General features: G+C 53.2%; 2 protein-coding genes across 16 annotated transcripts; one reads left to right on the top strand and one right to left on the bottom strand.

Moving 5' to 3' along the window:
• Positions 1-8,032: 8,032 nt before the first annotated feature.
• Positions 8,033-27,345, bottom strand: LOC311514101 (uncharacterized protein). Of its 10 annotated transcripts, none has more exons than XM_084616472.1 (9): positions 27,270-27,345; positions 24,580-24,666; positions 23,201-23,223; positions 21,778-21,890; positions 21,445-21,477; positions 20,374-20,456; positions 19,953-20,079; positions 18,012-18,125; positions 8,033-11,959 (listed from the first exon to the last, which is right to left on the bottom strand). In XM_084616472.1, exons 6-9 carry the CDS (start codon positions 20,446-20,448, stop codon positions 10,350-10,352), a joined length of 1,926 nt encoding a protein of 641 aa, XP_084472598.1. In that variant the 5' UTR covers positions 20,449-20,456; positions 21,445-21,477; positions 21,778-21,890; positions 23,201-23,223; positions 24,580-24,666; positions 27,270-27,345; the 3' UTR covers positions 8,033-10,349. The 10 variants fall into 10 exon arrangements, with proteins under 10 accessions (XP_084472598.1, XP_084472597.1, XP_084472591.1 ...); XM_084616471.1 differs by having other exon boundaries at positions 21,778-21,894; positions 23,202-23,223; XM_084616465.1 differs by lacking the exon at positions 27,270-27,345 and adding an exon at positions 27,224-27,260.
• Positions 27,346-27,465: 120 nt separating this feature from the next.
• Positions 27,466-45,895, top strand: LOC311514135 (uncharacterized protein). Of its 6 annotated transcripts, none has more exons than XM_084616548.1 (9): positions 27,466-27,544; positions 30,366-30,452; positions 30,965-31,183; positions 32,690-32,802; positions 36,063-36,145; positions 36,810-36,929; positions 42,507-42,681; positions 44,948-45,161; positions 45,406-45,895. In XM_084616548.1, exons 3-7 carry the CDS (start codon positions 30,992-30,994, stop codon positions 42,677-42,679), a joined length of 681 nt encoding a protein of 226 aa, XP_084472674.1. In that variant the 5' UTR covers positions 27,466-27,544; positions 30,366-30,452; positions 30,965-30,991; the 3' UTR covers positions 42,680-42,681; positions 44,948-45,161; positions 45,406-45,895. The 6 variants fall into 6 exon arrangements, with proteins under 6 accessions (XP_084472674.1, XP_084472679.1, XP_084472675.1 ...); XM_084616549.1 differs by lacking the exon at positions 27,466-27,544 and adding an exon at positions 29,374-30,104; XM_084616553.1 differs by lacking the exons at positions 27,466-27,544; positions 42,507-42,681 and adding an exon at positions 42,742-42,848 and having other exon boundaries at positions 29,352-30,452.
• Positions 45,896-53,120: the final 7,225 nt, after the last annotated feature.

The following is a 53,120-nucleotide window of genomic DNA, read 5'->3' as shown; positions in this document are numbered from 1 at the left end:
CTAAACAAGCCAAGCTCTTTGAGTCTCCTTTCATAAGACAAGTTTTCCATTCCTCGGCTCATCCTAGTAGCCCTTCTCTGTAGCTGTTCCAGTTTGAATTCATCCTTCTTAAACATGAGAGACCAGAACGGCACACAGTATTCCAGGTGAGGTCTCACCAGTGCCTTGTATAACGGTACTAAAACCTCCTTATCCCTATTGGAAATACCTCGCCTGATGCATCCCAAGACTGCATTAGCTTTGTTCACGGCCATATCACATTGGCGGCTCATAGTCAACCTATGATCGACCAATACTCCAAGGTCCTTCTCCTCCTCCGTTACTTCTAATTGATGCGTCCCCAGCTTATAACTAAAATTCTTGTTATTAATCCCTAAATGCATCACCTTACACTTCTCACTGTCATTGCTAAAACTTCTGGGGGCCACATAGGCCACTCCAGTTCTTAAGGGCCACTATCTGGTAATTTGCTGAAACCTCCACCAGTTCCCAGGATGTGCCAGGAGGCCTTTCCCATAGGTCCCTGTTAGCAAACTCAACCAACACTCTTAATTCTCTCAAGACATCAATTCTCAGCAGCAAATGGAGTCAATTCTACCTGCCCAAGCGAGACAGCCTGGAGTTAAGGGCACCACCAGAGCTTCTCCATCCTTAAAGGTTTTTAAGGCACGGCTTGACAAAGCCCTGGCTGGGATGATTTAGGTGGTGTTGGTCCTGCTTTGAGCAGGGGATTGGACTAGATGACCTCCTGAGGTCTCTTCCAACCCTAATCTTCTATGAGTCTGATTCTCCTCTCACTCCTCCTAGGGTAGGCAGAGATAGCATGGGCCTTCCTAGAAGAGTTCCCTGGAAGGAACAAATGTCTCTGTGACTGGATGCCTGGGATGGACCACACTGAGAATGCCACATGCAGGGCAGACGGCAAGAATCAGGGTGGACAATTCCCCCAAACTGGTGCTTTAGTCTATAACTAGATTCAGCAAAAGAAGAGCTCTTTCTGTACCACACTGGTTGACCAGAGGCCAAACACAGCCCCCTTTAGGCATTCCAGCCCTTGGCTCCTGTCCACACAAACATAGAATATCAGGGACCTCAGGAGGTATCTAGTCCAACTCCCTGCTCAAAGCAGGACCAATCCCCAATTTTTGCCCCAGATCCCTAAATGGCCCCCTCAAGGATTGAACTCACACCCCTGGGTTTAGCAGGCCAATGCTCAAACCACTGAGCTATCCCTCCTCCCCTAATAATAATAATAATTAATAATAATTAATAGCGTGAGAAGCTATTGAAAACCCATTTCACCATTGGTGAGGTTCTTTCTAATCCCAGAGGATCAGACACTTACCCCAGGTCAATATGTATCTCAGACCTTATATCTTAAATATCTTATACCTTAAATATCACACTGCCAGCCAATCCTTGGTAAATGGACTAAAGATGTATCAATAAAAGAAAAGGAAAGAAGAGAGTTATAAATGGCTAATAGATGACATATATACAAATGATGGCAAAGCCCTTAGATCAGGTTTGGGACAGTGAGGGAATAGATTGCTGGCTTGCAAAAGTCTCTCTGGCAACTTCCGAAGGACTGGAAGGTCCTCAGTCCATCGTTCAAGATACTCCTTTTAGGTGTAAATCCACAGTCCAGAGAATTAGAGCAGGAACGAAGCAAAGTGGAGATGTCACAGGAGTCTTTTACATCCTTTGCCATGTGCATGGACATTTACTGTCCAGACAAAGCCCATAGCCCCTGTGTATGGAAAGTTACTGGCCCAAGATGGAGTCACATGAGCATATCCAGGCCCGGATTAACCTTTTGTAGGTTCAGCCCCAAACATATTTGTGGGCCCCATGGGGATAACGGAGCATGGGGCGGGGAGGTCGGTACCCGGAGCGCGGGGCTGGCCAGGGGCAATGGGGCAGGGCACGGAGGGGGCGACCCCGCTCTGCCCAGCTCAGTGCAAGGGCACTGTTTACAAACCGGCAGCTGCCGAATGCGAAGGGGCCTGCCCGGCCCTGTACTGCCAGCCGGCCCCTTCCCCCCTGACTCCATATGCCCAGTGCCCCCCTCCTGCTCAGAGACCCCCACCAGAAATGCACAGAGCCCTCCATATCACGAGCCCTGCCCAGAGCCCACCTGCCCAGAGCCCCCCCCCCCGACAACGGCCCAGCACCCCACACTGAACCCCACTCCCACTAGCGCCCCACCACACAGATCCCCCCCCGGTCCAGCGTCCTTCCCCACCGCCCCCACACCACAACTACACAGGGCCCGCCCCCACACCCATTGCCCACATCCCAACACACACAGATCTCCCCCACCACCCAGCACCCCTCCAAACCCCCCACTGCCTAGCACCCCAAAACACACAAGCCTCCCCCACTGCCAAGCTCCCACTGCTCCCCCCACCCACCGAGACCCACTCCCCCATGCCCTGCCCCTGGCTGCACTCATCGGCCCTGCTGCGAGGTGAGTATGTCTGCCGGTCAGAGCTGTTACCCTAAGAACAGATTCAGGGATCCTGGAGGAGCCCTCCTATGGCTTACTCCTGAGTACCCATTCATCTCCCCGGGCCGAGGGAGGGGGGTGGCAGCTGGGAGCTGCTGTGGGGGGACCTCCGTGGGGGAGGGGAGGCTGGGAGCTGCCCTAGAGCTCCCAGGGAGGGGGGCCGGGTGCAAGGTGGAAGTTTCACCTAGGGCATGAAACATCCTTGCACCGGCCCTGATTACACATCAGCGAACCCACACAGGAGAGAGACCTTATGAGTGCTGTGAGTGCAGGAAAAGCTTCCGGGACAGCTCTCTGCTTATTGCACATCAGAGAATCTGTACGGGAGACAGACCCTACGACTGTGGCGAGTGTGGGAAAAGCCTCATTCACAGCTCAAACCTTATTAAACACCAGCGAATCCGTACGGGAGAGAGACCCTACGACTGTGGCGAGTGTGGGAAAAGCCTCATTCACAGCTCAAACCTTATTAAACACCAGCGAATCCATACGGGAGCCAGACCTTATGGATGCTGAGAGTGCAGGAGCTCTCAGAGCTCAAATCTTATTCGACATCAGAGGCTCCACACCTCAAAGAGATAGATGCTCTGAGTGTGGGAAAAGTTTCTATCAGAACTCAGCCCTTACTTATCAGAGAATTTGCCGAGGAAATAAACACCATAAAGACCTTATCTAGGGCTGACAAAAGTTTCTTTTTCTTGAATAATTTTGCTAATTCCCTCTTAAAGGCTCTTTGAAGTGTTTGAAGTATTTACGTGGTCCCTCAGGTACCTCAGGTGGGTTGCCCGCTTTTCTCTTTTCTTGCTCACCATTCTTTGGGTGAATCCTTTCTATCAACTTCTTTCTTCTATGAGCCATGGGAGCATGTGTCCCTCCCACCTGGCATATCCATGAGCTCCAGGAAGGGAGACAGTGTTATCCAAGATTTTTAGAGACCAAAGCAGTGGCAACTTAACTGTTCTTTTCTTTAGGCGGAATTAGGAATAAATTAATAGGGAGACAGCTTCTTTGTTTGATAAATGATTGGTACAAACCACAGTGCTTTTACCTAAAATTATGTTATTAGGTTTTTAGCTTATATATATATATACACACACATGCTCTAGGAGTAGGTTTAGAGCCTTTTAAATATTTATTAAAACCTCTTGGCTTGAAATGGTATGAATTTTTTTTTTAACATAAGGAGAGTGAACATTTCCCTGGCAGGGCAGAAGGTGCCCACATCCCTTCTCTTTGCCCGGTATTTCCTTTTAAAGGAGAGAAAGTTTCAATGGAATTTAGTGCCTGGGCTTGGACAAGAGACAGGTTTTTACTGTTCATGCATCATAGAATAGAAGGTCAGGGTTGGAAGAGACCTCAGGAGGACACCTAGGCCAATCCCCCGCTCAAAGCAGGGCCGACACCAACTGATCCATGCAAAGGAAATGGTTTTTTCTGCGCAAAAACTCACAAGAGAAATCGAACTGCCGCACAGCGGCACCCTGGAACCCCCATAGTCACCACTGTCATAATTATGCCGTGCTTTGCACAAGGTCGGCCTTGTGAGGTATCGTTTTAAAAGTCTCGAGCTGTTGAACATTAATATTCTGCTGGATTGCATGTGCTAGCCTTGTCTGGGGCTTCAGGCAGTTTTGCTATCTGTGCATGACTGAAATAGGAAGCCACTCTCCCAATGGCCATCGCAAAAGACTTATCAGAAAGCACTTAGGCAAAGGAGGCTGCTTGCCCGGGTGCAGGGCAGACCTCCACGTCACCAGCATGGATCTTTCCAGCAAGCTGGAAGAAACAATAAAACGGGGAAGTGACATAAGGGCTTGGCCTCACTCCCCACTCCACAACTCAGTGCCTGGAAGCACATCTGGAGGACAAAGACACTGCACCGGTGGGGAGTGGTCCCGGGCTGGAGGAGCGTGTCAGTCTGTGTTTTGTGCTATACCATCTGTCAGGGTGCGACACTGCTTGATTCAAGCCCAGTGTCGTTTATAGAACTCACACTGCACATTTGTTTTATTTCGGTGCTAACCAACTTTGAGCTCTTTGCTTCCTACTTATAATCACTTAAAATCTATCTTTCTGTACCTGGTTTATAAACCTGGTTTATAGTTTATCTAAAGCACTGTGTTTTGGTTGAAGTTACACAGCTCAGTTTCACAAAAGCTGGGGCGTAGCCTCCCCGCATTGACGGAGAGGCAGGCTGGGTCATGAACTCACATGGGTCAGGCTTCTGACCCCGGGCAAGACGGTTCAGTTCTGGGAAGCAAGGCTGGGGAGAATTGGCTGGACCGTCTCTGTTGTTAGGTCACGAGTGGTGGGGAGAAGCATGCATGGAACGCAGCTGGGTGTGTCCCTGCCTGCGGGTGTCCGTGTAAGTGCCAGAGGCGTGTTGCTTGCCAACAGCCTCGCAGTGTGAGAGGGAGCCCAGGTGGGTGAGACTGAAGGTTGTGGTCCCACAGTTTACACCCCCAGGAGCCCCGGCACCAAAACTTAAGGTGAGGTACCCAATTTATGGCCTGTGGGCGACAGATGGGGGCATCTGTGCCCTCCTGTGTACTGACCTTGGGCACCGCTGACCTAAGGGACGAAGGGCAGCTGGAGCCATCCCTGGCTTGGGATGAAAGGGAGATGTTGGGTGGAATTGCTAGCACACCTGCCCTGCTCCCTAAAGCCCCACGGGGAGAACTGAGACAAGGTGGGGTCATTTCTCATCTGCATGCCCAGAAGACCTGCTAGAACCCCGCCCTGCCACCAAATAACCCTCAGCTTCAGCCTGTTGTCCCAAACAGACCCCAGCTGGGATGGAGTTAGGGAGGGGAGCAGTTTCCCCTGGGCTCTTGCTGCTCCTGTGACCTCAGAAATTGTATCGTCTGATATACAAGCAGTCATCCTGGCAGGGAAAGAAAAGAACAGAGAGAGGAAAGAAAAAGAAAAAGAGAGAATCCCCCTCCCCTCCCCAAGCTGTCTCTCTTCCACCACCCTCCTTTACTATCTTCCCATCCCACTGGCCTCTCTCTATGCTGCAGCCATGGACATGACACCAGAGTTTGCTGTGGGTCCGAGCACCAGCCCTGAGAGCAAGGAGTCTGTCTCTCTGGTGCGCTCCATGATCCCACTTCTGGCACCAAGCAGGGTGGCCGACAACGAATAAGCAGCCTGAGCCGAATGCAAAGGGGTGAGGAGCAGAGAGGAGACAGCCAGGAACTACTGAGGGTGGAAGGGAGTTAGGAGCGTGGGGGGGGGGAACAAAGGGAATTATTGGAGTTCCATAGGGACTGAGCTGGGATTGGATCGTGCACTCGCCACGTTCCCCTGCTGGGAGCAAATAGTTGTGAAATTCCCTGGAAAAGTGTGACACTCATGCCCCTCTAATGACCAGTCTACACACAGGGTAACAACCTACTACTGCTGCTTCTCCATTAGTTGAGCAGGCAGAAGTCTCTGTGGTGGATCTAAGGGCCCCTCAGTGCTGCTTGGCGCCTCATGGTTAGGGGGGCCGGGGGATTGGATAAGGGGCAGGGGCAGTCAGGGGACAGGGAGCAGGGTGGGTGGGATACATAGGTGGCGAGATGTGCCATGGTGCCCAGGCTCCACGGTTCGGCAGCCTGGGGTGCTCTCCCCTCAGGGGCAGCTCCCCCCCTCCCCGGCGTCCCCCCTCCCAGAGCTGACCCGGTTCCCAGCTGTGGGGGGGGGGACGACGATGCCAGAGCTGCCTGCCCGCGCCTCCCAAGCCGGGAGGGGGAGGGAGCTGCAGGAGTCTGTCCCTGTCAGACACAGATGGGGGGGGCATTGTGGGAGCAGACAAACAGATGGAGCCGGGGGCAGGAGAAAGGAGCAGCGATGGGCACCCCAGGGCTGGCATAAAATACACAGTACGGAGAGGGCTTCCTGCGGGGGGGGGGGGAAATAGCAACACTCCCTTCCCCCACAGACCAGACCCGGGCTGCAGCTGGCTCTGTCCATCACTCCCCCCCACCCCACAGAGACCCACACAACCCTCTGCCCCCCAGAAGATCCCCACCAGCCCCTGTGCCCCCATCAGCCCTCTCCAGAGCCCCCCCCCCTTTGTGCCTCCAGAGACAGCCCCCCGCCTCCCTACAATCTCCCCCTTTGCCTTCACCCTCCTCATTGGCCAGGAGGCTCCCAGACTGTTGGCCACCAAGGCCAAGGGAGCTGCACCTGAGGCAGGGGGCCTGCTTGCAGACTCGGACCTGCCTGGCCCCTACCTCCACAGCACGGGGAGGGGGAGCCACAGGTGAGCAAACCGCGGTCACCGTCATCACCGCCCCGGCAATTCTCTGGGTATTTAATTTCCCCGAGGCAAGTAATTCCACCTGCTCTTCCTTTCCAGACAGTTTGTGGCTTTTCCTGTAAGAAAACTTACCATTTCTTTGCAAAGAAGCCCAGTTATAGTTTTCCACTTGAGAAGTATATTTTCCGGTTGTTCATAAGCTCATGTATTTTGTTAAACCTGTTTCACAGGGAATTTTAAGAGTCACTGGGTTTTTTTCCATTGGTCCAAAATCACAGGAAAGATGTGCCGATATTTATTTCTGTGGGCCCAACCATGTAGAAATGTAAACGTCGGAGCTAGAAAAGCTCTGCAAGGCTAAGGGTCCCGTCAGGAAATTGCCCTCGAGTCATTCCTTCTTCTGGGCAGCCCATTATTTTGCTCCCTCTCACAGTGATAGAGATCAGTGTCTGCATCCCCAGGGGAGATGCCGAAGACTGGGCCACCCCTGCAGCCACTCTGCCTCCAGCCTTGTTCTCTGTCTGCTCCCTCTACCAGCCCCTTTGCTCTCCCTGGGATTCCCCCTGCCCTTACTCCCTCTGGGTCTTCTTCCTCTGGAGCTGCTCATGAAGTAAAGTTGTCAGGAGAGGTTCTTATCTCTGTAATGCATTTAATTTCGACGTATTTATTAAGTGTTAATTAATGCACTATGGGAGTCCCCCTTCAGCCCTCAGAAAATAGTGTGCTAAATGTTTGCCTTAAAAAAAAAAAATTCCCTGGGTGCTATGAATGCTACGGTAAGTGATGGAAGTGGAAATGCTTCTCGCTCAGCTTCTCTTCCACAGCAATCTGTCTGCCCCTCTCTTTCCCCATCCAGCCAGCCCCAGACTAGATTGTCTCAGAGACAAACAAGGGCTGTTTGTCCTGTGACAACCTACAGCCAGCCAGAGTGGGGCTCAGGCTGGGCCTAGCCATGACGGAGGCTGCAGAGCAAGCCACCATCACCTGCCCCTACTCAGAGACTCTCCCCACCTCAGCGACCCCATCTCATTCATCCACATTACCCCACCCAATTCCCAAAACCCTGGTGGGTGGGGGACCTCATTTTCCCCTTGTGAGCCCAGAGCTCCTCCAATTGCATTTGGAGCAGAGATGGGGGCTCCCTTTGGCTGCTCCCCTGTGAGAACCAAAGGGTTAATTTAGATGGCAATTCAAGGTCAACTTGCTGATCTCCACCCTGATGTTCGGCGGTTCTGGCCCACGTTGCTTATTGAAAGAAATGACTCCAGATTCCCCTTTATACATTTTATTAAACTGAAAAAAACCAAAATCAAGAACACACATCACTAGGACTAAACCACTGTACACATGACTAAAGTAACCGTTGGGTGAACACACTTACGTCAAGGTCAAAATCAGTAAATCAATGTGTTAACGATGCTGTTGCATTGCAATCATGTTATCAATTTAGCCCAATGACCAGATTAATACAACGGCTCATCAACCCTCATGAATCCGAAAACAGGAATCCAAGGAGGCAGCTGTCCATTTAATTGTAAACCTCAGCCCTAGAACTTCACCCTGGCCGTGCAATCGACATGGAACTGTTACATATTTCAGTACCAAAACCAAACAATTGTTCACGTTTAAACTGCAACCTCAAAGCCAATTAAAGCGCCCTCCTTCGGTCGAATGCGTGGGTGGTTAACCCTTCTGAAGCTTTTCAGCATTCACCACCGTTGCCTACATTACTAACGATAGGAGCAGTCATTTTAGGTAAAAGCCCTCTTGTTTGTGCCAAACATTTGTGAAACAGAAACGGTGTGAAGGAAGGGGACCATGAGATCCCTGTTTATTTATTCCTTTCATTTATTCCTAACCCAGCCTAACAAGAACCAGTTAAATTACCAGTGCTTTGGGTTCTAAAACCCATAGGTAATAGATTGGGCGAGCCAACGAGGACTGGTGGAGAGAAGGAGATGATTGGTACCATCGGCTTGTTGGTTGGTTTCCTGTGCAAAAGGAAAGAACGGCAGGGCAGGGTAGCACCCTGTGATTTAGTCCGCAAGTCAATTTACGAATACATTCCATTACTGGAACTCGGGGCTCAGGCTGGTAGTCTGGTCAAGTTAAAAACAGATACAACCCCCCCACCCTAAAAATAAAAATTAAAAATAAATATTTAAAAACCGCTTATTGATTTTGTACAAGAGAATGGTAATGGTTTTTGAAAGCCTTTATCAGCCCTGGAGTATTGTGCAGCTCTGTAAGCAGATGGTCACAATAATAATAAATTACAAAATCAACGACTTAAAGGCAAAAATTAAAAAGCAAAGAAAAAATAAAATAAAAACGACATATATCCAACTTGAAGCCAAATTCAAATTCCCTCTGCATCACCAGTGTAACTCAGGCCGCGCAAATTGTGGGAATGGAATAGTAAGCAGAAAAGTAACAGACGGAGGGGAAAAGCATCTAAAGTAAAACAGCAAACAATAAAAAGCAAAGGACAAAAGAAAGTTACAGCCTTTCCAAAAAAATCCCCAAATAAAACCGAGGCAGATCACGAGGAACGTAGAAGACAAAGTTGGGCTCTCAAACACGGTAAAAAAAAAACCTGGAGCCCAAGGGGGTGACCAAGAAGGGGGAAAAAAACTGGTTAAAGGTTAAACCCTTCACCCTAACCAGGCGAGGGCAGCAGAAAGACATCGGTTGGCTGGCAAAAATAGCTGCCATCCCTGGTCTCACTCCGGCGGAAGTGGTGGTAAGCCCTGCTCTCCTCTTGGATCCAGGACAGTGGCAAGGCGGGCGGGTTCCCAGATGGTCTGGCCCGCTTCTACATTTGTTGTTGCTCTCTGTACTTTGCTCTTAGCTTACGTTTCCCTTCCTTCCTCCCTAAGTCATTCTCCGCAGACTCCTCCCCCTCCAGTTGCTTCTTCTTTCTTCATTCCCTCACCGCAAAGGCAGTGTAAGTATCCAAAACAAGCAAAAGCCAGCTTTAAAAACCCCCGCAATTAATATGCTTTTAAGGCAACAGGTTTTCATACACGCTTAAAAGGCTCTAAACCTTCTGCGACAGCATCTGTGTGCGCGTGTGTATGCTGAAACCTCAGAAAAATGATTTTAGGTAAAAGCACTTTCGTTTGTACCAATCATTCATCAAACAAAAAGCCTGTCTCCCCATTAATTTATTCCTAACTCCTCCTAAAGAAAAGAAACAGTTAAGTAACCATTGCCTTGGGTTCTAGACACCCTGGGTAACACTGTCTCCCGCACTTGGAGCTCATGGACAGTCCTGGCAAGAGGGACACATGCTGCCATGACTCAGAATAAAGGAGCTGATAGAAAGGAGCCCAGGATTCACGTAAAGAACGGCGAGCTAGAGAAGAGAAAACCGGGGAACCCACCTGAGGGACCCGAGAGGCCACGTAAATACGTCAATTACGTCAAAGAGCCTTTAAGAGGGAATTAGCAAAACTATTAAAGAAAAAGAAACATTTGCCATCCCTAGATAAGGTCCTTATGGTGTTTGATTCCCTCGCAAATTTGCTGATGATAAGTAAGGGCTGAGATCTGATAGACATTTTTCCCACACTCCGAGTATCTAGTGTCTCTCTATGAGGTGTGGAGCCGCTGATGTCGAATGAGATTTGAGCTCCGAGTGAAGCTTTTCCCACACTCACTGCATTCATAAGGTCTGGCTCCCATGTGGAGTCTCTGATGTTTCATAAGTGCTGAGTTGTCTATGAATTTTTTCCCGCACTCACGGCACCCGTAGGGTCTCTCCCCTGTGTGGATTTTCTGATGCGTAATAAGGTTGGATCGCCAAGTGAAGTGTTTCCCGCACTCAGAGCATCCATAGGGTCTTTCCCCCGTGTGGATTCTCTGGTGTTTAATAAGGCAGGATCTCTGAGTGAAGCTTTTCCCACATTCACAGCATGCATGCGGTCTCTCTCCGGTGTGGATTCGCTGGTGTTTAATAAGGTCTGAGCTGTCTGTGAAGCTTTTCCCGCACTCGCCGCATTCATAGGGTCTCTCTCCGGTGTGGATTCGCTGGTGTTTAATAAGGTCTGAGCTGTCCGTGAAGCTTTTCTGACACTCAGAGCATTCATAGGGTCTTTCCCCCGTGTGGATCCTCTGATGTTTAATAAGCAGAGAGCTGTCCGTGAAGGCTTTCCCGCACTCACTGCATTCATAGGGTCTCTCTCCTGTGTGGGTTCGCTGGTGTGTAATGAGATTTGAGCTGCGAGTGAAGGTTTTCCCGCACTCACAGCATCCATAAGGTCTGTCCCCCGTGTGGATTCTCTGATGCTTCTTAAGCGATGAGCTGTCAATGAATTTTTTCCCACACTCACAGCACCCATAGGGTCGCTCTCCTGTGTGGATTCTCTGATGTACAATCAGGTTTGAACGCCGAGTGAAGCTTTCTCCACACTCAGGGCATGCATAGGATCGGGTCCCTGTGTGGATTATCTGATGTCTAACAAGGCCTGAGCTCTGAGTGAAGGTTTTCCCACACTCACAGCATTCATGGGGTCTCTCTCCTGTGTGGATTCTCTGATGTTTAATGAGGGATGCTCTCTGAGTGAAGCTTTTCCCACACACACTGCATTCATAGGGTCTCTCTCCTGTGTGGATTCTCTGATGCGTAATGAGGTCTGAGCTCTGAGTGAAGCTTTTCCCACACTCACAGCATTCGTGTGGTCTCTCTCCCGCATGGAATTTCTGATGTTTAACAAGGGCTGAGCTGTCAATGAAGTTTTTGCCACACTCATGGCATTTGTAGGGTCTCTCTCCTGTGTGTATCCTCCGATGTTTAATAAGGGATGATCTGTGAGTGAAGCTTTTCTGACATTCACGGCATTCATAGGGTCTTTCCCCTGTGTGGATTCTCTGATGTTTAAGAAGGACTGAGGGGCTACTGAAATTTTTCCCACACTCAGAGCATGTGTTGTTTCTCTCCCTTGCCTGCATTTTCTGCTGGGCTGTGGTTTCCTTGAGGCATTTGTGAGGTCCCGAACTATTAATGGATTTATTCCTTTTCTCCCTTGGCTTGTTTCCCTGCTTCCTCTCTGGCCTGTGCTGACTCTCACGACCTTCTCTCTGCTCATGACTCCCGGAATCATCCTCTTGAGATATTTGCAATAATGCCCCGTGTGCTTCCTCTTGATCAGCATCTTCCTGCTGAGGTTTCTGCTCCTCCTTCTCACTCAGCATCCCATCACCTGTTGGCAGAAACAGGAATGGAAAAGGGGAGACCCAACCATGTTGGAAATTAGCTGCGGGGAAGAGGCAGTGCGAGATGTCCCTCATGTTCTGGCAATCCCTAATCCCTAGGGTTTTAATGAGACAACTCACATGCTTTAAATTAAGCACACACTTGGATGGATTCAGACTGGTTGGCTTGGAAGGATTAGATTTTTATCAATAAATAATAAATACTAATAAATAAATACAAAATAAAAATAAATTTAATAATAATCATAAATAAATTAGATAATAAAATGTAAATGAATAATAAATAAATAAAAATAAATACAAATAAATATAAATTTCACCGCAAACGCAAAAATCAACCAAAAATATTGCCATCGATAATCAAAATTTCAAATAGGGAAATTAAGAACAATGCTGTCTGAGAAAGCAGAGCTTGGCTTTATGATACCGACGTTGTATATTTCGACATGGGATGTTAGCGAGTTTGTTTTCCCAGTGAAAAAGCTTTAACGGTTTGAGTCTCAACATCTACTGCCATTAAATGATCATTGTCTGACTTCCCTGCCTAATTTCCTGCAACTGAAAACTTAAATTGATAAAAATTGGGGGGAAAAAAAAGTCTAAAACCTTCTATTTTGCACAATTATGAACATTTAAAAATAATAAAAATGGAAAAAAGCTTAAAAGTAAGTTGAAATTATAAAAAGAATTAATATAAAAATTTAATTCTGGCCAAGCCTACAAGTTGGTGACCTAAAGGTAAGGTTCCCTGGCCTCATTGCTATTCATCTGAGCTTTGTAGTCCTGTATCTCCATACCGTAATACAGTTGAACTTGTGTTTTGTTCATCAAATTCTAGACCTGACCCCTCAGCTTCTAGAATACCTTCGAGTGAAGTTGGAGGCATTTAAAGTACCTTTTTTATCTTGGGCCTTGTTTCCTTCTTTCTACCCTCTTCTAAGGGTGTCTGATGCAACAACCATTCTGGCTCCGGGTTCTCTTCGCAGATCCCAAATTTTAGATTTAAAAAAAATGTTCACCCAGAGATCTTGTTCTGAAGATCACTTTATTGCTCACTGTGACGGGGCACGCTTTCCCCACACTGGTTCAGCAGGGGTTAACCCTGCTCTGCAGGCCGACGAGGTCACACCCCCTCGACTCTGCTGGGCCTGCTCTGGCTGGAACCCAGGTATAAAAGGCAGCAGCTCTGCTCAGTTGGGGCTGATCTCTGAGGAGGGAGGATGCACCTGGCAGGCTTCTGCCCAGGAGCTGCAGAAGCCCCAGACCATGGGAGCCAGAGGCACCGAGACGCAAGCGGATGGCCACACAAGGGGGATTAGAGCCACCGGGAACTGTGCAGATTGAGGAACCTGGAGGCCCAGAGGTGCCCAGACCACGGCATCAGGGACAGGGTAGGAAGTAGCCCATGGGGGACTAGCTGTTGTGCCAGGTGACATCAGCGTGGTACGGCCGGATCCCTGATGACTTTTGCCACTTATGGGGTCCTGGGCTTGGACCTGGTGGAGCAGGGAGGGCCCGAGTCCCCCTACCCCAGCCACCACCCACCCCATGGTGGTGGTCCACTTTCTCCCCATTGGCCATCAGCTATGCAGCCCTGAGGGAGAGGGCAGCCATATTGACTCTGGTCATTGGGCCACAGAGCCCTGAGGGAGGGGGCAGCCATATTGCCTTTGGTCATTAGATTATTATATCGTCCTGAGAGAGAGGGCAGCTATATGGCCTTTGGTCTCTACACCGCACCACCCCAAATCTCAGGGAGATAGGGCGGACTCAGCCACGGGGCAATAACATCCCCTACCCTGCCCCAAAAGGGGGACAGGGTGTGCTTGCACCATGACATTCACCAACTCAGGGAGCACCAGTCCTAACAGTTTACCTGTAAAGTCTGCATAACCATCTACACAGAATGTTTTTAACTTCAAAATAAAGAGCGAGCAACTGCTGCGTGGATGGGAGTGGAGGAAGGACAGTGCTGGCTTTGGGTAGGCAGGAGCTCTGCAAGCTTCCTCAGACAGAACCACCAACAACTAATAGTTTGGTCCTACAAAACCCCGGCTGTTTCCATTGCCTTCTCTTGAGCCAGTTGCAGCCAACTGGAACGTTGTGGAGCGGGCCAGGATAAAAGCAAACTCCTTTCCATGTTTGGTCGGAGACGAATTTTGAACCCACAGCTAAGTGGCTGGCACATCACCCTGTTGGCAAGTATTGACCTAACAGGGAAAGGGTTACATGGGTTCTGCTGACTCCCTGAGGCAGACGCGTTCTTCGCCCAACTGATTAGAAGTCTAAGGGAAGTGTGTGATTGTGACCCAGTGTGAGTCCCTCCATGCCATGCGGCAAGGAGTTACACGAATATCCTGACCTGACACGTACCTTCTGCTTCAACAAAAAAATCTCTCCCGTGAGGTTATAAACGAAGCCAGGGTCATAAGAATGGCCACACTGGGTCAGACCAGGGGTCCATCTAGCCTAGTATCCCGTCTTCCGACACAGGCCAATGCCAGCTGCTTCAGAGGCAATAAATAGAGCAGGCGATCGTCAACTGATCCATCCCTTGTTGCCCACTCCCAGCTTCTGGCAATCAGGAGGCTAGGGACACCCAGAGCATGGGGTGGATCCCTGACCATCCTGGCTAATAGCCATTGATGGACCTATCCTCCATGAACGTATCTAGTTCTTTTTTGAACCCTGTTAGTGGCTTGGCCTTCAGAACATCCTCTGTCAAGGAGTTCCCCAGGTTGACTGTGCATTGTGTGAAGAACTACTTCCTTTTTCTTGTTTTAAACCTGCTGCCTATTCATTTTATTGGGTGACCCCTCGTTCTTGTGTTATGTGAAGGAGAAAATAACACGTCCCTATTCACTTTCTCCACACCAGTCATGATTTTATAGACCTCTATCATGGCCTCTCTTAGTTGTTTCTTTTCCAAGCTCAAAACTCCAGTCTTTTAACCTCTCCTCATACGGAAGCTGTTCCGTACCCCTAATCATTTTTGATTGACCTTCTCGGTACCTTTTCCAATTCCAACAGATCTTTTTTGAGATGGGGCAACCACATCTGTGCACAGTATTCAAGATCTGGGTGCATCATGGATTTATATAGAGACAACATGATATTTTGTTTTATTCTCTATCCCTTTGTTAATGATTCCCAATATTGTTACCTTTTTTGACTATCCACAATGACTCCAACATCCCCTTCTTGAGTGGTAACAGTTAACTTAGACCCCATCGTTCAGTATGTATAGTAGAGATGATGTTTTCCGATGTTTATTACTTTGCATTTATCAACATTGAATTTCATCGGCCATTTTCTTGTCCAGTCATCCAGATTTCTGAGATCCCTTTAAAACTCTTCGCAGCCTGGTTTGGACTTAACTATCTTGAGTAGCTTTGTACTGTCTGCACATTTTGTCACCTCACTGTTTACCTCCTTTTCCAGAAAACTTATGAATATGTTGAACAGTACTGGTCCCAATACAGACCCCTGGGGAACATCATTGTTTATCTCTCTCCATTCTGACAATTGAACATTTATTCCTACAGTTTGTTTCCTATCTTTTAACCAGTTAATGATCCATAAGAGAACCTTCCCTCTTATCCCATAACTGCTTACTTTGCTTAAGAGCCTTTGGTGAGGAACCTTGTCAAAGGCTTTCTAAAAATCTAAGTACACGATATCCACTGGATCCCCCTTGTCCACATGATTGTTGCCCTCAATGAATTCTAGTAGACCGATAAGGCATGATTTCCCTTTAGAAAAGCCATGTTGACTCTTCCCCAACAAATTGTGTTCATCCATGAGTCTGATAATTCTGTTCTTTACTAGAGTTTCAACTAATTTGCCTGATATTGGAGTTAGGCTTGCCAGCCTGTAAATGCCAAGATCTCCTCTGGAGCCTTTTCAAAAAATTGGCATCACTTTAGCTACCCTCCAGTCATCGGGTACAGAAGCGGATTTCAACGATAGATTACATACCACAGTTAGCAGCTCTGCAATTTCACATTTGACTTCCTTCAGAACTCTTGGGTACATGCCATCTGGTCCTGGTGACTTATTACTGTTTAATTTATCATTTTTTTCCCAAAACCTCTTCAAATGACACCTCAATCTGGGACAGTTCCTCAAATTTGTCACCTAAAAAGAATGGCTCCGGTGTGGGACTCTCCCTCGCAATCTCTGCAGGGAAGACTGATGCAAAGAATTAATTTAGTTTCTCAACAATGGCCTTATAATCGTTGAGAGCTGCTACAGTACCTCGATTGTCCAGAGGCCCCCTGTCTGTTAAGCAAGCTTCCTGCTTCTGCTGTGCTTAAAAATTTTGTGGTTGTTACTTTTTGAGTCTTTGGCCAGTTGCTCTTCAAATTCTTTTTTGGCCTGCCTGATTGTACTTTTACACATGGCTGTGACGTTATCTATCTGTGACCATATAGATCATTGTTGCAACCACTGTTATATATTTGCAACAAATCTTGTTCAAAATGGGTCATGTAAGATGTCTATGGAGAGGTTACGATTTGCTGGTTATGGTTATGCTATCTGTATGCATGTATCATTCTTGTATTTGAAGTTATGAGTGTTGGCTCTACCCCTGTATTTCAAATGTTGGCTCCTGGGGTAATGCCCACAAGGTAGTTAGCCAGCGCATCTTGGCGGGACTATTCAAATTGCGTGGCCCATTAGAGGACACTTGACTTACAGTTGGAGATGCCGATCTACTCTTCATGGACTTTGCTGCCAGGACTAAGTGAAGTCATGCATTGACAAGCGACTTGCCCATGTGACTCCAAACTCCATCTTGTACCTGTAATTTTCCACTAGCTGGGCTGAGGGCTTTGTTTGAAACAATGGGTTTCCCTCCACAAGGCAGAAGCTATAAAAGGCCCTGGAAACATCTCCACTGTGCCTCTATCCTGGACTATGGACTTATACTAATGGGAGTATTCTCACCAATTGACTGAGGACCATCCAGTGATTTGGAAGCAGCCAGAGACTTGACTTAAGCCAGCAGTTTAGTCCATCATTACTCCAAGCCTGAACCATTTATTGTATGTATTTGGCTCCTGTAACCAATTTTAACTCTCACCTTTCTTTCTTTCTTTTTATAAATAAACCTTTAGATTTTAGATACCAAAGGACTGGCAACAGCGTGGTTTTTGGGTAAGATCCGAGTTGTATATTGACCTGGGCCTGTGGCTGGTCCTTTGGTGAAATTGGTTTTAAAGGACCACTCCTCTATTAGTCTAGTGTTTCTGGCGGTGATACAAGGACTGGAATTCCTAAGGAAACTGCTGTTCTGACTTACTGTTAGCCAATGTCGTGAAACAGAAGTTTACTTTTGTTGGTTTGGTGTATCTCATGGGAGAGTAACCTCCTGTTTTGGGGTATGTCCACCCTATTTCTCAGCAGTTTGTCCAGAATTTAGGTATTGTCAGTTGTGACCCACAAAGGAACGGTTACGTTGGCTTTCCACAGTTTATGCTCCTTTCTCTTTTCCTCAATAGGATTTAACTTCCTTTTTGCCTCTAACAGCTTCTTTTACTTCGCAGTTTAGACACGAAAGAAAGAGTCATTTATAGTGTCAAGAAACTTTATCTCTGCATCCTGTCCTAAAGTGACTTGTACCCAGTCAATATGGGGATAGTTGATATCCCCCGTTATTGAGTTTATTTTTATAGCCTCTCTAATCTCCCTGAGCATTTCACGGGCACTCTCACCGTCCTGGTCCACCAAGTAAGTGTTGGAGAGATGGAAATAAATCAAGGACTGAATTTCCCCAAAATTCTTTCCCACAGGGTAGGGGGGATCAATTCTGCCTGTAAATCCCATCTGAGCACTCAGGGGGTAGGCAGGTCAAAGAGGGAGCTACTGGCAGGTGTCACTCAGGATGGGTAGGACGTCATGAACGACATCTGCCCTGAGGATACAAACCTGCTGGGGACAATTCTGATCTCGGAGAACTCACAAGGTCTCGGTTGGGAATCCCAGCTGTGTCCTTCAGACACGGACAGGTTTCGAATTGATTTCATGATTCCTCACCTGTGTATGCGCCCCTGATGCGCTCCGTCTCCTCTGAATCAAGGAGATCTGGGACCCACGGCTCTTTGTCTTGTTCCAGGTGAGAGAGCTCATCAGGTTGAAAAACGGGAAACTCTGCACAGGGAAAGGAAACCAGCTGGGTGCACAGGAGATTTCTCACAAATGTATTTTTGTTTCAACCCCAACCCATTTTGATGTAGCAATATGCAGAGGCTAGTGCCCAGATGCTCAAATGCGTAGGACATTTTGCTGAAAGAGGGATTGAACAAACCCCATCTCTGCTGAGAAAACACACCGCCCGAAAATCCCCCTCAAAAGGGGGCCTAAAATACAGAGACTGTAACTCCATGGCCTAGAAAGTGAAGATTGCAGCCAGCAGGGAAACCACCTACTTCTTTCCGAGAAAGAGAGGACAAGAGAAAAAACAGAGCGTCACAGGGAAGCTGGGAATAGCGAGCATGGGTTGGTGGGGTTCAGAGGGCTAATGTGTGTTATGCTTTTTGCCTGCATTTTACAGGAGGTTCTCTGGGGAGTTGTGCCCACCAAAACCAAAATTTCTGGGCTACAAGCAGTATTTTAAAGTGCTCTAATATCCACAGGCAGATTACGACTTGGTCTGCTCTTTCAAATCTGGCAGCATACTTCGCTCAGTCACCATCCATCTCACGCTGACAGGTGTGAAGAGTCACACCCTGAACCAAAAAACATTATAGTCTAGGCCCAGAGAATTAACTTCTTTAACACAGAGTTTGGGTTGCCAAGGGCTGCCGCGTGTCCTTCCAGAACGTGGACCGTAACGAAACTTAGAGCTCTGAAAACCAGGGAATGAAGAGTGAAAGTAGACCCCATCCCGGCACCATAACCTTAACTCTGCCCCCGCCCCTTACTCTGGAGCTGGCATTAGCCACTGACTATGGGGCAGTAAGGGTGGTACACAGGTTACTCAACTACTGAGGAAATGGCAGATTCTCTTGGGAGTCTTCAAGTCAAGGCTGGAGTATTTAGTCTAACACAAACCAATATAAAAGTAACAGGAGAAAATTCTATGGTCTGTGTTATACAGAAGGTCAGAGGTGATGACCAAATAGTCCCTTGGGCCTTAAAATCTATGAATTTATAATAGAGATGAGGAAGGATATGCCATTGTCTGTGTTGTGTTCACAGATGGGAATACCAGCATTTATCTGCATGCCCTCCAGCTGTGTGCAGCGTGTCACCTGTAACGATGGAGGGATTAGTTGGAGCATCTTGGCAGAGCTGTGACTGTGACATAAAGGGAGGTGCCTGTGATTCTTGAAGGAGCAAGTCTGCCTCATTTCAGTGCTGAGTGTTGTAGGTTGCAACAATAAAAGGTGCACAAGGGTGTGTTCTTTCCATCCGCATTGTCGGCACTCCGGGGGCTCACATGCTAGCCCTCTCTAGGGTTTAGAGAAGGGCAATAGACGGCGATGACTCAGAAGGAATCATTTGCCAGAGGCTGGGAATGGGCGACAGGGGATGGATCACTGGGTGATTCCCTGTTCGGTACATTCCCTCTGGGGCACCTGGCATTGACCAGTGCTGGAACACTAGATGGACCTTTGGTCTGACCCAGTGTGGCCGCTCTTACCCCTCCGGGGCAAAGACGTGGTGATATTTGGCAAGTCTGTGATAGTTAGTGTGATGTAGGCGGCAAGCTTAGTGCCGGCCGGGGGTGTCGGAAGCTTCTGTTCGCTATGCCGGACCTAAACCCGAGGTTTACCTGAGCCAAGAGAATATGTGAGCCTTTGTGCTGTACGGCCCCTGTGCTCTGTAGTGAGCAGGGCAGAGGGCTAGTGTGTGTGTCCTTCGCATGTCGGGGTCATGCTGAAACAGGGCAGAGTTAAGGTTACATTGTGGGGGTGACATGAACCTTAACTCTGCATTTCCCCTTCTAAGGACCGAGGGGACAGGAATCCTTACCCAGCGAGGTCACATTCTCATAGGTCTCCTGCATGACGTCTCTGTAGAGGGCTCTCTGAGCGGGGTCCAGCAGGGCCCACTCTTCCCCGGTGAAATACACAGCCACCTCCTCGAAGGTCACCGGCCCCTGAAAGAGCAAGAGCCCCCCACTCAGGACCTGCTGCCCCACTATTCATGGGGGGCTCAGGGCCAATCAAACGGATACAGAGTCAGAGGAGTCCCACGCACAACCCAACTGCCATGGGTCTATTCTAAAACCTTAGCCCCGGATTTATCCAGTCCCAGCAAGTCCATCAAGCCTTGCCCCACTCCCTTTCTCCACCCTGTGCACTTCCTGCACCCTCCCACCCCTAGATCAACCCCCCCTTCCTGTGTATTCACTGTCCCGCTGGCTCCTGTGGGAACCCCCCAGCATCCCTACCTGAGCCAGCTCTGCCATGCCCATTTCCCTTCCCCGGGCAGGCTGGGAGAATCTGGAGGGACCCGGGGATGTCATTCTGCAGCCTGTCAGGGGGAGAAGGGTTATTTGGGGGGGATTTCAGAACAGACTTTAGGTCATTTCACATCACGCGTCTCACGGGCGATTTCTCTGCAGAGACGTTTTAGATTCTCGCGCGGGGGAAATGCTCGGTCACTCCAGTGTAGACCCCCTCCCCTCCCACCAGGACTAAACCCACGCAGACCCTTTAAACCTGATATTCCCCAGGACGGCGCGTTCCCCCAACAGAGGGGGGACTATGCAGAGCTAGGGACCAGGCAAAATCTGTCCAGTGCTGAGACAGGAACTGGATCTGAGCAGGTCAGCACATTGTGGGACAGATTTCTTATAATCTTCAGCGAAGAAAATCTCACCCCCCACTTCCTGCACGTTTAGCCCTCAAGGACACCTATTCTCGGTCAGCCTCTTGAGACACACACATGCAAATTCAATAGGGTCAGACTTGTGACGGGTTTTATTCTCATTTCCTACTAAATATAAGGGGTTCACACACAAAACAAAGGTGACCCCTCCTTTGAAGTCGGGATGAAAAGTATGAAAAATATGAATGTGCCCTACAACAGCTCCCTCCTCATTCACAATGAGCACGCAGAGCTAGTCTGTCTGCCGTATCCCAGCCCCACTGCTCAGCCCCACAGCTGGGCTCCACCCCTCCTCACGCCTGAGACTCAGCTGCCCACATCTGACCATTTTCACTCACTCATGGAGGCTTTCAGACTCCTCAGGGTCTGGATATTTTGTCCTTCTCCCATCCTAGTTCAACCATTCGGGCGGTTGTTCCTTTCCCCAAAGGGAAACACCCCCCTGAGATCTGGATTCGCTCTGAATCCCCATCAGACGTCACAGCAGGAGTGAATCAGCCACAGGGCTCACCCGGCTTCCCTTTGTTCCACCCTTCCCAGTGCACATCGGGGCTGGAGGCCGTGATGCCCTGTCGCGAACATGGTAATTGGTCTGAAATCTCCCCCCGGCCCGTCAGAGACGGACACGTACCTGTGTCCCTCCCCAGCTCCCGTCGCAGCGTCTCTAGGGGAAGGAGAGGACGGGAGAGAGGAGGATTCAGTCCCTCGCGTTCATAGAGAAATCCCCATTGGTTATTAATGGAACTGCTCTAAACTACGGGATGGTGACACAGACCGAGGCCCACAACGCAGTCGCTGTAGACAGAGCCAGCCCCACAGGGCGACTCCATGGGGAAGGGCGACTCGCGGAGCTGGGGCTGCGAGATGGAGCCCGGGGTCACTGACATCCCGAGAGTCCCCGACTCCTCCCCAGGGCCAGGGTCACTCTAACCAGAGGAGACGCCACCCCCAGACTCCCACTCACCTTTGAATCCCCGCAGGACCTGCTGCAGGACGGCACTTGTCAGAGAGAAATCGCTGAGCCTCCTCTCCAGCTCCGCAAACCCCGGCTCCGGCTTCCGAAACGCCCCGTCCTCCCTGCCGGGGAAAGAGGGAGGGGTGAGAAATGGGCCTGGATCCCAGATCCTGAGCCCAGCAACCCCCAAACTCCAGCAAACCTGGATCTGTGTTTTGCAGCCCGGGATGGGCACTGTTCTAGTGAGTCACCTGCCTTCAGCCCTGTGCCGGCCATGGGCCCAGAGAGTGGGACACGGGGAAACACTGGGGCACGGAACGGAGAGAAGTTCAGGAGCTTTCTCCGGGACGCCCTGGTTCTGTGGGGAGCCGGGCCACCTCCCACACTGGGATATTCCAGCACCAAGGGGCTCCAGCACTGGGATTACATGGAAAGGGAGGAGACACAGACCAAAGAGTGGGTGCGTCCCACAGACACAGCCCAGATCTCCAGCAGGGAATGAACGTGGGCCCTTAAACACCACAAGCCCTGAGCCCTTCAGCTAAACCAGTAACCCTGGGGTGTCCAACTCCTTTGGAGGAGAGGGCTGTATTCCACTTTCCGTCATGGTCAGTGGCCCGGGGCATCTATTTAGGACTCCGTCCCCCACCTCCCTTCGCAGCAGGACACCCGCTGCTCTCGGTGGGACACCCAGGCGCGAAGGACAAGGGGAGACGCTGCCCGGGGAACAGGAGATAACACTGCTATTTACAAAGTCCTTCACTGTCACAATCAATATCACTCCAACTCCCACACACCCCTTTATGGCCCCTGCTATTTCTACCCTTCCTTTGCCACCCTCCTTCCTCTAGTTATCTCTTGCTTCCTTGTCCTTGCGTCTCTCCAAAGTCCTCCCGAAGACAACCCCCTATTCCCACCTCTCGAAGGATTCATTCCCACCCGCTCAAGCGATTAGCCAGGGAACACCGAATGTTGACATCAAAGTGTCGGCAGGCCAATGAGATTAATGGAGGCCAAGGGCATTCACACCCCTCTGAGCCGCTGTTTCAGGCTGTCTGCAGACTCAGGAAGGCAGCATTGTCTCCGTATCCATTTGGGAGGGTTTCTTTGCAACCAGGAGGGCTAGAAACTTACTTTAAAAAAAAAAATCGAAAGCTGAGATTCTGCACACTCTGAATACGTAACGTGGCCCCATAAATACGTCAGACAGCCTGGGTCTGGCCTCTGGCCCATATGTCTGACAACCCTGGTGGGACGTATCAGCCATCAGAGACTAACAGGCTCTTCCCCTTGCTGAGGCAGCCACGAGGGGACACAGAATCACAGACTCTAAGCCCGTGTGTCACGCTGCTGGGGCAGGGGGACGCCCTGTATTCAGTGCGGTTAGCAGACCTAACGCCATGGGGGGAGGGAGACAGAGCCCAGGACTTACCTGCCCCCAGAGCTCCCAGCACCCTGGAGAAGGAGAGAAAGGAGAGGCCGTCAGAGGGGGTGTCCCAGGCTGGGGAAGCCTCCTGCTCCGCAGGGAATCACCATGGGAGCCTCTGGTATTTAGGGGAATTTCAGACCCTCAGGTTCTGCTTCAGAGACCAGCTGCCGTCTCCCCCCCGTCCCCACCAGCAGGGACAGTTGCTCTCAGCAGCCCCAGCAATCCCTGCTGGGAGGTGGAAAGTTTCTCCCTGGCCACTTTAGAGGCAGAAAATGTTTCTCTGCCTTGAGAGTCAAATTCCTCCCAGTGCCGAGAGCCCCGCAAGTCCTCTGGCCCCAGTAACCCATTAACCTGGTGTGAGTGGGATTTTAGGCCTGGCTCGGGACCTCTGCCCGGGGAGGGGATTTACAGACATTTACAGCAGAGGAGAGAAGGTCTCTGGGTTGCAGCACCCAGGACCCATCCCTGGTGCTGCCACAGACTCAGTATGTGACCTCGGGCAGCGCTCTGCCCCTCCCTGTGCCTCAGTTTCCCCCTTTCTCCCATAGGGTGATAATTGCCCCTGTCCCCCCTTTGTAAAGTGCTTTGGGGCCTGGGGCGGAGATGCTCCTACAGGAACGCTGCGTGTGGTCATTGCAACGACAGCCTGACCTGCAGGGGTGGGCTCAGCAGCTGCCCCTTCTCTCCTCCCCGCTCCCCGAGCAGGGAAATCTCCCGGGACAGTCGGCAGACGCCCGCATCCCTTCTCTGGACAACGGCTCTCTCGAGCTCTTCCAGCCGGGACAGCAGCCGCTGCTCCTGCTCCGCCAGAAACCCTCGCAGCTCCCGCCACTCCCAGACCATCTCCTGCCTCTCGGCTGCCGTCCGGCTCTTCAGCCACAGGGAGAGGGCGGGTGGGTACTGGGGGAGACCCATAAATGCCCCTCCCGGCGGGTGGGGGAGTTATTTCCCAGAGCGCGGGATCTCTTGCGCTGGGGGATGGGAAGGTTATTTACCCCAGCAAGGGGGGACGGATCAGGGCAGGGGTGAGCTGTACATCACTCATGGGGGGGGACTGTTCTCCCCAAAACCTCATCCGATTGCCCTGGGCCAAACTCTCCATCTCTGCAGCCCGCATTTCCTCCCCATCTCCCCAGGTGCGGGAAAGGCTCCCCGGTCACTGTGACAGGCAGACAGCCCGTGGGCAGGGGCTCGGGGCTCACACAGACTGACCCGCTCCTGCCCAGCGGCCTCCCGCACCCTACGGGCACCATGCCACCCCCGTGTCGGACCCTGGGCTCCGGTGGGGACGGGTCCCTGGATGAGGCTGGCAGGCCGGGCCCAGCATTCGCCGTCACTCGGGGCACCGGGATCCCTGGCGAACCTGGGCCCTGGGCACCTACCAGCAGCTCCTGGCTTTGCCGCTGCTCCTCGGCTTCGGCGGCTTCTCTCTCTTTTCCCAGAGGGGCCCGACGCTCTCGGGGGGGCTCCTAGAAGAAGCAGGGGAGGGGGGTTACAAACCGCTGCAAACGGCCTCACAACGGCCCGATTTCAGGGCCCGTCCTGCCCTGCCGAGCCCCTGGGACTCAAGGAGACTTTTTCCAGGTCTCATTCAACCTCCGTGAGGACGATCTGGGAGGCGATGGTGAAATGGGGGGGGGGGGGGGAGATTTTCCAGAGGAAACACAGAACCCCGTGGTGAAGTGACAGGGGTGCAGGCCGACCCCCAAGATAAAAACCTGCGATCTGACCTAATTTGCTACCAGTAGCCGTTACTCATGAGGAAGTTTGTCCTTATTTGCCGACTTGCCCCAAGTTGCTACCTCTCCCCTTTCCCGTCTTCTGGTCCGCGGGGAGCAAATTGGGGGTACCTCGGTCACAGGCTGATACCTCTGACATTGTGCAACTCTTCGGGCTGCATTGGGCCCGGGGGCCCTACGTTGGCCATCCCTGCCACCAAATTACAAATCACAGGAGAAAAACCACAGCCAAGTGCGACACGAGAAACAACCCAGATGCCAGGGCTACGACTAGGACCGACCGACTTCGAGAGATTTCCCAGGAGTATCTGTGATTAAACTATAAATTAAACCCCACCCGTATCTGCACAGCGACAGGACGGGTACGCGAGGACGTGCTAAAAGTAACGAAGAGAGCCTTTCAGAAAAGGGATCGGTAAAAAGGGGCAAATGGCTCTTGCAAATGGAGCCCAAGGAAGGGAGCGCCATTCAGGGACTCCCAGCAGCCGACCAGGCAAATCTGGGACCCGCGTGGAGACTTTACGCTGCCGGACGCCCTGATCCGGGAGTCTTTGTTTCTGAGGGGGGTGTATGCAAAATATTTCCCTGAATCCAGTCCCCGGCAGCCCCCCCGGCCGGTGACGGCAGACAGGGGCGGCAGTGACTGGCCGAGGGGGGCCCGGGCCTTGAAGCACCTGCCCTGGGCAGCCCGGGCTGAGAGGTGCCCTCTGGGGGAGAGGAAATAAAAAAGCCCCTCTGCGCCCCCCATTATTGCCAACACGGGGGGCTCAGCCCCCTCCACGGTGACTCTCCCCCCGTCCCGCCCCTGCCTGGGCCGGGTTTTACCCTCTGCCAGTGCCTCGCCCCGCCCCAGCCCTGACTGTGCCCCCCAACCCGCCCCCGAACCCTGCCTCCAGCTGCTGGGCACCCCCCAGCCAGTCAATTCCCACCCCCGGCTCACACCCTGGGCGCCCCCCTTCTCCTCTTTTTAACCCCCTGTAAAAAGCGGGACACAGGCTGGGATGGCAAGTAAGGGCAGGGAGAAGGGCGGGGGGGGGGGCCGTGGCTTCAGCGGATGTTACTGAGCACGCGCAGCACAACCCCAGTAGCAAATTCTGCCAGAGAGCAGATTGCTCCCCCCCCCCCGAAACCCACTTCAGACCTTCCCAGGGCTCCAGCCCCAGCCCCCAAAGCTCCCACAGGGCCAGATCTGAACACGGACCCTCCCCCCACCCCAACATCCCCCCCAAACCCCCAGCTCTGCCCCCCACCCCCCAACATCCCCCCCAAACTCCCAGCTCTGCCCCTCCACCATCCCCCCAGCTCTGCCCCCCACCCCCCAACATCCCCCCAAACCCCCAGCTCTGCCCCCCACACCCCAACATCCCCCCCAAACTCCCAGCTCTGCCCCCCACCATCCCCCCAGCTCTGCCCCCCACCCCCCAACATCTCCCCCAAACTCTCAGCTCTGCCCCCCACCCCCCAACATCCCCCCCAAACCCCAGCTCTGCCCCCCACCCCCCAACACCCCCAGCTCTGCCCCCCCACCATCCCCCCAGCTCTGCCCCCCACCCCCCACCATCCCCCCAAACTCCCAGCTCTGCCCCCCACCATCCCCCAGCTCTGCCCCCCACCCCCCAACATCTCCCCCAAACTCTCAGCTCTGCCCCCCACCCCCCACCATCCCCCCAAACTCCCAGCTCTGCCCCCCACCATCCCCCCAGCTCTGCCCCCCACCTCCCAACATCCCCCCCAAACTCCCAGCTCTGCTCCTCCACCATCCCCCCAGCTCTGCCCCCCACCCCCCAACATCCCCCCCAAACTCCCAGCTCTGCCCCCCACCCCCCAACATCCCCCCCAAACTCCCAGCTCTGCCCCTCCACCCCCAACATCCCCCCCAAACTCCCAGCTCTGCTCCTCCACCATCCCCCCAGCTCTGCCCCCCACCCCCCACCATCCCCCCCAAACTCTCAGCTCTGCCCCTCCACCATCCCCCCAGCTCTGCCCCCCAGCCCCCAACATCCCCCCCAAACTCCCAGCTCTGCCCCTCCACCATCCCCCCAGCTCTGCCCCCCACCCCCCAACATCCCCCCCAAACTCCCAGCTCTGCTCCTCCACCATCCCCCCAGCTCTGCCCCCCAACTAAACACCCCCGCAAACATCCCCCTGCTCCAAGCAACATCCTGGCCCCAGCACCAGCCGTTCCCCCCAGCCCGGCTCTGACCCCCCGCCCCCGGGCCCAGCCTGGGCTCCCCGCGTGTCCGCCCCACGCGTGTCCCCGCCCGCTCCGCGCTGCCCCCGGCCCCACCGCGCCGCTCCCGGCCCCGGCCATGGCCCCGCCGCGGCGGACTCACAAAGGGCTCCCGGGCCCGGGGGGGGGGCAGGAAGGGGCGGCTCCTGCCCGGGCCTGGCCCTGCCCCTCCGGGCCCCACGCAGGGTGTTTGGGACACGCGGGGAAACCCCCCCGCCCGCGGGAGACCCCGAGCGCTGGCAGCCGGAGGGGCGGGGGGGAGGACACACGTGACAATGTGGGGGGCAGAGCTGGGGGGAGAGGCGGGGGCTGGCAGGGCCAGGCCCGGGGAGGAGCCGCCCCTTCCTGCCCCCCCCTCCCCGGGCCCGGGAGCCCTTTGTGAGTCCGCCGCGGCGGGGCCGGGGGCAGCGCGGAGCGGGCGGGGACACGCGTGGGGCGGACACGCGGGGAGCCCAGGCTGGGCCCGGGGGCGGGGGGTCAGAGCCGGGCTGGGGGGAACGGCTGGTGCTGGGGCCAGGATGTTGCTTGGAGCAGGGGGATGTTTGGGGGGTGTTTAGTTGGGGGGCAGAGCTGGGGTTTGGGGGGATGTTGGGGGGTGGGGGCAGAGCTGGGAGTTTGGGGGGGATGTTGGGGGGTGGGGGGCAGAGCTGGGGGGATGGTGGAGGAGCAGAGCTGGGAGGTTGGGGGGATGTTGGGGGGTGGGGGGCAGAGCTGGGGGGATGGTGGAGGGGCAGAGCTGGGAGTTTGGGGGGGGATGTTGGGGGCTGGGGGGCAGAGCTGGGGGGATGGTGGAGGGGCAGAGCTGAGAGTTTGGGGGAGATGTTGGGGGGTGGGGGGCAGAGCTGGGGGGATGGTGGGGGGCAGAGCTGGGAGTTTGGGGGGGATGGTGGGGGGTGGGGGGCAGAGCTGAGAGTTTGGGGGAGATGTTGGGGGGTGGGGGGCAGAGCTGGGGGGATGGTGGAGGAGTAGAGCTGGGAGTTTGGGGGGGATGTTGGGGGGTGGGGGGCAGAGCTGGGGGGATGGTGGAGGAGCAGAGCTGGGGGTTTGGAGCGGATGTTGGGGGGTGGGGGCAGAGCTGGGGGGATGGTGGAGGAGCAGAGCTGGGAGTTTGGGGGGGATGCTGGGGGGTGGGGGGCAGAGCTGGGGGGATGGTGGAGGAGCAGAGTTGGGGGTTTGGGGCGGATGTTGGGGGGTGGGGGGCAGAGCTGGGGGGATGGTGGAGGAGCAGAGCTGGGAGTTTGGGGGGATGGTGGGGGGCAGAGCTGGGAGTTTGGGGTGGATGGTGGGGGGTGGGGGGCAGAGCTGGGAGTTTGGGGGGATGGTGGGGGGCAGAGCTGGGAGTTTGGGGGGGATGTTGGGGTGTGGGGGGCAGAGCTGGGAGGTTGGGGGGATGTTGGGGGGTGGGGGGCAGAGCTGGGATGGTGGAGGAGTAGAGCTGGGGGTTTGGGGCGGATGTTGGGGGGTGGGGGCAGAGCTGTGGGGATGGTGGAGGAGCAGAGCTGGGAGTTTGGGGGGGATGTTGGGGGGTGGGGGGCAGAGCTGGGGGTTTGGGGGGGATGTTGGGGGGTGGGGGGCAGAGCTGGGGGGATGGTGGAGGGGCAGAGCTGGGAGTTTGGGGGGGATGTTGGGGGGTGGGGGGCAGAGCTGGGAGTTTGGGGGGGATGTTGGGGGCAGAGCTGGGGGTTTGGGGGGGATGTTGGGGTGGGGGGAGGGTCCGTGTTCAGATCTGGCCCTGTGGGAGCTTTGGGGGCTGGGGCTGGAGCCCTGGGAAGGTCTGAAGTGGGTTTTGGGGGGGGGGGGGGGAGCAATCTGCTCTCTGGCAGAATTTGCTACTGGGGTTGTGCTGCGCGTGCTCAGTAACATCCGCTGAAGCCACGGCCCCCCCCCCCCCGCCCTTCTCCCTGCCCTTACTTGCCATCCCAGCCTGTGTCCCGCTTTTTACAGGGGGTTAAAAAGAGGAGAAGGGGGGCGCCCAGGGTGTGAGCCGGGGGTGGGAATTGACTGGCTGGGGGGTGCCCAGCAGCTGGAGGCAGGGTTCGGAGGGGGGGGGCTGGGGGGCACAGTCAGGGCTGGGGCGGGGCGAGGCGCTGGCAGAGGGTAAAACCCGGCCCAGGCAGGGGCGGGACGGGGGGAGAGTCACCGTGGAGGGGGCTGAGCCCCCCGTGTTGGCAATAATGGGGGGGGGGCAGAGGGGTTTTTTATTTCCCCTCCCCCAGAGGGCACCTCTCCGCCCGGGCTGCCCAGGGCGGGTGCTTCAAGGCCCGGGCCCCCCCCCCCCCCGGCCAGTCACTGCCGCCCCTGTCTGCCGTCACCGGCCGGGGGGGCTGCCGGGGACTGGATTCAGGGAAATATTTTGCATACACCCCCCTCAGAAACAAAGACTCCCGGATCAGGGCGTCCGGCAGCGTAAAGTCTCCGCGCGGGTCCCAGATTTGCCTGGTCGGCTGCTGGGAGTCCCTGAATGGCGCTCCCTTCCTTGGGCTCCATTTGCAAGAGCCATTTGCCCCTTTTTACCGATCCCTTTTCTGAAAGGCTCTCTTCGTTACTTTTAGCACGTCCTCGCGTACCCGTCCTGTCGCTGTGCAGATACGGGTGGGGTTTAATTTATAGTTTAATCACAGATACTCCTGGGAAATCTCTCGAAGTCGGTCGGTCCTAGTCGTAGCCCTGGCATCTGGGTTGTTTCTCGTGTCGCACTTGGCTGTGGTTTTTCTCCTGTGATTTGTAATTTGGTGGCAGGGATGGCCAACGTAGGGCCCCCGGGCCCAATGCAGCCCGAAGAGTTGCACAATGTCAGAGGTATCAGCCTGTGACCGAGGTACCCCCAATTTGCTCCCCGCGGACCAGAAGACGGGAAAGGGGAGAGGTAGCAACTTGGGGCAAGTCGGCAAATAAGGACAAACTTCCTCATGAGTAACGGCTACTGGTAGCAAATTAGGTCAGATCGCAGGTTTTTATCTTGGGGGTCGGCCTACACCCCTGTCACTTCACCACGGGGTTCTGTGTTTCCTCTGGAAAATCTCCCCCCCCCCCCCCCATTTCACCATCGCCTCCCAGATCGTCCTCACGGAGGTTGAATGAGACCTGGAAAAAGTCTCCTTGAGTCCCAGGGGCTCGGCAGGGCAGGACGGGCCCTGAAATCGGGCCGTTGTGAGGCCGTTTGCAGCGGTTTGTAACCCCCCTCCCCTGCTTCTTCTAGGAGCCCCCCCGAGAGCGTCGGGCCCCTCTGGGAAAAGAGAGAGAAGCCGCCGAAGCCGAGGAGCCGCGGCAAAGCCAGGAGCTGCTGGTAGGTGCCCAGGGCCCAGGTTCGCCAGGGATCCCGGTGCCCCGAGTGACGGCGAATGCAGGGCCCGGCCTGCCAGCCTCATCCAGGGACCCGTCCCCACCGGAGCCCAGGGTCCGACACGGGGGTGGCATGGTGCCCGTGGGGTGCGGGAGGCCGCTGGGCAGGAGCGGGTCAGTCTGTGTGAGCCCCGAGCCCCTGCCCACGGGCTGTCTGCGTGTCACAGTGACCGGGGAGCCTTTCCCGCACCTGGGGAGATGGGGAGGAAATGCGGGCTGCAGAGATGGAGGGTTTGGCCCAGGGCAATCGGATGAGGTTTTGGGGAGAACAGTCCACCCCCATGAGCGATGTACAGCTCACCCCTGCCCTGATCCGTCCCCCCTTGCTGGGGTAAATAACCTTCCCGTCCCCCAGCGCAAGAGATCCCGCGCTCTGGGAAATAACTCCCCCACCCGCCGGGAGGGGCATTTGTGGGTCTCCCCCAGTACCCACCCGCCCTCTCCCTGTGGCTGCAGAGCCGGACGGCAGCCGAGAGGCAGGAGATGGTCTGGGAGTGGCGGGATCTGCGAGGGTTTCTGGCGGAGCAGGAGCAGCGGCTGCTGTCCCGGCTGGAAGAGCTCGAGAGAGCCGTTGTCCAGAGAAGGGATGCGGGCGCCTGCCGAGTGTCCCGGGAGATTTCCCTGCTTGGGGAGCGGGGAGGAGAGAAGGGGCAGCTGCTGAGCCCACCCCTGCAGGTCAGGCTGTCGTTGCAATGACCACACGCAGCGTTCCTGTAGGAGCGTCTGCCCCAGACCCCAAAGCACTTTACAAAGGGGGGTCGGGGCAATTATCCCTATGGGAGAAAGGGGGAAACTGAGGCACAGGGAGGGGCAGAGCGCTGGCTCAGCGGCTGCTGCCCCTCCCAGGGTGCTGGGAGCTCTGGGGGCAGGTAAGTCCTGGGCTCTGTCTCCCTCCCCCCATGGCGTGTTAGGTCTGCTAACCGCACTGAATACAGGGCATCTCCCTGCCCCGGCAGCGTGACACGCAGGCTTAGAGCCTGTGATTTTGTGTCCCCTCGTGGCTGCCTCAGCAAGGGGAAGAGCCTTTTAGTCTCTGACGGCTGATACGTCCCACCAGGGCTGTGAGACATATGGGCCAGGGGCCAGACCCAGGCTGTCTGACGTATTTATGAGGCCACATCACGTATTCAGAGTGTGCAGAATCTCAGCTTTCGATTTTTTTTTTTAAAGTAAGTTTCTAGCCCTCCTGGTTGCAAAGAAACCCTCCCAAATGGACACGGAGACAATGCTGCCTTCCTGAGTCTGCAGACAGCCTGAAACAGCAGCTCAGAGGGGTGTGAATCCCCTTGGCCTCCGTTAATCTCATTGGCCTGCCAACACTTTGATGTCAACATCCAGTGTTCCCTGGCTAATCGCTTGAGCGGGTGGGAATGAAGCCTTCGAGAGGTGGGAATAGGGGGTTGTCTTCGGGAGGACTTTGGAGAGACGCAAGGACAAGGAAGCAAGAGATAACTAGAGGAAGGAGGGTGGCAAAGGAAGGGTAGAAATAGCAGGGGCCATAAAGCGGTGTGTGGGAGTTGGAGTGATATTGATTGTGACAGTGAAGGACTTTGTAAATAGCAGTGTTATCTCCTGTTCCCCGGGCAGCGTCTCCCCTTGTCCTTCGCGCCTGGGTGTCCCACCGAGAGCAGCGGGTGTCCTGCTGCGAAGGGAGGTGGGGGACGGAGTCCTAAATAGATGCCCCGGGCCACTGACCATGACGGAAAGTGGAATACAGCCCTCTCCTCCAAAGGAGTTGGACACCCCAGGGTTACTGGTTTAGCTGAAGGGCTCAGGGCTTGTGGTGTTTAAGGGCCCACGTTCATTCCCTGCTGGAGATCTGGGCTGTGTCTGTGGGACGCACCCACTCTTTGGTCTGTGTCTCCTCCCTTTCCATGTAATCCCAGTGCTGGAGCCCCTTGGTGCTGGAATATCCCAGTGTGGGAGGTGGCCCGGCTCCCCACAGAACCAGGGCGTCCCGGAGAAAGCTCCTGAACTTCTCTCCGTTCCGTGCCCCAGTGTTTCCCCGTGTCCCACTCTCTGGGCCCATGGCCGGCACAGGGCTGAAGGCAGGTGACTCACTAGAACAGTGCCCATCCTGGGCTGCAAAACACAGATCCAGGTTTGCTGGAGTTTGGGGGTTGCTGGGCTCAGGATCTGGGATCCAGGCCCATTTCTCACCCCTCCCTCTTTCCCTGGCAGGGAGGACGGGGCGTTTCGGAAGCCGGAGCCGGGGTTTGCGGAGCTGGAGAGGAGGCTCAGCGATTTCTCTCTGACAAGTGCCGTCCTGCAGCAGGTCCTGCGGGGATTCAAAGGTGAGTGGGAGTCTGGGGGTGGCGTCTCCTCTGGTTAGAGCGACCCTGGCCCTGGGGAGGAGTCGGGGACTCTCGGGATGTCACTGACCCCGGGCTCCATCTCGCAGCCCCAGCTCCGCGAGTCGCCCTTCCCCATGGAGTCGCCCTGTGGGGCTGGCTCTGTCTGCAGCGACTGCATTGTGGGCCTCGGTCTGTGTCACCATCCCGTAGTTTAGAGCAGTTCCATTAATAACCAATGGGGATTTCTCTATGAACGCGAGGGACTGAATCCTCCTCTCTCCCGTCCTCTCCTTCCCCTAGAGACGCTGCAATGGGAGCTGGGGAGTGACACAGGTACCTGTCTGTCTCTGATGGGCCGGGGGGAGATTTCAGACCAATAACCATGTTCGCGACAGGGCATCACGGCCTCCAGCCCCGATGTGCACCTGGGAAGGGTGGAACAAGGGGAAGCCGGGTGAGCCCCGTGACTGATTCCCTCCTGATGTGACGTCTGATGGGGATTCAGAGCGAATCCAGATCTCAGGGTAGGTGTTTCCCTTTGGGGAAAGGAACAACTGCCCCGAATGGTTGAACTAGGATGAGACCAAGACAAAATATCCAGACCCTGAGGACACCCATCTCCCCTGTTTAGGGGTTCAACTACACAGGGCCCTGGGCTGGGACCTGGTGGAGCGGGAGGGCCCAGGTCCCCCTGCACTCCCTCTGGCCGACAATCTTGCCAGTAGGCCGCCCGGCCACTGAAGGCCGTATCACAGGTTGGTTTACTGCCTGCAGACTGGCTTTGAATGTTCGTCTGGAACAGAGATGGAGCTGCCGTAGGGCATGTTGGTGTTTCTCACGCTTTTCACGTCGGCGACCCTTTATTTGAAATCCTTCTTTTCCCTTTGGGATCCCCTGACATTTACTATGACGTGAGAATAAAACGCATATCAAGCTTGATCCTATACAACCTGCATGCCTGCGCTTCAAGAGGCTGCCAGAAAGTAGATGTCCTTGAGGGCTAAAAGTCCAGGAAGTGGGGGAGGGAGATTTTCTTTGCTTAAGATCATAGTAAATCTGTCAGTATCTCACGGCCCATCTGACTGCCTGTCATGAACCTCTGGGCATTGCAATCCACCAGCTGAGAAACCTTGTGCTGGATCCCTCATGATTTTGTATCCCTGTTGCCTATGAATGGGAAGAGAGTGTTACATTTTATATGAAAAAAGAAAAGGAGGACCTGTGGCACCTTAGAGATGAACCAATTTATTTGAGCATGAGCTTTCGTGAGCTACGTGCATCTGATGAAGTGAACGGGGCCATGCCGTTGGCAGCATATACACTCAGCTTCATCCTTTTCTTCTGGGTTGGTTTTCTGAAAACTTTTGAATACTTGTGCTCTGAAACGCATTCTGAGAGAGCCTGTCATTTTCTTCCCGTTTTAGTGTGTCAAATCTTTAAACCTGTATCTGCTAACAGCTTGAAATGTGTACGTGATGGGCGTGAGATTCATAGAATCATAGACTATCAGGGTTGGAAGGGACCTCAGGAGGTATCTAGTCCAACCCCCTGCTCAAAGCAGGACCAACCCCAACTAAATCATCCCAGCCAGGGCTTTGTCAAGCTGGGCCTTAAAAACCTCTAAGGAAGGAGATTCCACCACCTCCCTAGGGAACCCATTCCAGTGCTTCACAACCCTCCTAGTGAAAAAGTTTTCCTAATATCCAACCTAAATCTCCCCCACTGCAACTGGAGACCATTACTCCTTGTCCTGTCCTCTGCTACCACTGAGAACAGTCTAGATCCATCCTCTTTGGAACCCCCTTTCAGGTAGTTGAAAGCAGCTATCAAATCCCCCCTCATTCTTCTCTTCCGCAGACTAAACAATCCCAGCTCCCTCAGCCTCTCCTCATAAGTCATGTGTTCCAGTCCCCTCATCATTTTTGTTGCCCTCCGTTGGACGTTTTCCAATTTTTCCACATCCTTCTTGTAGTGTGGGGCCCAAAACTGGACACAGTACTCCAGATGAGGCCTCCCCAATGTCAAATAGAGGGGAACGATCACGTCCCTCGATCTGCTGGCAATGCCCCTGTTTATACATCCCCAAAATGCCATTGGCCTTCTTGGCAACAAGGGCACACTGTTGACTCATCTCCAGCTTCTCGTCCACTGTCACCCCTAGGTCCTTTTCTGCAGAACTGCTGCCGAGCCATTCGGTCCCCAGCCTGTATCGGTGCATGGGATTCTTCCGTCCTAAGTGCAGGACTCCGCGCTTGTCCTTCTTGAACCTCCTCAGATTTCTTTTGGCCCAATCCTCCAATTTGTCTAGGTCCCTCTGTATCCTATCCCTGCCCTCCAGTATATCTACCTCTCCTCCCAGTTTAGTGTCATCTGCAAACTTGCTGAGGGTGCAATCCACCCCATCCTCCAGATCATTTATGATCAGTACATTCAGATGTGCAAGCATTTCAGATCGGGCGTGCATGCCTGTTTGTTTATTGTGTGTATCTTCACGACTAATACGGAGCCTTTCTTCAACAGGCAGCTTTGCGTATACACAGAGACTCATGTATTCTCAGAATGCATCTATCTCTCTTAATGGAGTGTACTTTTCTAACAAAACAAGTTGTTGTTTGCGTATTTGAATGATACAAAAGTAGGGTGGCAACCAGAAAAAAAATGAATAATGCTTTATTTTTCGGAAAAATCGGTTTCAACTGAAAACGAAGGGGCTTAGATATCAGGCAGCCTGAAGCTGGGCCTGGTAACCCTTTCGCTGCTCTGTCTGTATCGCAGCCCGAGAGACTGATACCCCACCCGTGTTTTGTAGTGGTGGGGATGAGGCAGAGTGTCAAGAAGAAATGGCATTAGCTCTTGCAGGATAGGGAAGGCCTCCAGGAATAGACAATAACCAAGTCTCTGAGCCAAGAGGGGAAAGAAAAACCGAGGAGGAATAAGTGGGGAGAGAGGCCATGGGTTCCGAAACCTGCTCAGATCCAGTTCCTGTCTCAGCACTGGACAGATTTTGCCTGGTCCCTAGCTCTGCATAGTCCCCCCTCTGTTGGGGGAACGCGCCGTCCTAGGGAATATCAGGTTTAAAGGGTCTGCGTGGGTTTAGTCCTGGTGGGAGGGGAGGGGGTCTACACTGGAGTGACCGAGCATTTCCCCCGCACGAGAGTCTAAAACGTCTCTGCAGAGAAATCGCCCGTGAGACGCGTGATGTGAAATGACCTAAAGTCTGTTCTGAAATCCCCCCCAAATAACCCTTCTCCCCCTGACAGGCTGCAGAATGACATCCCCGGGTCCCTCCAGATTCTCCCAGCCTGCCCGGGGATGGGAAATGGGCATGGCAGAGCTGGCTCAGGTAGGGATGCTGGGGGGTTCCCGCAGGAGCCGGCGGGACAGTGAATACACAGGAAGGGGGTGGGGGGGTTGATCTAGGGGTGGGAGGGTGCAGGAAGGGCACAGGGTGGAGAAAGGGAGGGGGGCAAGGTGCGATGAACCTGCTGGGACTCGATAAATCTGGGGTCTCGGTTCTAGGAATAGAGCCATGGGGGCTGGGTGTGGAAATTCCCCTCTTTGTGGAAGAGGGAACAACCCGGCCTGGGCTGGGAAAACTTCCCAGTCTCCCAGTGCTGGAGGGGAGTTGTTATGAGATATGAGGGGGACACCCAGCGGAGGGACTTAGGGAAGATGCCCCATCCCCTGACATCCAGCTGCCTGAAATGGGGAGGGTGTTGGGCTTCCTATCGGGGAACCTCCCTGGGCCCTGCTGGGGGCTCCATCTCTTGTATCAGCCTCTGGTAAGTCTGTGTCTGATGAAAGTGAAGACCCTGCCCCCTCTGTCTGCTGGGAAGGATGAGGGGCTCTCTCTGCCTCCCCTCACTCTAACGCTTCCTGGGTGCTCGAGTTGGTTTTGGGTGGGGCTCTGCTGGCTGTGTATCCGTTTGATTGGCCCCTCTCCCCCACGAATAGTGGGGCTGTGAGTGGGGCAGCAGGTCCTGAGCGGGGGGCTCTGGCTCTTTCAGGGGCCGGTGACCTTCGAGGAGGTGGCTGTGTATTTCACCAGGGAAGACTGGTGGACCCCGCTCAGAGAGCCCTCTCCAGAGACGTCATGCAGGAGACCTACGAGAACGTGACCTCGCTGGGTAAGGATTCCCGTCCCCTCGGTTCTTGGCAGGGGAAATGCAGAGTTAAGGTTCATGTCACCCCCACAATGTAACCTTAACTCTGCCCTGTTTCAGCATGACCCCGACATGGCAGTGACACACACGCGAGCCCTCTGGGAACAGGGCACAGGAGCAGAACAGCGCAAAGTCTAACAGCTTCTCTTTGCGAAGGCAAAACTTGGATTTAGGTCTCGCCTAGCAAACAGAAGCTTCCAATCCCTGGCCTGCACTCAGAGATTGAGAGATTGAGCCTACACCGCACGAACCATCACCGACTTTCACAATATTACCCTGCGTTTTCCCTCCCCCTGAGGAGTCCTCCTGAGTCATTACCTTCACTTACCCCTCTCTAAGCCCTGGAGACCACTAGTGCCCACGATGCTCATGGAAAGTACCCACCCCCGTGCACATTAATTGTTGCGACCTTCAGCACTGAAATGAGGCATTAGTCCTCCAAGGTTCACGTGCACCTCCCTTTCTATCACAGTCCCAGCTCCGCCAAGCTGTTCCAACGAATCCCTCCCCCATCCGATGACCGCTACAGCTGACCCAGTGCACACGACACAAACAACGGCATGTTCTTAGTCCTTCCTCGTGTCTATTGTAGAGTCATAGATTTGTAAGGTCAGAAGGGATGGTTGGGTTATCTAGTCTGATCTCCTGTATCACACAGACCATCGAGTTTCATCCAGTTGCTGCTGTATTGAGCTGAATACCTTGGGTTTGACTAAATCATCTGCCATTTCTTTGGTAGTTTATTAACCTTACTGCACCATAGTCAGTGGCTAATGCTAGCTCCAGGGTTACGGGGTGGGGGTAGAGTTAAGGTTGTGTTACAGGGGTGGTGTGAACTTTCATGCTTCATTTTCTGGTTTTCAGAGCTCTAAGTTTACTCACTGTTTATGTTCTGGAAGGGCCTACGGCAGCATTTGGCAACCCTAACTCTGTGTTAAAGAAGTTAATTCGCTGGGCCTAGATTATAATCTTTTTTGGTTCAGGGCAAAACTCCCAAGAGGAACTCCTGGAGAATGCAAAAAAAAAAAAGAAAAAATGCATGACAGACATTGTCAGAAAGCGATCCGTGGGAGGGCTCGCACTCCGATGCATGACGCATCTCTGGTGCAGTGGCCACCGTGTGTCCTCTTGAGTTACCCCAGTTAGTTTGAGAGGAGGTGGCTGGAAACACTTCAACAGAGCCTCAGGGTTTGGCTACATTGCAACATAATCCCAGCCTTACTCGTGGCCTCGAGTCTGCTGACCGTGGGTTTGAAAGCCCAGGCTGGAGCATCTCCGCTCATTGGTGACCCTAGGTTAAGAATTTTTGAGACCAGACTGAATAGCTGGGCTCCAGCAGGTCCGAGTCCAAGCAGCTGGATCCCAGACTTCCTAGTGCCTTCCCGAATAGCGGTGGCCCCAGCCCTTTGTTTGTGGAGCAATGTGGGGGAAACCGTGGCGGTCCTCCCCGCACGTCATGGCAAGTTTTCGCGTCCCGTGGACACTCGTCCCGATGAGCCCTCCTTGTGGTCTGTACGCTCCCAGCGACCGGAACCCTGCAAAACGGAGAATTCGCCGTTGGAAGAACTTCTCTTGCTCTTGGGTTTTTGCTCCCGTCTCACAAAACGGGCAGAGCTTCTGGGAACCGCGGGTGGACGTTCTGGCCGCGTTTTCTGACCCACTGAACGCACCTGGTAGAGCTAGCGATGGAGGAGAAGGAGGACACGGACATAGAGTACTCAGATTGGCTGCTGCTACCCATGGCTCTCGGTGGAGCGGCCGCTGTCCCCTCCGTAGGCCGGCGCTTCTGGAGCACGCTGGTGGGATCACATCGTCATGCAGACCTGGGGTGACCAGCGATGGGCGCAGAGTTTTTGCGTGAAGGAAGCTACGTTTCTGGAGCTTTCTGAGCAGCTCGGCTTGATCCTCCAGCATCGTGGCACACACCTGACAGCAGCCCGGCTGGTCCAGAAGGGGGCAGGGGGTTGCCATGGAAAGTAGGCAAGAGGCAGGTTTGCCCTGTCCAGCTACTTTTAAGTCCTGGTTACTTGGGCCACCCAACCATGGTGCTGGCCAAAGTGTTCCTGGGATGCATTGCATGGTACCATGGAGGGGACTCGGGCCATATTCTTGCTAAGATGTTCCGGGTTAGGGCATACGTGGCCGGCTTGCCACCAAAGGCCTAGGATAAAAATCTCTTTTTTGGTGGGGGTGCAGCAGGAGCCTGCCCGGTTGCGGTGATTAATGAAAGCAGCCACTCAGACAGGTCTTTTTGCTGCACTCTGCCTTCCTCCCTCAACGGGCGTTCCTGTTGCAGGAACTGCGATGCAATTGTTGGGAACCTATAGGAAAGGGATAGAGAGTAAGACCTAAAATATCACATGGCCTCTGTATAAATCCAGGGTACGCCCACATCCTGAGTAGGGCGTGCAGATGTGGTCGCCCCATCTCAAAAAAGATATATTGGAATTGGAAAAGGTTCAGAAAAGGGCAACAAAAACAACGAGGGGGATGGAACAGCTTCCGTATGAGGAGAGGTTAATAAGACTGGGAGTTTTCAGCTGGGAAAAGAGACGACTAAAGGGTGATATGATAGAGGTCTATAAAATCATGACCGGTGTGGAGAAAGTAAATAAGGAAGTGTCATTTACTCCTCTCATAACACGAGAACTGGGGGTCACCCAATGAAATGAATTTAAATGGTTTAAAACAAACAAAAGGAACTATTTCGTCACACAACGCACAGTCAACCTGGGGAACTCCTTGCCAGAGGATGTTGTGAAGGCCAAGACTGTAACAGGGTTCAAAAAAGAACTAGATAAGTTCATGGAGAATAGGTCCATCAATGGCTATTAGCCAGGGTGGGCAGGGATGGTGTCTCTAGCCTCTGTTTGCAGAAGCTGGGAATGAGAGAGAGAGAGAGGATGGATCACTGGATGATTCCCTGTTCTGTTCATTCCCTCTGAAGCACCTGGCCTCCGGCTTCCATTTGCCATGAATCCTTCCCTCTTTGTTATTGCACAGGGTTGTTGGCCCTCTCCAGGATGTCAACCATAAGTTCATTGTGGACACGCCATCTCTGGGACAGGTCTGTGACGGTGCAGAGACCCAAGCTTCTGCTGGAGTGTTCATGGGCTGCCGAGATATGACAGCCAGGACAGGTCGAGCTGCCTGCAAGCAGACTTAAAACAAAACGTTATTGTCCGAAATGGCTCAGTGCAAAAGCTCGGGGGTGGGGGGGGAAATACTGGTGGAATCTGAAAGAAAAATCGGATCTTTTGTAAAACTGACCTTCGGTATAGTGTGAGAGGAATGCCGCAGATCCCAGAAGCTCCATGGACACTACTGGGTTAATCGCAGTGAAAAGTCCATACAGCGCATGGTAACTTGAAAATCCCAATTTTGCTTAAAATTACAGAACATCTGGGGCTCTGGGGGAAGCGACATGGCCATGACCTGCTCCATAGGCCTTCTCTATCCTTTCAAGCATTCCACATTTTGGAGGACACAACCGTTCTTGTGGTTCCTGGATGGCAAAGAGAGATTTTTATCCCAGGCCTTTGGTGGCAAGCCGGCCATGTATGCCCTAACCCTAACCCGGAACATCTTAGCAAGAATACGAGTTTCTGGTAAAGCTTTATTTTTAATGCTTGTTTCAATGTTTGTGCTTCCCGGTCTCCAGTTTGAACTGTACGTGGTGGTGGAAGTAAAGGCAGGGTGGGTGCTCCAGGAAATGGGTTTGGGGAGCGGGAAGGAAGGGGCGCTTTTTGGCGGGAGCTTCTGGGAGGCAGGAGCAAGGACTGCATGGGAGAGTGGGGTGCAAAATGGTTGGGGGCATAGGCGCTGACTGCCTGGATGCTCTGGGGCTCAATTATTGTTCAACTACCTCGAAAGAGGATGGAGCTCGGCTGTTCTCAGTGGTGGCAGATGACAGAACGAGGAGTAATGGTCTCAAGTTGCAGTGGGGGAGGTTTAGGTTGGATATTTGGAAACACTATTTCACTGGGAGGGTGGTGAAGCACTGGAATGCGTTACCTAGGGAGGTGGTTGAACCTCCATCCTTAGAGGTTTTTAAGGTCAGGCTCGACAAAGCCCTGGCTGGGATGATTTAGTTGTGGATTGGTCCTGCTTTGAGCAGGGGGTTGGACTAGATACCTCCTGAGGCCCCTTCCAACCCTAATCTCCTATGATTCGAATAGGAATTGGGCCATGTGACATCAGACGGGTCTGACTCAAAGAGCCAAGAGAGAATGGGGCTGCTGCAGATAGGGAGGAAGAAGGACGATCTTCTGCATCCCCAGAGTCACTCCCAACCTAGGACACGGCCAAGATAGCCCGCTTTTCGCAGGGAAGGGGTGGTCTTGTGGCTGGGAGGAATGGAAGGCCTGAGAAATGGTGGCTAGTGACCGATTAGGCAGGGAAGAGGCCAGTGTGGTGGGGGGGGTGGCCACTTAGCAATGGAGGAGGAAGAGTGAAAACGGTAATATCTCAAAATGTCGACAGAATAAAGAGAAACTGGGCAGCAATAAGAACGGGGCATAGCCCCTAAATCGGCGAGGGCTCTGTGGGGACCCTGTGTTAATGGGGTAGGCTCCCGGCAGCTCCAGACCCCCCCCAAACCGTCCCTCCACTCCATTTTTTAAAAATCTTGAATTTCACAGATTCCGGTGTCGAAATCCTACGTTTCACGGCGCTGTAACCGTGGGGGTCCTGACCCAAAGGAGGGTCATGGGGGAGGGAGGGTCGCAAGGCTATTGCAGCGGGCCCACGGTATGGCCACCCTTACTTCTGCACTGCCTTCAGAGCTGGGCGGCCGGAGGGCAGCAGCTGCTGGCCAGGAACCGAGGTCTGAAGGCAGCGCAGAAGTAAGGGTGGCCATTGCACAGTCCCCCTGCGATATCCAGATTTCACTGGGGAGACGGGATTTCACCGTCCGTGACGTATTTTTCATGGCCGTGAATTGGGTAGGCCCTCCCCCGTAGCTCCAAACCCCTGAGATGGGAGCCAGAGCGGCTCTGTAATATTGTTGAATACTGTATGTTGACCTGGCTGTGGGGATGGATATGCTGGTTCAGTTTAATAGGGGGGCTGTATGGAAAACAAGCGGGAAGGGAAGAAGAATGGCTCAAAATTAGCCACCCTTTGGCAAACCCTTGACAACTGGTATGAGACAATGCAGGAGCTATCGGCGGTAATTGGCAAGGGGAAAGAGACGGAGACCCGGGGGGGCCCAATGGGGTGTCTGAAGAAGTTAGATCTGCTCTCACCGATCCACAGGGTCTGGTCTATGGGGCCAGTGCAAGAGGCCGGTTTGAAATCCATTTCAGTCTCTCTGTCAGCCCTAGGAGAGGGCCCAGTTGCCTCTCACCTTTCCCCTTTCTTCTCCAGCTCGGCCCGATGCTCTGCTTCCCGGCTGAGAGGAGAGGGCGGGGGACTCTCTTTCCTCGCCTTTGGTTGTTGCCATGTGGAAATGTCCTGGCCATGGGGGGTGACTTTGTCTCTTTGGATTCTGCATTGATCTGCTTCAGCCTGTCCTTTAACGATCCATTCGATCCACCCCAGCTGCCTACCTGGCACACGCACCTCAAATCTCCGGTCCTGCCCCAAGAACGGAGCAACCCGCTTTTCACCCTGGGGAGCAATGCAAAGTACAGAGGGAAACCGAGGCAGACATCGGCACCAGAAAACTATCACCGCAGTTCCCCGTGGGTCACACCTGCCTAGCTGACCATTGAGGGTAAGACAAGCAGGCATGAAGATTGTTATTTGAAAATCCTTTTTTTTTCTTACCCTTGAGTCCTGCTGCAAAATAGACCCGACTTTGGCATGAAGAAGGCTGTTTTGCGAGCGTACACAAATGATCGCAGACTGACGAAGGTGTCTGCATTCAGCCTGGCCTGCTGGGTAAGCATGGTTCATCTGCTGGGTATTGTAGCCCCGGGCCTGGCCTAGGAGAATTGCAGAAGTCCACTCCAGGAGAGAGAAAGGCACAAGGCCTGATTGGGGTGGGGGATTCAAAGAGCTGAGGAAGGGGATGAAGACTCAGCTGTCCTGTCCCTCACTAATACACCCACGCCCCTTCCTCCCACCCCTCTCCACCTCCTGGGACCCCGGAAACACTCACTCCTTATATTGCCTTATCCTTTCCCACGTCTTCCAGCCCTGCTCGCTCCCAGTTATCCCAAATTTCCTGCTCCCCAACCATAGGCACTGACTTGTATTTTTCCCGGTGGGTGCTCCACCCCGAAGCTCCCCCCCCCAACGCAGTTCTCCTGAGGCCCCGCCCATGCCCCGCCTCTTTCCACCTTGCTCCACTCCCTCTCCCAGCCCCCGCCCTTCACTTGCTCCTCTCAGCCCCCTCCCCCAAAGTCCCCCTGCCCCCGACTGGCTCCTCTCCGCCCTCCCCGGAGCACCTCCTGTCAGCTGCCGAACAGCTGATCAGGGGCCAGCCCTGGGGCCGCCCCACAGCTGTGGCTGGCATGTGCTGAGCGCCCCCCCACCCCCGCTATTTTTTTTCCCGTGGGTGCTCGAGTCCCAGAGCATCCAGGCAGTTGAAGGCTTCAGGTAGTTGAAGGCTGCTACCAAATCCCCCCTCACTCTTCTCTTCTGCAGACTAAATAACCCCAGTTCCCTCAGCCTCTCCTCGTAAGTCATGTGCCCCGGCCCCCTGATCATTTTCGTTGCCCTTTGCTGGACTCTCTCTGTCCAGTTTGTCCACATCCTTTCTGTAATGGGGGACCCAAAACTGGACGCAGTACTCCAGGTCTGGCCTCACCAATGCCAAATAGAGGGGAATAATCACTTCCCTTGATCTGCTGGCTATGCCCCTACTAATGCAGCCCAATACACCCTTAGCCTTCTTGGCAATGAGGGCACCCTGCAGACTCATATCCAGCTTCTCGTCCACTGTCACCCCTCGGTCCTTTTCTGCAGAACTGCTGCTGAGCCAGTCGGTCCCTAGTCTGTAGCTGTGCCTGGGATTCTTCCGTCCGAAGTGCAGGACTCTGCATTTGTCCTTGTTGAACCTCATCCGATTTCTTTTGGCCCAATCCTCCAATTTATCTAGGGCCCTCTGTATCCTCTCCCTACCCTCCAGCCTATCTACCTCTCCTCCCAGTTTAGTGTCATCTGCAAACTTGCTGAGGGTGCAATCCACACCATCCTCCAGATCATTAATATTTTTTATATTCTCCTTTTCCAGAGGAACTAGAGTCTGTTGCTCCTAAATTATAGCATCTAATTCCCCAGCCTTCTCCAGACCCTGGGGGATTTTCAGACTCCCTCCCATTTCGCCTGACTTGCTAGAGTCCCTAATTCCGTGTGTGGGGCATGAACCGCCGGCTCGGGGAGGCTAGCCCCCCGGCCCAGCCAGCCCCTTCGGCTTGTTCTCCTGCCCCCATCCCTGGGCCACCCAAGCGCCTCCAGCCCCAGAGCACCAGGCGTCGTGAGCACTGGCTCCATCCCCCTGGAGCCCCTGCCTGCAGCCTGGGCCCCCCCACCCAGCCCCAGCCCGGGGCCAGGGAAGAGCCCCAGAGCACGGGCAGGCAGCAGCCTGGGGGCAGTGTGTGGGCTCGGCCTTTGACACCTGCTGCCCATGCCTGATTCCTCAAGATGTGCTTCCCTGACATCTAATACACCCTCCTATTGCTTAGTCCTCTGACTTCCACCAGCCCATGCTCGCTGTTCCCAACTTCCCTGGGACTCTCTTTCTCAGAAAGAAGCAGGTGGTTTTCTTGCCCGGAGCCATCTTCCCTTTCTAGGCTGTGGAGTTACGGTCTCCGTGTTCTAGGCCTCCCTTTGAGGAGGAGTGTCGGGTGGTGTGTTTTCCCAGCAGAGATGGGGTTAGTTAAATCCCTCTTTCGGCCGAGCCGCCGACACGTTTGAGCCTCTGGGGAGCTGGCCCCGGCATATTGCAACTTCCGAATGGGCTGGGGTTAAAATAATAGAATTTTTGTGCGTGACAAATCTCCCACGAACCCACCGGATTTCCTTTCCCTCTGCAGAGTTCCCGGTTTTCAAACCTGACGCGATCTCCCATCTGAAACAAAGAGGACGAACCAGAGATCTCTGATTCAGAGGAGACCGAGAGCCTCAGGGGCGCATACGCAGGGGAGGAATCACGAAATCAATTCGAAACCTGTCCGCGTCTGAAGGACACAGCTGGGATTCCCGACCGAGACCTTGTGAGTTCTCCGCGTTCAGGATTGTCCCCAGCAGGTTTGTATCCTCAGGGTGGATGTCGCTCATGATGTCCTGCCCTTTGTGAGTGACACCTGGCAGTAGCTCCCTCCTTGGCCTCCCTTCTCCCTGAGTGCTTGGGTGGGATTTACAGGCAGAAATGATCCCCTCCCGTCCCGTGGGAAAGACTTTGGGGAAATTCAGTTCCTGACTAATTCCCATTTCTCCAGCACTTACTTTGGTTAGCTCTCCCCTGTTTCTGAGGCGTCTCTCTCTATCCCAGCAGGTGATGGCATGGCGGGCGAGGAGGAGGAGAAGAAACCTCCTCAGGAAGATGCTGAGAAAGTGGTACCATGTAGGGCGTTGCTGCAAATACCTCAGGAGGATGTGTCCCCGAGTCACGAGCAGAGAGAAGGTCGTGAGAGTCAGCACAGGCCAGAGAGGAGGCAGAGAAACAAGCCAAGGGAGAAAACAAAGAGCTCCATTCATTATTGGGGGGGCCTCACGAGTACCTTGAGGAAACCACAGCCCAGCACAAAATCCAAACGGGGGAGAGAAATAGCCCACGCAGTGAGTGTGGGGACCTTGTGAGTGCGGGGAAAATCTTCGCTCGGAGCTCAGACCGAGCTGAGACATCAGAGGGTCCACACAGCCTAGAGAGACTACAGATGCTCTGAGTGTGGGAGAGCTTGTCTCAGAACTCAGCCCTCACTTCTCATCAGAGGATTTGCAAAGGAAATAAACACGATGAGGACTTTATCAAAGGCTGACAACAGGTTTTTGGGTTTTTTTTTTTGCTCTTTACTAGTTTTTGCTAATTCCGTCTTAAAAGCTCTTCGAACTATTCGTGTCACGTGGTCTCTGGGGTCCCCTAGGTGGGTTGCCCGTTTTTCTCTTTTGTACCTCCCCGTTCTTTGGGATTAATCCTCTGCTCCATCCTATCAACTCCTTTATTCTGTGCGTCATGGGAACATGTCTTCCTAGCTCAGTGGTTTGAGCACTGGCCTGCTAAACCCCGGGTTGTGAGTTCAATCCTTGAGGGGGCCATTTAGGGATATGGGGCAAAAATTGGGGATTGGTCCTGCTTTGAGCAGGGGGCTGGACTAGATGACCTCCTGGGGTCCCTTCCCACCCTGATATTCTATTCTATGATTACCAGGAATGTCATTAGCTCCAGGGGACAGGGGTGACCTACACTAGCTCCATTGAGATAAAATTACCTGGCCCTCATCTCCACTCGGATTTCCCCTGTGGCCTTAGCTAGCTTGATGTCAGAACATTCTATTCGACATTGGTGAGGCCTCTATTCGACATTGGTGAGGCCTCATCTGGAGTACTGTGTCCAGTTTTGGGCCCCACGCTTCAAGAAGGATGTGGATAAATTGGAGAGAGTCCAGCGAAGGGCAACAAAAATGATGAGGGGACTGGAACACATGAGTTATGAGGAGAGGCTGAGGGAGCTGGGATTGTTTAGCCTGCAGAAGAGAAGAATGAGGGGGGATTTGATAGCTGCTTTCAACTCCCTGAAAGGGGGTTCCAAAGAGGATGGCTCTAGACTGTTCTCAATGGTAGCAGATGACAGAACGAGGAGTGATGGTCTCAAGTTGCAGTGGGGGAGGTTTAGATTGGATATTAGGAAAAACTTTTTCACTAAGAGGGTGGTGAAACACTGGAATGCGTTACCTAGGGAGGTGGTAGAATCTCCTTCCTTAGAGGTTTTTAAGGTCAGGCTTGACAAAGCCCTGGCTGGGATGATTTAGTGGGGGATTGGTCCTGCTTTGAGCAGGGGGTTGGACTAGATGACCTTCTGGGGTCCCTTCCAACCCTGATATTCTATGATTCTATGTCAAACCACAACTATTCCTGCAGTAAAGACATAGAGTGTGTTTTGTAGCGGGGGGGTGTCTAGCAGGTTTAATCAAAATCTCACCAGTGCTCCATCAGTTTTCCTTGTCTAAACAACCCTGGAGCGTCTCATTTCTACTGTTGCTCCCACTGCAACGTGATGGTTAGAGTCACCAACTCCCTTTGGGCACCGATTCCCTCATTCCCATTTGTTCTCACATTGCCATGGGTTGTGCTGAACATCACTTATTTATTGTACCGTTTTCTCACTTAAAATATACTTGATTATAGCAAATTCTTTGACACCCAAAGACAATTGGGTGTGTCGGAGGGATTCCCTCCTTTCCCATCATCTCAGCAGTGTTTCTGTCTGTCTCAGCTGTGTAGAGTTTATCTTCTTCCCGTCGTATCCCTCCACTTCCCATAGTTCCCCAAGACACAGTGTTCTGAGCTCTCCGTGCTTGGGAATCATGGTTCGATTTCTTTGATCCTAAATCAGACTCGTTAGGTTTGGAGGTGCAAGAGTCACAGACCTGGAAGGAGAATGTTTAATGGATCTAAAACTGTGTAATTATTCTTAGTTTAAACCCCCTTTTTCATCTATAGGCAAAGCCACTTCCTGTCTTTTTCCTTCGGAGTTGGGATTGGTTTTGGATGGGAAGGCTGGTTGTTTTTTCCCATTATGATGACGCGAAAACGTTCCTAAATCACATGATGCGGTAACTGTGAGACAGCGTGGAGTGAAGCAGGTTTCAAAGGATGAGAGGAGAAGATGGTGGGAGAATTCGTTGTCCTGATTCTGAGTCATCGGGTGTATCCTGCTCCGGAATTTAACTTCCTGTGAAACCAAAAGGCTCTTACCCCTCGGTGACAGCTGGGTTTGTCTCTCTCTCCTGAAGGCCGGTGATTACATAACTGGATATTAGTTTTGTTTGACTGAGTGTAACAGATTTCCTGGGGACTTTGAGCCAAATGGTAAAATAGACTCTATTCTTTTTCTTTTGCTGTTTTCCCACCGTGCCATGATGACCCGGAGAAAGTCCCAGTGCAGTTCAATCAACGGGAGAATATGCCAAGTTATTGGACATGCTAACAAAGCCATAGTAGTGTGTTTCGATCTCTGCTCTGAAATCGTGGTCTATGGTAGACCCCAAACTGTGCAACTAACTGGAGTAAGTGCAGATGATCAGAGGGGTGTTCGATTGTGTAGGTCAATATTGTCAGACAATCCATGGGGAGAATTCCAAAGTAAGAGGCATGGAACGGTGCAAAATCCCCTTGTATTTGGTTCTCAAACTGGTTGTGTCCCAGGCCCTACAGGAGGTTACTCCTGAAGATCTCGCCTGGCTAATCTTGGGAATTAGGAAATGTTGTCCCGAACTACGCAGATGTGGCGGAAAGAGAAGTGGTGCTTTGCTGAACTCGCCCTTTCCAGTTGCGGCAATTTGTGTGTACAATGAAGTCGGTGTTGAATGTGAGACTGCTGCAAAAAAATAACTATTTTCTCATAGAAACCTCACCTCTGGGAACTCAGTGAGACTCAGATCCAGGCCTGTAATCTGGTTCCTAATTTAGATCCATGACACCATTTTAAAGAAATAAACTGGACCTGTTTGAGAGGCCATTCTTCACTAAAATTACTCAGATTTTGGGTGGTCTGGTGAAGGATTCCACCACGGAGAAGTGTAAATTTACCCTGAGCAAGGCGAAGGATTTGCAAGAACTCGGGTAGAAATAACAGGCACGCACTTGTTCATTTTCACCCCGGGGAAGAATTTGACCTGGGTCCTAGTGTACCACAGCGGCACCGATTACAGCCCCAGAGGACGCCAGGGTTAGATTGGGAACAGTTGTCCTCTGCCGTTGAGATCCAAAGTTCCATGAGGCAAAGTGAGAAACGGTTGATGCTTTCAGAGGAGATTCCTGGCCCATGGATCCCAGTTGGGCTGCCTGGTCGGGCAACAAGGACGTTCGTGCTGTGGAAGGGATGGTAACCAATGAAGGAATGAATGGGTCTGGCCCAGAGTTCAGACTGCAGCATTCACAAATCTTGCGTCCTGATTCTATGCTTTTGTCTCTTAGTTTTGTTCTTGTGTCTTATGCATTTGGACCCCTTCTCCTCCACCTCCTGCTACTTTGGAAGATTGCAAAGTGTGAAAAAAAGTACAGGTGTATTTTTATCATGATGGAAACCTGCCCTCTTAGGAGAACTACCACTTCACCAGTCAGTCCCCAGCCTGTAGCGGTGCATGGGATTCTTCCATCCTAAGTGCAGGACTCTGCACTTTTCCATGTTGGCCCCGCCTGGTTGACTATGCTTCGTCAGGCCCAGCTGATGTTGGGGGTCTTATTTGAAGGGTTGTTAATGGAGGCGGAGAGCCTGTATGATTCAGTGAATGTGGTGCTGGTAAAGTAAATGAATGTATGTTAACAGGGCATTGCTGAAAAAAGGCAGAGTTAAGGTTATGTGGGCAACCTTAACTGTGCATTCCCTGGTTTTCAAAAGTTTGAATTTTGCTGACATTGCAGTTCTGAAAGGAATAACATCTCACCAGCAAACTTCAGTGGGCATTAACCAAGTTTTTTGCCCTTTAATTAATAGAAGCAAGGGAGGTCCGGGCTGCCAGCTAGCTATTAACTAGCTAGCAAGGCCAACTGCAGGGCTAGATAGATGGAAAGAAAACAATGAAAATGCCCATCAGCAAAGACTCCTCTAAAACAAATACATGTCTCCTACCTGCGCGGCTAATGGTGGAAAGAAGCAAAAGAAAGTGACTGAATGCCATTCTCTAAGGGAAAGGTTTCACACCTCCATCCTGGGTGTCTTTGTTGTAAAGGTGAAGAGGAAGAAAGGTCAATTGAATTCACAGGAAGACATTAGCAGATTTCTTCCCCTTTCCAGGCCCCAGAGAGCGAACGCTGTTTTCCACGTAACCCTATGCTTTACAGTTGCTCTGAATTTCCTCTAGTAACAAACTCTAGTTTTCTGTAGGCTTCGATGAGTAAACGGCCATTTCATTTCCCATTCAACCTGCCTCACGTACAGATGAGACCTCTTTCCCTCTCCATGGGTCCTGCCCATGTGTGTGTCCATTCACACCCCATGCATTCTTCCACTCTCCATCTGCACAGATTCCCTTCCCAAGGAGGAGGGCTTAGTGCCCAGATCTAGGTGTCACTTAAATTTCAAAAACCCAAGAAGATCCCGGCAGCCCCCAGCTCTTCCGGCTCCCTCTCTCCCTGGGCGGTTCAGGTGGCCTGCAAAACCTTGTTTGACATCACAAAGGGACTGTGGGTTTCCCAGGTCACCAGGTAACTAGGCAATAAAACCCTCTCTTTAGCGGCCTGGCCTGAGCCTGGCATGAGTGGGTCTGCTCTGCACCCTAAGTGTGGGATCCAACTCAGGTTTGAGCCCAGGCCCCCAGTCTGCGCAGACATAAGTCAGTCCGACTTGGGTCAGCAGGCACTCAGGTCCTAGGACACAGCTAGGGAGGACGGTCAGATCCCGAGCCCAGTCCCTGTCCTTGCACAGCGGGGAGGCAGGTCAAGCGGCAGATCCAAGTCAGAATGGCTGCGTAGTGCAGTGTGGGCATGTAACACGACCCCCGCGAGTCCTCAGTGGTGGATCAGGCAGCAGAGGATCGTTGGATCCCAACGGCTGTGAAAGCGGGGACCGGCTGCAGCGAGTTGGGCTCTCCAGTCGTCTCGGACTTTCCCAGCCGCTGGGCCCCAGACCGCCTGCTTGTCAGGACCGTGCGGTCGCTGCTGGCGTACCAGCTGGCCCCCGGTCGAAGAAAACACCCGCAGGCGTCTAGCACGCCCTGAAGGCGTCTCTCAAGAAAACTGCCGTGGCCATCCCAAGTAGGGTGACCAGATGTCCTGACAGTACAAGGACAGTCCCGATATTTGGGGCTTTGTCTTTTATAGGTGCCTATTACCACCCACCCCCTGTGCCAGTTTTTCACACTTGCTAACGGGTCACCTATTCACAAGTTGGGAGGAGCAAGCCACCAACTGACCTCAACGGCCCCACATCCTCCCGCAGGCAAGCGGCCCGCTTCGAGGAGAAGCGCCTTGCCCTGGAAGCCGAAAAGAGAGAAAAGGAAGGAAAAAGAAATCTTTCTCCCAACGGGCAGCTGACCTGCCAGGAAAGGTCTGTACCTACTGTGGGCGGCTGTGTGGTTCCAGGCTCGGACTCCTGTGTCCTCTCAGGGCCCGCGTGTAAATCCATGCTAGAGATGATCCTCGAATGGAGGGATCGCCACCGGTGGCAGACTTGTAACACGACTGTGAGACCTGGTCAAACACATGTAAACCCAGGCTCACAATGCAGCAGGGATGGTTAAACATGGGCTTGGAAAAAACCAAGCACAGAACCCTGCTGGTTTTCCTCCTCTTGTTGGGTTTCTTGGGACCACTAAGAGCTGTAGGTTTGTCACGGGACAAAGAGCCCTTGTTTGTCTCTGTGGCAATCTAGTCTGGGGCTGGCTGGATGAGGAAAGAGAAGGGCAGACAGATTATTGTGGAAGAGAAGCCGAGTGAGAAGCATTTGGGCTCATTGCCCATCCAGCACTGACCGACAGCACTGCCGATTCTTCTCGCGAGACAAAGGCTGCCTTCTCAGACCCAGCAAATTACATCTAGAAAAGGGGATGGACATTTTAATACGGCATTTCCTCTAGTTTTTTAGAAAGGAAAATTGAGCAATAGAAATTCCATTCTGATCAGCAAAGCAGGGCCTTTAGGTCCACTGCACAGATGTCTGCCATGTTAACTAATAGCATAGCAGCCCTAGTAGGTTGTTATCCTGTATGTAGACTGGCCATTGGTTTGGAGACAGGGGAATGAGACACACACACACACACAAACTCCCAGGGAATTTCACAGCTATTTGTTATCAGCTGGGGAAGGTAGAAAATGCACTATCCAACCCCTGCAGTATCTCTATGCATCTCCAATCATAGAATATCAGGGTGGGAAGGGACCTCAGGAGATCATCTTATCCAACCCCCTGCTCAAAGCAGGGCCAATCCCCAATTTTTGCTCCAGATCCCTAAATGGCCCCCTCAAGGATTGAATTTACAACCCTGGGTTTAGCAGGCCAATGCACAAACCACTGAGCTATCCCTCCCCCTGATCATCAGCCACACACATGCTCCTAACTCCCTTCCACCCTCAGCGGCTCTTGGCTCTGTCTCCTCCTTGCACCACCTTGTCACCACCTCTTTGCATTGGGATCAGACTGGTTACTCCACCTATTCCACCCTGCTTGGTGCCAGCATGGGGATCACGGAGAGCACCGGAGAGACACGCTCCCTGATCTCCTTGCTGATGCTCTGTACCACACCAAACCCTGGTGTCCTCTCCATGGCTGCAGCGTAGAGGGAGCCCAGTGACATGGGATGAGAGTTAAGGAGGGTGGTGCAAGGGAGACAGCTTGCGGGGGAGGAATTCCCTCTTTCTCTCCTCCGCTTTCTGTTCTTTCCTTTCCCTGCCAGGATGGCGGCTTCTATTTCAGATGAGACGGTTACTGAGAACGCAGGAGGTTTCAGAGCGGAAAGACCCCGTGAGCTCAGGGGAACCTGCTCCCATCCCCAATTCCATCCCAGCTGGGGTCTGCTAGGTGGGAGGGACCCAGAGCTCTTGCTTGCAGCCAGAGCTTGAGCATCTATGCTGCAATTAAATAGTCTGAGCCCTGGGAGCCCGAGTCAGCTGGCACAGGCCAGCCCTGGGGGTTTTAATTGCAGTGTAGACTGAGCCCCTGAGCCCCTGTGCAGGACTGAACCTGCAGCTTCAGTCCCGAAGGGATGGTGCCACCACGTGGCTGGTCTATCCATTCCCCGCTGAGGTGCTTTTACAGGGAAACGCGTTTCTCTGCAGGGAAAGGAGCCGCTGTGCCGTAGTTCAGCCTTTGTGCTGGGATAATATAGCGAATTCCAGCACCGGGCATGGGGGTAACAAACCTTCGCCCGTTATTTTGCCTTTAGCCCAGCTCCTGGGCAAAAAAATCCACTGTTCTGAATGGGGGTAGGAGTCAGCAATGATTGAATTAAAAAATCTTCCGGGGAGTAGCTGCAAGTGGTCCCCAAAAGTTTCTTTGGGTTCACATCTGCACAGGAATGAGGCATAAAGCGGAAATGGGGGGAGGGGCTC

This window comes from Lepidochelys olivacea (assembly GCF_965140295.1).
Source record: "Lepidochelys olivacea isolate rLepOli2 genome assembly, chromosome: 28".
NCBI classification, from domain to species: domain Eukaryota; kingdom Metazoa; phylum Chordata; order Testudines; family Cheloniidae; genus Lepidochelys; species Lepidochelys olivacea.
This window is presented reverse-complemented; position numbering and strand designations above follow the sequence as displayed.

Bases quoted from the DNA above. Each gene is read 5' to 3' on its own strand.
- LOC311514135 (XM_084616548.1), top strand. From the start codon at position 30,992: ATGGTCTGGGAGTGGCGGGATCTGCGAGGGTTTCTGGCGGAGCAGGAG. The intron at 31,184-32,689 runs GTCAGGCTGTCG...TTTCCCTGGCAG, and splicing joins TGCTGAGCCCACCCCTGCAG to GGAGGACGGGGCGTTTCGGA. The intron at 36,146-36,809 runs GTAGGGATGCTG...TGGCTCTTTCAG, and splicing joins GCATGGCAGAGCTGGCTCAG to GGGCCGGTGACCTTCGAGGA.
- LOC311514101 (XM_084616463.1), bottom strand. From the start codon at position 27,247: ATGGCCGGGGCCGGGAGCGGCGCG. The intron at 23,224-24,579 runs GTAGGTGCCCAG...CTCCTTCTCCAG, and splicing joins GGCAAAGCCAGGAGCTGCTG to GGTGCTGGGAGCTCTGGGGG. The intron at 20,080-20,373 runs GTAGGGATGCTG...TTGCTCTTTCAG, and splicing joins GCATGGCAGAGCTGGCTCAG to GGGCCGGTGACCTTCGAGGA.